This window comes from Sceloporus occidentalis, unplaced genomic scaffold, assembly GCF_023333645.1.
Source record: "Sceloporus occidentalis isolate IW3139 unplaced genomic scaffold, rSceOcc1.0.p SCAF_16, whole genome shotgun sequence".
In the NCBI taxonomy this organism is placed as follows: Eukaryota; Metazoa; Chordata; class Lepidosauria; order Squamata; family Phrynosomatidae; genus Sceloporus; species Sceloporus occidentalis.
The window spans coordinates 10,192,153-10,264,241 of record NW_028316996.1 but is presented as its reverse complement, the minus strand read 5'-3'; the positions used below and the strand labels follow the sequence as shown (position 1 = coordinate 10,264,241).

At 40.3% G+C, this 72,089-nt stretch overlaps 1 protein-coding gene and 2 pseudogenes across 1 annotated transcript; all 3 read left to right on the top strand.

The window, feature by feature from the left end:
- Positions 1-17,768: 17,768 nt before the first annotated feature.
- LOC149303018 (repulsive guidance molecule B-like) lies at positions 17,769-41,423 on the top strand. The gene is made up of 4 exons (XM_089481743.1): positions 17,769-17,980; positions 19,188-19,297; positions 31,048-31,553; positions 40,761-41,423. The coding sequence occupies exons 1-4, from the start codon at positions 17,769-17,771 to the stop codon at positions 41,421-41,423; spliced, it is 1,491 nt and encodes a 496-aa protein (XP_089337869.1).
- A 19,926-nt stretch (positions 41,424-61,349) lies between these two features.
- On the top strand, positions 61,350-62,045 carry LOC149303017 (DNA-dependent metalloprotease SPRTN pseudogene; annotated as a pseudogene).
- Positions 62,046-67,039: 4,994 nt separating this feature from the next.
- Positions 67,040-67,735, top strand: LOC149303016 (DNA-dependent metalloprotease SPRTN pseudogene; annotated as a pseudogene).
- The last annotated feature ends 4,354 nt before the right edge of the window (positions 67,736-72,089 follow it).

Sequence of the window (72,089 nt, the reverse complement as noted above, 5' to 3'; positions counted from 1 at the left end):
TCCAAATTGAAATTTCTAAATGATTTTAGAAACAAGAATGGTTATTTTAATTAACGTAAGAAATCTAATTTAGATAAATACTGGTTTTGTATTCTGTGATATTGCTATGAGAGTCAAAAACATGTACCAATGCTGGAATGGTTTAATATAAATATGGATAGATCCCAATTAACTTTGTTGATTGGAAACGAAAGGATGCTTTGTAGGAAAGGGATTTGTGTTGTGAGTGATTTCCATGCTATCACGGGGATTATGGTTACTTAGCATCATGAATATGTAAATCAAAGTCCTCATATGTTTCCCAATGAGCAGTTTTAAGTGCCCAAGAGAGAATAGAAATATCATACTGGAACAATTACTTGAACGTATGTAGAAGATTTATTTTATATATTTATTATATTAAAATAAAAAGTACAAAGGAAATATTGGTTAACATCTATGAAAAAAATATTGTTTTAAAATCTAATTTTATTTGATGTGCATTGTTTTATAAAATAACACCTAATATTACTACTGTTAAGATGTCACTGATATTTTATGTTTGACAAATTCAGTTTAATAATACAAAATAAAAAAGTGGAATGAAATAGCATAATAATAATCAATTAAAAGAGCAGTTTTTAAATCTATACCGATGACCTCTTCACAAAAAAAGAGAAAAAAAATCTTCTTCCTAAAAGGCAAAGGCAGCTCTAGAAAGAGGAGCTAGATATCACAAGAAATTCCATCAGCCTAGTCAAGCGCTGAAGATATCAATATATCAATCCAAGATTGTAAATGGAAAAGACACATGCGTGCTGAGGTCAATCATACTTTGAAGAACACAAAGCGAACATATATTGTATTACTGACCATTGTTCTGGAAGGGAAAGAAATACAGAAGGTCAATGTTGAAGAAGGTTGGATTCTGCGGATCAGAAAAAGATACTATTGTGGATACTGTAATGTATAGACGATACAAAATATCCATTCACATCATCCATGTACTCTTTGTTAAATGTGTGCACTTATTTTTTCTGGTTTTTTTTCCAACCAATTTATATACACCATCCTTTGCTTTCTAAGGCTTCTTCATTTTGGGCCAAGTTTAATAGTGCAAATTACATTTTATTTCTTTTTTTCTGCTTACTTTCTCTGGCCACCGCCTTATAACTTCTAGCTCAAATTACAAGCAGTATACTTGGCCCTACTTAACTTTTGTTTCCATAAGTCAGCATTGTTATGTGATGCACTACTTGTTACGTCCATACCTGGAAACTCTCGGAGTTTCTCCGAGAGACTTGCAGCACTTCTCAGGGTCTCTAGGTCTGTCACTAGAGGGGAACTCCGTGTTGCATCAAGCCCACTTCCCCTCCAACAATGGCGTGAGTCTCACTGATATCAGTGCGACCATCCGTCATGTCAGCCAGACCTCCTACCCACATCCTGCAAGGGGGGCTCAGGGTAGCTGGATCTAAAAATGTTGGTCCTGTTAACACATTGTACGGGACTGAAGAACATGAAGGCACTATATAACTCAATAAATATTAATAATAATAATAATACACAGACAAAAACTTTGCCTTTCAGACAATAATAGTAGAACTCAAAGACTGATGTTACGATATATCCCCTACGACAGTCAATACATCTATCCATTATTATGATTAGAGACCTAACAGGTATGTCATAGCAAGGGGAACAATATTCCAGATTTCAGAGGTCTCTGGGTGGGATCTGAATCTTCACAGAGGCTAGCTGTTTATTGTTATTTTTGCTAGTAGTAGTAGTATCTTTTATCTGTACACAGAAGCTAGCCACATCTCACTAATCTTGTGGGTACCTTCCTTTTAGTGCCAACAGATTAAGCAGTGCTGGAATGTAATGTTCCATCTAGAACCCAGCAGAGCTTAATGTGTCACAAAATCATAAGGCTTCAAGGCGGCCTCAACACTTGAGTTAGTGGTAATGTATTATGTTTCAGTTGCTGATACTTAACAGCCTTGACCGTAGAGAGTCATAGTGGAGATCACTGTATATACAAACTTAAGCAACTTCATACAGTATATCATTATTGTGGCTTCATTGTGGATTGGCACAGTTCAGTGTTTTGGGGTGGTCTTCAGTTACTGTAAATGTTGTTTTAGCATTTATTTCATCTTATTAAGGTTACCCTCTACCTTATTCCCTTCTTGTCTGGTTTATTATCTGATCTAGCTACATGTATGGAAAGCATTGCCTTCACTGTGTCCTTTTTTTGCTACACTGTCCGAGCGCCACACTGCTGGATCACATAACATCACGTTACATGACCATTGCAAGGCCAGTCCAAGTCAGACCAGCCTTGTTTAAAGGGCCAGATCACTCAGATCTGCCTTACAGTAAATTGTCCCAACTTAAACGTTTTGTAACATTTTGAATATTATAGATAAAATTTACCATAAACTGAAAAAATGGACCTTCGTTTATTTTGAAAATGGAAGATAAAGGTAGAATGTACATAAAACAATAAATGAAAGGAATATTGCATAAACCCATTAGTATGGAGCATAAGAAAGGGTAGCTTGGGAACAGTGATAGATGTGGAAATACTACCGCATGCTGATGAAATTATCTGGATGTTTGAATTAATATATATTGATATGTGTGCTTGACATGACACGCATAGCATTAGTGAAATAAAATATTTATACTGCTATACTAGAAAACCATTCATCATGCTGCATGTGAAGCATGACAAGTACATCTTTATGTCAATATTTTGGTTGGTAATGTATTTTGAGATCCCTTTGCCAAAGGTTTATAATATTGTGATTTGATATATTGATACTGGACCTATTTTGCAAAGGTCATAAAGTTTAAATTTGAGTTGTAATATTGAATTAGGATATTCAGCTCCCTGGTTTCATGATTGATTAAACACATTGGTAAGTGAAAGCATTGTGCGTTACACTCTTTACATATAATGGCTTCATTTTATAATTCTCTCTCTCTTCTCCCTATGGATGGTTAAAGAAACAATGTTAAGAAGATAATTTGTTTTATTATAATTTACACAGACACACTGGTAGCTGTTCCATGGAGATTTATATTTTACAATGCGACTTTCACTGAATATCATTGCCAGTATTTATTTATTCATATGATCAATACTGATAAAAAGCGGTATGGTTTATATAGGAGAGAAGAATAAAATGCAAACTATAGGAAATTCCAAAAAATTACACCTTTCTCAGGTTGATGTGCTCTCATAGACATCAAGAACACTGAAACCTTGAGAGGTGCATTAGATGAGGAGTGAGTTAAATGAGAATTGTATGGTGTTGAGTTCCTATGATATTGTTGAACTGGACATGACAAAATATAATGAATATGTAAGAGAGAAGTAAATCTTACTCAAAGTTTTTGCATTTAAAAATTATGCATTTGTTATCCACAGTGATGGGGAAACTGTTCTACTCTTTCACCTGGGAAAGATGACAATTAGATCTAAACAACTCAAAGTCATTAAAAGTATGTCAACTTATCTAAGAAAGTGTTCTAAACAGAATTATTGCTGGTATTTGTGCCAACTATGTCTGGCAATTCTGTTCCAACTTTGCCCAATATCAGTGGGGAAAGGCTATAATGTGACCCAGAGCATGATATGATAAAGACCCAACTTGGTGGTGCAGTGTGTTGACATCACCACTAAAATCTGCTCACTACTGACATCATTGCCACTCTCTCTTTGAGCAACAGGGACATAATGTTGGCAAGCAGTTTCACTGTCAACCAAGGTGCAATAAAAAAATATCTACATAATAATATTGAGTTCAAGAAAGTTAGTATTGTTTGCCACTATTTTTAAATTGTTGAGAAACATGTGTATGGCTTAAGACTAGCACCTTCTATGTTACTTGGCTTTCCAGTGAAGGACATTCATACACCATTGCAAAACAATTTAGGTTACACAGGAGAAAATGATGTACAGATGTGTAACTATTTCTTGCTTTAATTTTCCATTCCCTTGTGGTGGATGAGTTCACCTCAGAGCCATGCTGATTTTGGAAAAGGGAGTCATTCCGCTTTTCCCTCTGATGTCTGCAAAGTCTAAACAAAATGCAAAAAGTTGATATGGACAAGAATAGCGTTTGTGTAACTTCTCTTGGGCCACATCCATGAAATTGCTTTGAACCTTCAATCATTATTATTTTATGCACAAAGTCCTTTGTTTCGTGAATATGATATGCAAGGTGTGGAATAAAACACATGAGATTGCTTTAGGATCTTCTTATCAAAGCTGCACGCAGAATTTTAAGTATGATAGCAGATAGTAAATTACAGAGCTGTGTTCATATTTTTGCAAGCGGCGCATTTTAAAATCCTCTTTAATGAGAAGAACACATTCAATTGTGTATCTGAAGCCCATCAATTCCAAGTCTGCATAAGGAAAGAACTCAGCCTATTATATGGAATACCACTTAATAATTTGACCATAAAACTATTATAATGATAAATTAAACAAAAGCTTTTACAAAAAAAATCTGCTCATTACCAGCAAGAGTATATCCAATCCCTTCTTTAACGTGCCGATTTAGTTCAAAAGCATAAATCAACTACATGTCAGACTATGCGACGGTGGGTGGATGAGTATTTCCCAACAGAAATACTCTGTATGTACTAAGAAAGTTCAGTATGAGTCAGACTTTTTAGAAAAGAAAAAAAAAATAATAGATATTCCAAGATAACAAGAAACAGGGATTTTTGTTCAGGTCACTAAAATGTTATTAGGAATATTTTAAACTAGTAAAAAAAATTAAAGATTTCTATATTAAATATTTTTTTCTTCATTTTTAGCTAAGGTGTCATAAAGTTATCTTCAAACTGGTAAATGCTGGTTGAGGGGTGCTTATGGCCAGTAGTACTTTGCTGGTTTCTGAGAATGTTAAGCAACCCAATAACTACAGATGGCCACATAAGCATGTGGATCAAGATATGCCAAGTTTTTGAGGATTCTCTGATGCTGTGCGATGGACATTTGATTGAATAACCAATAAATACATCACACCACTAAAAACCCATTTATACTATGCAGATATGTGCCCATCTAATACAGCCTCTACGGTATGCTGTACCCAATGCAGTGTGTCCTTTAGTACTTGAAACAAGAAACATCTCACCTCGTTCCATAACACATATGATTTGATAATTTAACGTTCTACAACCACTCTGGGATTTGGGTCTGCAACTCAGGTCAAAATAAAAAAGTTAATGCATTTCAATACATCAATTTTATTTAACTCATTTTGCCGACCTCATTATGGAATCGACACCCAGTAGGTGAACGCCTTACACATTTTGCACCCAACAATGGCGCTTAGTCATAGTCATAATGATTAGATCATTATTAAATAATGGTATTAAATAATGTTTACCAAAAGAGCTCCATAATTTAAAGTGCAACATACATGATATACAACATATGGAATAACCTTGTATACAAATTACATTAGAAAGTTCTTATTCATAAGTACATATCGCATGGATACAATTGATGGATTTATATTAATAGTTTACGTGTAGTTTTCCCGGCGTTGGGGACACAAATCCTGTTGTCCTTCAGTGTCAACTAAATGAATTTTGGTCTTATAGGTCAAGAACTAGTACTTCTCATACTATGAATAATATCATACTGTTGTCAAAATCATTGAACTGAGCCCCAAGCTATTGAAGGTTATTTCTCTTTTTCATGTAACATAATTTGTTAACATAAATATGATTGTATACAATGCTGAGGATTCTCATTGGGTTATCTGGCAAAGAGAAATTGCTAAACTATTGTTCTACACAATCCCTGCCGACGTGAGGCTTCAAATGATATCTCTGCTGGTTAATACTGACACAGTGCTGGCAGAAGGAATCTTTTATTTAACAGCTCCGGTGAACTCATCTCTGTGAGGCTGCATATACACAGTATGCAACACTGCTCATTATCTGTTTGTTTATAGGTCTCCTCATGGGTCCATATGGCCTTTGTTTGCTTAAAAAAAAAGATAATGATTCGTGTGTGGTAAGAATGATGCCTGCAGTTATTTGGCTATAGAAGACAGACATCCATCACCTTTTGTCTTTGCGTTATTCCTACTGGTGCCTCAGGAAAAAAACAACTGGCTGATTGAAATACATGAGAATTTAACGTAATACTAAAAAAAGTTGTATGAACAACAGGCAGTTTGTTTGCATACAAAGTCATGCTCCCAATAATTAAGGAGAACTATTGCACCCATGACTGAATTTAGCACATAAATGTTTCATTTTTATTATTATAATTTACATTAAGGGATCCTGTGCGGCTTCACGGTGTGTGAGCAGCTATAAAGAAAGTCTCCAGATGATTATGAGAGGTGTGAGAGAGTGAGTGTGTCTTAGGGTGAGTGTGTATTTGTGAGTATGTAAATGTTAGTGTATGCGTGTGTGTTAGTGTGTGTGTTAGAATGCGTGTGAGTGTGAGAGTAAATCTGTGGTGCTAGTGTGTTAGTTAAGGGGGCCGAGTGGCACTCTGCCTTTACTGTCCCACGTACTAGAAGGTGCTAGCCCTTCCCTGCTTAAATGGAAAAAGAAAACACATGATGATTGATTATGTTGTATGCAGATGTAAAACATGGCACAAAACAGCACACGATAAAGCACCACAAAATTCAACATCAAGATATTTTAAATTTCCACCTTCTAAAATTGATGTAATGTCCATTTTCATACTTTTCAGCGTTCAGTGATAAAAGAGTTAATAAGAACATTGGCAATCCAAGTAATGGCTGCGCCAACCAATGTATTCTCCAACCACTGCTGGTACATGGGAGTATTTATGCATGCGTTACAATTTTTCTGCCATCTGACACAGATGGAATTATTTTAATTTAGATTTTGCCAAAGTTTCTTTTTTTTCTGTGGCAGGCTTTTTAAAATTTTATATTTGGAAAATGTTATCTTTTCCTGGGTTGATGATGAGGACTCAAGGGTGTCACAGATCTTTTTGAGATGGCAAAACTTGTTTTTATCCTCACAGGTTTTGCCCTTTGTGTGCCAAGGGTGAGTGGACAAAGGTTGATTGCATGGACCTCGTCCCCCTACCTGGGGAACTTAGAGGGGAGCTGTAGGCAGAGCCGGCCTTAGGCGTTGTGGCGCCCTGTGCGGACTACTCCTCTGGCGCCCCCCTCACTACCCCACTATCTGCCCCTTCAAACTACCCCCCTATCTGCCCCTTCAAACTACCCCCCCTCTGCCCCTTCAAACTACACCCCCCCTCTGCCCCTTCAAACTACACCCCCCCTCTACCCCTTCAAACTACACCCCCCTCTGCCCCTTCAAACTAACCCCCCCTCTGCCCCTTCAAACTACACCCCCCCTCTGCCCCTTCAAACTACACCCCCCCCTCTACCCCTTCAAACTACACCCCCCCTTACCTTGTTGCCGGAGTCCTGCGGTGAGAGCGGGAGGCATCCGTCTTCTCGCTCTGCCGCGGTGCCGGCATTTCATGTTGAGCGCCGGAATAGTCCGGCGCTCAACATGAGATGCCGGCACTGCGACGGAGTCACGGAGAGTAAGGGGCGCCGAGCGGCTGCTGAGAACTTCACGAGCAACCGCTCGGCGCCCCTGACCGGCACTTAGATTAAAGCATCAGGTTTTTTTTTGTTTTTTTTTTAAACTTTATTTAACATGAATGATGTTAAATAAAGTTTAAAAAAAATGCAAAAAAACCAAACGATGTTTCAAGTTAAGTCCCAGGCTGGCGCCCCTGCTACCATGACCCCTAAGGCCGGCCCTGGCTGTAGGTAGGGCTTTTAAAATTTACCAGGTCTTGTAACAAGACAGCTAGACTTAAGATAAGTCTCCTCTCCACAATAAGTACCGTATTTGCTCGATTATAAGACGACCCTGATTATAAGACGACCCCCCAAATCTGAATATTAATTTAGGAAAAAAAGAAAAAGCCTGAATATAAGACGACCCTATAGGAAAAAAGTTTTACCAGTAAATGTTAAATCATCTAAACTATTTTTTTTTTATAAAAGCTATGATTGAGAAAAATATTTTGGTTTTATTTCCTTCTATTTTCCAACCTGCCCCCCAGTTATGCACATCTGCCAGAGAAATGCCTTATACCCCCTATATGCCACTGTGCCCCATGATATGCCTTTTAACCCTCTAAATGCCACTGTGCCCCATGATATGCCTTTTAACCCTATATGCCACTGTGCCCCATGATATGCCTTTTGACCCCCTATGTGCCACTCTGCCTCCAGACATGCCTTATACCCCTATATGCCACTCTGGCATTTAGAGGGTTAAAAGGCATATTATGGGGAAGAGTGGCATATAGGGAGGTTTAAGGCATTCAGAAGGCAGAGTGGCGTATAGAGGGTTAAAAAGGCATTTCTGGAGGCAGAGTGGCATTAAGGGGGTTAAAGGTAGACTAGGGCACCAGGGGGCTCTACGTGTTCGTCTTCGTGCTCGTCTTCGGGTGGAAAAAATCTTCGTATTCCGCGAATATTCGCCCGTTCCCGTCTTCTCTTCGGGCGAATATTCGCGGACATTCTTCGTGTTCGGTTTTTCTTCGTTTCCCCGGTTAAGGGGTTAACGCAGCTCTGGCGCCAGGAGTTTAAATGTACGTATGAGCAACTCTATTGGTTGTCAGCAGGGGGCTCGTCTGCCATCAACCAATGGCAGACGAGCCCCCTGCTGGCGACCAATATGGTCGCTCATACAGACTGTTAACTCCTGGTGCCGTAACTTACCCGGCACATCCCACTGGTCTCCCTCCCTGTTCAATTAGTTAAATGTCCGTACGAGCGACCAATAAAGTCGCTCGTACGGACATTTAACTAATTGAACAGGGAGGGAGACCAGTGGGATGAGCCTATTGGTCACCTGCAGGGTCTTCCTCTGGCATCAACCAATTGGTTGATGCCAGAGGAGGTCCCTGTATGCGACCAATAGGCTCATTCGCACTGCCCTGTAACCCGTGACGGCGAACCTGCGGATTTCCACTTCCGGGAACTGCCGCGATGCCGCGAAGACAAGGTAAGTTAGAAGGGGGGGGAAGAATTGTAGACGAAGACAAAGATGATCACGAAGATCTTCGTGGTGTGTGTCTTCGTCTACGTTTTACCGCCGCTGTCTTCTCTTCGGCGTGTCTTCGGAACGAACACGAAAACACACTCTTCGTGTTCGTTTTCATGTTCGCCCGAAGACGAATGCACAAGTCTAGTTAAAAGGCATTTCACAGAGCACTCTGCCTCCAGAAATGCCTTATGCCCCCCATTTAACTTTTTTATTACCTCCCAGGATGGGGGGGGGGTAAGAGGGATGATTGTCATCCACTTTGGTTAATATGGTTCCCGGGTACCATCTTTTTTTTTATTTTTATTTTTTAAAGAAAGTTATTTGATCATATTTGTTCAAGGTGGAGGGGGAGTGCAAGTTTATGCTCACTTTTGCAACTCACAAGCAATATGTGGGTTAATGAATCAGCAAGTTGCTGGAATGTTTCAACTTCCATCAACTTGCATCACTTTGACTCTCTTGCAGTTGACTATACATGAGTTCAAGGTGTTTTTTCTGATTGCAAATGCAAATTGGCTTTAGTGAATTAAATTGTGTGCACTCACAGCTTAATTAATAGACCCTGCTGACGATATGTTCAGGTTCAGGCCCCAAGTTGATATTGGACTGGAAAATTTCTGATGAATGTCTTGTACCAATATGGTTTGAAATACCAAGGAATGAAATCCTGCCTACAACTAGTTATAGCACACATGGTTCAGCATATTTTAATTTTAATTGTCATGTTTTAGTGATGGAGATTGAAGCATTTAACTTTTGAGTTTCATCAAATATTCATAGAGACAAGGGAAAAAGTAAAAATTACTTTTTTTTTTACCCAAAAAAGCACATAGGTAAGAAAAATTATTTTTTAGCATACCTTCCCTATGATTCATGTAAAATCAAAGTATATAATGCATATGTACTCATCTAGTTTACTACTGGGTGAGTACATATGCACTTTAAGCTACTGGAAAGATTGTGAGTCCTTCTCGGTTAAGAAGGAATGCTGAAGTTTGAGCAGGTGTTGAAAAGTAAAATATTGCCAAGAGGAAACAGAAGTGGATGCACAACCACAAAAATAAATTGAGAGTGAAGGAGAATAAAGTAAAACAGGTTCTTAAAAGCCAGTAAGGTGGTGGATATAATAGGAACATTAATATATCAACATGGCAAGAAATATATAAATTGGAAAAAAACATAAAGTATTAAATACAACAGATAGGTTTGCAATGTGTTCTTCTAATTTTCTAACTAAGGAAATGTATATACTATACATGAGTGCATGTGATGTGGTTTAATGATCAGTCAGTATGACTTGGATATGCCTGTAGGGAGAGCGACAATGATCAGTCAGTATGACTTGGATATGCCTGTAGGGAGAGCGACAATGCGTAATTGGGTGCAGTTCTGAAAGTTAAATTCTGGTAAGTGCAAAGAATTACAGACATTACGGCATAGATAAACACTTAAAAAGAATAACGGTGTTAAATTATATTTTAATTTAAGCTATTTTTATATTCAGTGTATATTTATAGATTCACGTTTAGTTAGTTTGATGAGCCCTAGGTCCTTAGGCTTGCAGGGACATAGAGAACTTCTAGGTAGGCTACTCAGAGCTCTCCTTCTTCTGGGGTAGTGGCTTCATGGAGGGGGTGGGCTACCCAGACAGCCTTTAGTGGGTGGGCAGTTGAGGGAGAATTGGATTGGGAGTGGGCACAAAGTGGTCATGGAGTGGGCTCATGGAGTGGGATCCCATGCCCAGTGAAAGAAGAAACTGACTCCAGGTCAAGCAGCAACACAATAAAACAAATATAACTATACCTAACATCTCCTACTTTTCCCCCAAAATATCTTCTCACCACTAAAACAAAAGGTCACTTCTGCTTGCTTATTCTTTAGGACCATTCTGTAGTCTTTGATACTGTTGACCACCCTATTCTCCTGCACACATTTTCTTCTCATTGCATTCATGATCTTGGCTCAGATCTCACCTTTCTGATCATGTCTTTAGCATCTCATTCTTCAAGAGGTGTTTCTCTTTCCTATTAGTGTCTGTTGGTGTGACTCGGGGCATAGTTCTGGGGCCTCTACTGCTCTCTATTTACACCACCTCTCTCATAAACCCAACCATTTCTTTTGGATTCCAGTAACACCTTCATGCAGAATAACATTGAAACTCCTGTGCCTGACCCCAACAATACTGTCCTCCATATCCTTTAATTATCTCCAAATACCATCCTAACAGTCCTCTTCGTTCATCCCATATCTTGCAACTTTCATGCAAACTCCTACTTTAGTTAAAAACCCATTCATCTTCAAGTTGGTGTAACTGACTACAAAATGTCAGACTTAAATGTTAGTGAATCAACACCTTAGTGACTCTGATATAGTAAGGATAGAGGATATTGAAATTAGTAAAAAAATTTTGTTTTTTTTTTATAAACCGATATACTCCTAAAACGTACCTTACCAGAAAAATATCCTATTGTAAATTTGTATAAATGTGGATTTATTGGCGGATTTTCCCCCTTGATATATCACAGTTTGTAAAATTGTATGCTCACATTTTCAATTCAAATTCAAAAACACATTTGCATATAGAATAAATCATTGTTTTGGTTTACGGATTTTATATACATTTTATCTGATAACATTGAAGTAGATTCAATTTGCATTTCCTTCATCACTCTATGGACAACACGGTATCATCCTTTGTCTTTAATTACGTACGAAAAAAGACAAAGAGGAATGCAAAAGACTTGCACATCTGTCCTTGCGTCTGTACCACACATGCTAATATTCCCCCTCCAAGCCTACCCTTGCCTCATGCTGCTAGATGTGTCACTGTTTCAGTGACGGGTAATTCTGTCTACTGCTGAGAAATAAAACACACACACACACACAAAGAAAGCGAGAGCAAGGCAAGCAGATGCTAAGGAAGCAGACATTGTAGCCCACAACTTCCTGACCTTCTGCCTGGTATCCTTCTTCATCCATTCTATTGAACAGCTGGCCTTAAAAGTCGTGGTGCTGTGTTTTGTCTTTTATTCTTCTAGCTGGTGAGTGACTTAACTTGATATTTTTATTGACTGACAAACAGCTCGACAAAAATCATTACAAATAACTGGGGGTGGGTGGGTGGAGGGGGTTACCAGAACCTTTTAAATGGCAAGGTGTTCTTCACCCCTGTCACCTAAAGGGTTAAATTACTTTAATGATTCTAAAGTGCACCTGCCATGACAATGAAATTATAAAATTCACTTATGTTATTATTGCGAGAATCATTCCGTCATTTTTAAATTGTCGTTATTTCTTTTAACTATTTGAACTCCATAACAATAGATAGGACTAGCATATTACATAAAATATTGTTAATGCAATAGCATATGGTAATAATAACAATTTATAGATTGTGTAGATCTGATGCCACTCTGTTTTATTGTGTCTATAAACTGCAAATAGTGTGTCAATGCTGTATTACAATATTATTTTAAATAATTTTAAAATAATACCTATAATAGGTATTTTAAGTACAAGTAAATTAAACTGCACAGGTGAGATTTAATGCTTGCTATTTCTTTAAAATATACTGCTTTGGAAGTGACAAATGACACAATAGTAGAATTGGAATCCCTATTAAGCAAGTGCTGGTACCATATAAAAGAACATTGCACAACCTTTGGCCCTATAAGTGTTGTGTAACTAGAACTCACATTACTCCCAGCCAGAAGGTATTGCCTAAAGCAAGCTTGGGAAACCTGTTGTCCTTCGGCTTTTGTTGAACAAAGACCTCACCATCCTTCAACCTCAATAGTCTAAGTGTTATTTTTCAACAAAATGGTTTGAGTGATTGAGCAGGGTCACACCAGGTTGGCAAACTCTGTTGATTTTAAGGACAACCTGGTAACAGTTGGAGTTGAAGAACATCAGTGTCCTTCCCTGAACATTAGATAGATACTAACATGCTCATCAGATGATTTAGCGAGCATCCAAAACTTACAAAGTACTGAATGATTGCCCAGAATCAAATTACCCAGTGCCCTATGGACACGTGTAGAATTTGGCCGGACGTTGAGAGTTGTGGTCCAACAACAGATGAAAGCACCACAGGCTGATTGTAGATGGTATAATGCATGATGATCCCAGCTGTGTCATAAGTGTTTCTGATGTGAATGTGTAGAAATTCTGGGACGGTTGGAGATCACAGGGAAGTAAAATGCTTCTGCTCCTCTTTAGTAATTGACTTTGCATTACTTCTCCTTGAAAAGACATTATTGAGCGAGTATTTTAACTGTAAAGCTTTCCTTTGAGTGGCTGGCTAATGGGAGAGTAAAAGCATTTTAGGAGACCATTTGCTTTTTAGGAAGCTGTTGCTTTCCTTAGACAATAAATAGACCTTTGATGTGCTCCTTTCTGCTGTTCTTGCACCTGCTACTCACAGGTCATTGTACTCTTGCTAACATTTAAACAGAAAGTCCCAATCTATTACGCCAAGCTGTGCTCTTGGGAGCTCATAATATAGAGCTTTCATCTGCTCCCCTGCAACGAACCGCATTACCTCATATAGAGTCACAATCCTTCCCATTCATATTTTCCAGGTCAAAAGTCAGAGTGACTCACTGACTGCTAACATTTAAAGTCAATGGTGAAATGTAAGTATGGATTTTGTGTTCTAAGAAATACATATCTCTTGACATGAACTGTACACAATGTGAATCCATCCATCTATCCATCCATGTATTTGCAACCAAAATGTTCAGTCGCTCTGGTTGACCATAGTCTGTATACAAATGTTTTCATAATGATGAATGCATCTCTAACGATGTTCTACCTCTGGGGCATAAAAAAGTACTACCTCTGAAACATTAGTTGGGAAGGTGTTTTTTCATCTGAAGGCTGAACATATGGAAGCCTTGACCAGCCAGACACAGACTCACAAAAGATATGTTCCCCCTTTTTAGGCAAAAATGCAGTGGAATTTATTTTTCCATCATCAGCATCAGTGATGAGCCGTTAGCGATAACCTGATTTGGCTGGACTTGATGGACATTTTTTAAGCACTACTCAACTATATTCTTAATACGTTTTTGTATTACTATTACATGTATAAAATCCCAACAGATGCCATACATCCCAGTAACATTAAAATGGGCAATATACAAAATCCATAGAAACATGAACACACACAAGACACATTGGCACATAAGGAGAAGAGAACATTGTTCTTGCAAGCTTGCAATCTATTAGAAATAGTTTTATTAGTAACAATACAAGACTGGATAATAAACATTTAACTACCTAATTTTCCAGTTCTTCTACTCTAAGAAGCCCCAATATTTATTGTAAGATGCTTCTTTGGACACTATAGCCAGCGCTCTTCAAGACCTTTGTCTTGAAGGAATTATTTTTTGGGGTCGCTGCCCCCTTCCCTATTTGGCTAACTATAAATGCTTATATGTGGATTTATTGTTTTTTTTTTTTAATTCTTTTGTGCATATATTTAAAGGAAATAGTTAAAAGACAGAATAAATCTGTTGCCAGGTTGCTGGGCTGTGTTTAACTTTTCTAGAATGTGACCTTCCTAATAATAGAGGAACTGCTTAACACATGCTTTCCGGAACAGGAAAAGTCATTCCCTTTAAAATCCATTAATGCATCTTGCATGTGTTTAAACATTACCCAGCTGTATATTCACTTTATTCTGTTCCTGACGGTGCCTGGGCAAGGACAACAAAACACGATGTCCCAAAATAATACTGTTCTAATATTATTTGCCAAGCAATATTGTAAAATCTCTTAACGCCAGTAAAGGAAAGTAAAAGCTCATTTACAGTACAATGGATTAGTGTCCCATCCACAGGCACATTTTTAAAACTTAGGGTTTTAAATGAATTTATCTTATAAAAATTGAGATATGAGCAGTTATTTCATAAATTAATGGCCTTTAGAGTCAAACGGCACTTGAAAATTACATTTTAAAAAGGTAATCTTTTTAATGTGTGCCTATAAAATTAATATTTTGTAACATGGCTATAAAAGGATAATAATCATAAATATTCAAATTGAGGCACAATGAATTGTTGCCAGACCATCTCGTTTTCCAGCTGAGCTCAAACACATTACCGATGTGCTGCTCGGAAATTTCAAATCAAGTAACTCAAGAGTGCCCTCTACTGGTGCAACAAATATTTTTTTAATAATAAAAACAAAAATGATACAAAAATAAAACAAAAATAATAAAAAAATCTTGCTTTTGATTATTATTAAAAAAAATCTTAGATTAAAAATTTTAACAAATATTGTATTGTATCCCAATATATATTAACATCACAAATAACCTTTTCTTGTTGAAATGTTACAAATGAGTTGCTATTCTTGAATCTATTAAATATATATATATACCGTATATATGCGTATGTATGTATGTATGTATAGATATAGATATATATATATGTGTGTGTGTGTATGTATGTATGAGACTGTGTCATTCCAAAGGGAGTTAACAGTGTGGAGGAGACATGGGGGATGGGCAGTGTGTACATCCAAGTGGTAAAGGCAATTGATGTAAATCAGATTCCACTTCACACTTAGTGATAACAAACTCATCCTTCTGTCTGCACTGTCAGTCATTTGAATGGGGATATATTTTGGTTCATCATGGCAGACCAGTTAGCTACTTGTAAGGTTTGTCTCTATCCATGCAGGCTTCAACAAAACAATATACAGTATCAGGGCGCTTTGCAGAATTACCCTCCTACCTCCTACCTCTGTCTACCTCTTTACACACAGTGATTTATTTTGTGAGTTATAATAAAATGTGTGCATTTGTTTTCTATACAATAAAGGAGATGTATTAAAAAAAAACTGTTGAATTTTATATTTATTAATAATAATAATAAAAAATAGAATACATAGGGGTTCAATAAAGAATACAGATGCACTGCCAGCATCCCTACTTTCTTGGTGGACAGTCGTGATAGATAATAATTTTTTCTCAGTTGGGTTAATAGGGGGCCCTGACCTTAGTTTTAAGTTTTCCAAAAAAAGTAACATATTTAGAGATTAGTGTACTAATACTATTTAACATCGGGAACCATGATCAATTCTTGATTTTGAAACAAGATGCCATGTCCTGGTTGCCATGTCATTGAGAAAGGGGGTATTTCTGCCATAATATGATATTTCATACATATATCCTTTTGTTAGAATCTGTTTTATATACTGAATATAGTAACATTTTCACATCTTGCAAAAAAAAAAAAGAGAAAGTCATCTAAGATAGATAACTGGGATCGGTCCATGGTGTGGTCTAGACTCAAGCATTGCCCAGTAGAGGCTTACCATTTGCCTCTATATTACCACTATACATATACACACACAAAATATGAAAACTATAAAGACCTATTGCAAATAAAATTAGATACTTTTGTCAATAATATAATAAATGCTACATATAAAATCCTATATTTGGATAAATATGAAAACTTTTTTTCCCCCCAGAAAATTAAAAGAAATATAAAAATATGTTTTTCTTGTATATATATTTTGTTATGGCTCCTTTTTAGTTATTTTAATCGCGCATACCGCAGCTAGTAATTGAAAAATAGCGTAAACTTTTTTTCTTAAAAAAAAGCAGAAAATCATGTTTTTCCTGGTTCGTAAACACACACTTGGCAAAACACTATTAGTCTGTACTCGACTGTATTAAGAGGAAAAGGACGCTTTGTAGGTGGCAGTTGTCAACACATTCCTTAAGCAGTAGTGAATAGCCGGTATTATGAGATGTCTGGCCGAAAAAATATGACTGCATAGCTCAAGTCACATGGTTTACGAGTAGTTTCCTCGCTGCAAAATGACGCTCAATGGGTTAACATGGTTGGAGCGTGCCAGAAATTTGTCAGAGTAAAATTAGATGGTAGACCACCCATAATTGCTGGTTTTCATATTTTACAGATTGGATGCAATTTAGTAGGACAACCTCCCAAATTATTGCATTTCTCCCCCCTTTTCTCCAGTCTATAGCAATCTGTGCCGGGTATACCGATCTTTACATTACTTTCTTCAAATTAAGCAGCTTTGTGTACACACATGTCCAAAAATATATAATTTTTCAAAAAAAAGTTAAGATACTATGATGATTTTTGTTATTACATTAGAGAAGACCTCTTCTCCAAGACATCTAGGATTTTCATCTCCAATAGCTATATAATGTATATATAATATATACAATAAATATTACACATTCTTGTATATTGCATATTTTGACCATATAATGGATATATTACACATTTTTATTTTGTACATTGCATATTTTGACCATGTAATGAACCTATTACAAATTGTCATTTTGCATATTTTGCAATGATATAAACAGCTATTAAACAGTTATTGGATGGGTTGATATATCTGAACGATCGGGGTCCCTAAATATCACCATTTTAAAGTTTATCACAGTTGTAAGATTTTTTTTTATTATTATTTATGAACAATACAAGCATGGCTGCTCCAAAAAGATGTAACAAAACATGTTTGCATCTAAACAACATTTAATATATAAAACTGTATTAAAATGTATAATACTACTGAAATAATACTACCTTAAATTATAATAATAATATTATTAGGGAAATTCAAAAAAGAGATTTAATGATAAGATTAGGGTCACAGATTAGGGTAGACTGGCCACCCGGCATACCAGCTAAATGCCCAGTGGGCCAGTAGCCGACTATGCCCGGCCACTACCTAAACGAGCATTAAAGCGTAGCATGCGGCAGCACACATACAGACGTCGGCGGCTCTTATGTCATCAGGCAGCCACTGGCCTTAAAGCACCAGAGCCGCCTCATCATCACCAGTCCGACCCTGGTCACAATACAAAAAACATTACTGGTAGTGGGGAAGGATTAACTAAGTGGTAATTATTAGCATCTCTATAGTGACATATCCTATATATGTTAAATAAACTACCGTGTTAGCCACGGAAAGCAAGAAAGAGTATAATATGCCTGAAGAAGAGACCCCATTATACGTCAGCCAGTAAAGGTGATTTGATTCTGATCATAGCTTTAATGGTTAGATTGTATTCATGTAACACTTTGTTTGCCATGAGCTCGTTACTCTCCTTCCCGGTTTCTGCAGCATCCTACACAGAAAGGGGCCCTGGAATGTTGGTTGGGGTCGACAAGTGCTGAAAGCCTTTGTGACCACGCCCATTTCCCCCCCTCTCGGCCAATCACAATCCCCGACTCACTAGGGTTACATTCCGATATGGAAGGATGGACAGTCAGCTATAGGGGGGCCTGGTGCATTAGAAACGCAAAGGCTCTATTGATTGACCTGATTGGGCGTTATGAAATCCCACCATAACGCCATTCATAGAGTTTCAGTTCTTAAGAAGCTGACGGGTCTCCGCTAAGCCATCGCTGCGCTACAGGATCCCATAAACATACAGACTTATCAAGACCGTGCATCTTGATTTGAGGAGTACGGACACTCTCGGGCTATGAAAGGGTTAAAACTTATTGACATTGTAATGCTAACATTAAGCCTCAAGATTTACAGCCACAATAGCAGGGAGGGCTTAATATTAATGACACATATCTGAGGTGAGGTATTTCTAAGATACCCCAATAACGCTAACGCCCCCCTTCCAATATAGCACCAGCCTACACATCTGCGAAGAGCGCCCGGGCACAACTCCCTACTCGGTACAACTAACAGTCAGCGACAAGCCGGGAGTAAGGAAGCGAATCTTGATGGACAGATCTGTCCAGCCAATGGCGTTGGAGCCGGGAGGCGGGAGCAGCCCGGTCTAGCAGTGCGGTGGGAGGAGCTGTGAGGAGGTGTTGTCCGGGGAGCTGTGCAGGGACTGGGAGACGCCCAATAAGCTTAGCCTTCCCCCCGCTCCCCGCACACTGACTGAGCCCGGATAACCGCGGCTGCACCGGGACGTTGCCTGTAACCAGCCCCTCTTCACGCGTTCCGCTCTGTCGGTTTTTTGTACGTTGTGTTATTATTTTATCAAATATACTGTTTTTGTTACTTTTTTTAATTTTTATATTTAATTACATTGCATTCATGATTTTTTTTCTGAACTGAAAAACTTCACCGTAATCGTTAAGGAAGAAGAGGAAGCGACTTACCCTTCGTGGCTGCCGCATCGTACCCTGCCTGGGCCGCTCGTGTACCGGCGCTGTGCCTCAAAGCCCAGCTTTGCGACCTGAATGGATGGGTATGGGGAAAAAGGCCGCACTCTCCTACCCCGGGGCTGATCGCCGCGGCACCCTCAGTCCCGTGCACCTCATTTTACTGCTGGTCCTTTGGGGGGACACAGGTAAGAACAATTTCTATTCAGCGTCTTGTTCTAGAGGGAATTACACGGGGTGTTTATTGAATGGCTTTCATGGAACTGCAAACCCTATCATGCCATAGGTTGCATGCCATAGCACTTGAATTGCCTGCACACAGAATGTGAGGGAGAAATTGGATGACCGTGATGGGAGTTGCAGACCATAGCTGCTGCAGCCCTGGAGCATGAAAAAATTGTTTTTATTATTGTTGTCGTTGTTGGTTTTGTTGCAGTAGTAATTTAGTAACATATTCCCCCAAAGTACTTTCTGTCTGGTTTCCACATGGCTGTGACCTGAAGATATGTACGACCCCCATATAGGTTTGTCTGAGAGTAGCGGGAGTTGGGCTGCCCAATATGCTTGCAGACTCCCAATGGGGTATACATGTTGGCTTAACGTGGTAGGAGTTGGAGTAGCTTCCAAAGCCAGTTGTGTAATATGTGTTTGTATGCTTTGCCACCTGAATGTGATTTAACTTTCTCTGCATAGGGTCGGAGTATTAGCTGTGGGGTAAAGCAGGAGATAGGACCGGTGATGCTGGTAACATGGCGGTTGCCTGGCGACTGGGGCATCATTGGATCTGCTTGGCGGTCCTCGCGTTCCCTCCGGTCTGACATGACATCCGTTCCATCCAGTCCTGCATCCCAGAACTGCCATTGAGCCTTGACTGCAGTCACCGGCCTGCCGGCTGTATTCATTAAACGAGGTTATACAGGCAGCGCTGCCCAGCGGGCAGATCACTTATTTGTGCCTAGTTAACCTGCTCTGGGAAATAAATCTCTACTAGGCCCTTTAACCCCTCCAATACATACAGCACTTGGTACATGTGCCCTGGGCTCAGCATATCTAGTGTTCCTGCGCCTGGTGTCTTGGAGATTGTCACCCATAAAGACGACACCGATCGGTGACTTATGATGGAACGTCCTCGTACTTCCTCAATCCTTACAGATAATATATAGTGAGCGTGGATTTGCATTAGCGATTTATTTATTTCATTTTGTGAAGCATTTCCATCCCCCAAAATCACCTTCAACCTTTTGACAGCCCCCAGTCTTCCCCTTCATTTGGTCCTGAAGCAATTAAATGGCACACAATATTGGGGGGTTTCATAAGTGCCGGAGATCACAACCCCGCTATATGCATATCATTTAGTGTTGTACTCCTTACAGGGCTATTGGCATAGTTGAAAGGAAGCTTTACTTTACCAAGAGAGTAGCAGACAGGTGGAACAGCCTCCCAGAAGACGCGGTAGAAACTTATACAGTGGGGGATTTTAAACATGCATGGGACGGGCATAACGCTATCCTGAGACAAAAGGACACCCGGAATAATGGGCAGACAAGACGGGCAGGATGGTTCTTGTGTTTGCAGTCTGGGGCGCCCGCTGGGGTAGTTGAGGCATATGATTATCCCGGTAGGGCTTTGTGTGCGAGGAGGTGTAGAAATCTGTTGCAATCCAAGAGATGAGCTCAGCTGGAGCAGAGTCAGTTAATAGACATGTATGCTCAGGGGCATCGCTGTATTTCCCAAAGGCAGGATTGCATTAAGACGTCAATATGTTACTTATGCAAATAAGTTCTATTTACATATTCTGTTCAGCGCTTTTGCTTGGAACCGTCCAGAAACCCTTTCTATTTCATATCTTAAAAAGAAGATTGGATTGCAAGCTTTTCTGGTTAGTGATTCATTCTGTGGCAGTTAGTTTTTTTTCCCATTCCCACGTGTTTGTTTTGTTTTTACAGTTGTGGTATACGAGTTAAAACACATCTGTAAACATGTCATTCAGATTTCTAGAATACAGGACTTGACGTATTTGTTGCCACTTATTGCGATCTGTCAGCAGGAATGAGCTGTGGGTACCTTACGGCATTTTGGCAGCATCTATATTTCATTTTTTTATTTGCTGTGAAGTAATTCTGGCCGGAGCATTACCCGCAGGAATGGAAGAGTTAACTATGCACTGTTAGGTATAGTATGTAATGATCCAGATGTCCCCCTCCTCCTCCTCCTTCTTCCTCCTATTCCTTTCCTGGTGTTTGCTGAAAGTCAGGCTGAGATCAGGTTTCCAGCTCCTGCAAGGAGAAAGGAGAGCCTTGTGCTGGTTCTGCTGTTGATGGTAGAAGGAAAGAATTTAACTCCTTAAAGGCATTTTGGGGTGGTGGGGGGGTTATTATGATTTGAATATCCCTTTTGTGAACCATATGTTTGTACTGTTGGCCTTCAAAGAGTTAAGAGATGGTGCGGTTGTTTAACCCCATAACTGACTCGGCTCAACCTATGTGGCTTGCAAAATATTAACCAGCTGAAATCACGCTGGTGTACACCTTTTTCATATTTTCAGTGCTAGGGAATTGTGCAAAAAATGTGTGGTTTTAATGTTGTGTGACCTGCTGCACGCCAGTCTCCGAGCCTTGCAAATCCTATCATGCGCAGCCATGGGGAGTTGATGGTGATGTAGGGGGCCACTGCTAAGAAGTTGGAACGCCATATCTTCCTTTTCAGTTTCTGAAAAAGCAGAAAAGCAATAGTGGGATTGGAATTTATAGACAGAAACATAGAATTTGGTTCAGCTCATCTTGTCTGCCCATAAGCAATTTTATATACTTTCCAGTTTGATTAATGGCCTACCATCTGGCATTAATGGGTTAAGGGTGGGAGGCTCACTAGAGGATAGAACTGCATTCTAGCATTTTTTTTTTTTATTTTTTTTTAATCATGCGGGGTCCACATATGTGATTTGACCTTTGCATAACGTCCTAATATTTGTGGCTTGTGACTAATTTGAACAGTTTGTAGGGGGCTGGATGGCTGAGAGGTGCTTTTGTTCAAGATCATTACCTTGAATAATTCCTGCAGCGATTAGCTGGGGAAAGGTTGGAGCAGGGTAATTTAAATCTGATCGACAAAGCCCGATTATCTGTTAAATGTTTACATCTGGATCTCAATCACCGATTTATTAAATACAACCACAAAAACTCTGAAGGCTCTTGGAATGTTTATTAGAAATGAATCGGGTCTTATTTTTAACTATTTTTCTTGCAGATTTTTTTTCTTTCTCCGGTCTCTTTGCAAAGATGGAGGAGAATAAAGCGAGCTATTAGACACTGGCTAAAAATAATCAAGGAAAAAAGCTGTTTACCTATGGTAGAAATATCCACCTAAAAAGGACCTTCAGTAGTAGAATATGTCAAGAAAACAAGAGAAGAATGAAATGTTTAAATTATCTAATATATATAATTTTTTTTAGTGAATACACCCTATGGTGTTGGTATTTGTAGATCTAAACAATATCCAAATATATCAATTAAAAAAAGTAAAGTATTTAGATTGTGGTTTTACGTTATGGATTTTTTTGGTATAAAAATAGTACAAAAAAAACCAAGTAATTTTTAGAATCTTGAGTTTACGCTGTATGGTGTCAGAAGTTCTTTTGTTTGCGTGGCTGGTATTCTTTTAATGTTTGAGCGTTTCATTCCTGGGTGTTGTGCTTTTTTTTCTTGGTTACTGTACACACAGTTACATTGCAGTAACCAGGTAACCTAAACAACGTTACCAAGTTGGATTGTGTGATGGTTGTTCGTGATTTGTAGATATGCAAGGTGAAGTTCCTTCCAAATGGCTTTGATATGTAACTATATATTGTTACATAAAAACAAATCTAATAATCTCCTTATTGACCAAACACAAGTATATTGTTTCCACTATTGTCTTCTGTTGTTGAAATATTGTCCAAGAGAGTAGAGGCAAAAGAAAACTGCTCACCCCAATATCCACAGCATATTCGTGGGCATATAGCTAAGGTCATCTCTTGGAGAGGCTTGATTTAAAAGGGGCTATTTTACACCGGCATTGATGGGTATGTTGGCATTTGTTGGCAATCGCTACGTAACAAGCTGTCTTGTCCTAAAGTCGCCATCGTTCTCCTCGCTCTTGTCCTGCAAGAACTAATCGGGTTCAACTCAAGGAGAAGTGTAACTGAATGAGAAGGAACTCATTCTAACTCATTCTAAACTATATAGGAGGTGATTAGCTGCAGTTTAATATATATTTATGTAATAAGTGATTCCAAATAGGGCAGACTAGTTGGACCAGTAGGTTCTTTTCTGCCATAGCTATCTGTCTTTGGAGAAATATTCACCAGAATAGAAGACTAATTGTTTAAAAGCACAGTTTAGTGTCCCTAACTAAAGAAGAATGCATATTGAAGTCTAATGTGCCACACATCCTTACTATAGAGTAAGTGCTATATTAGCACTTTCATATATTCTCTCAAAACAAAAATTATAATAAAGCACTTTTCTCGCAGAGACTTTGCAGCCATGCTGTTATTCCTCTATGATTGGCTGCGTAAAACTATGAGTCAGTGGCAGGGAGATAAGTCCATTGAAATCAATGGTAGCTTAGGTAGCCAATCAGTGGCAGGAAAACTTCCATTGAAATCGATGGGAAGACTTTACACATATTAACAGACCCCTGCACAAAGCGCTGGAGCTGACCGAGAGTGAGTAGATCACATGCATGAAGAAGCGCCCGGCCAAATGCATCTCCTGCTGGGCATGTAGTGGGATGTTAGGGAAATAGGTAAATGCATTTGGGGTCATTCTGCTTTTGAAAACGGACCACATGACAATTTAAAAAAGACCACCCACCTAGAGTGTCTGGTTAAAGTAATCTGTGCGTACTTTCATATCCGTAACAAAAGGACTTGCCTGAGCTAGAAGCTGCAGCCATGCAACAGCCCACCTCTTCAGCGATCCATGCAAAAGGAACACATGAACATTTGCGGGCACTCATTGTAGTGCATATGATAAATGTCCCTTTAATTAAGTCCCCATGATTGGGGTTGAAGGTGCACCTCTATTCATCCATAGAATCCCCTGAACTCGAATATCTAACTCCTGTTCTATTTTGAAGGCGAGATTCAGTAACATCAATCCCTTCTGTGATATCAGGTAACAGGAAGGAAGAAGAAAATATCACTTGTGTCGTATGGATATGCCTAGAATCTTTTACAAATCAATAATGTTTAATAAATATAAATTTAAGAACCGAAAAAGGTTATTCTTTCAAGGTTTAGAAATTTACACACACACACTTTCAAACTAGATCTAATTTTTTTAGAATTTGGTCAGATTATCAAAAATAATTCTGCAATAATAATATCCTATTTGTTAAGCTTGCGTCAACACAGCTTTATATAATGTAATGAGGTACAGCCCCATTCCTCAGAAAGCCGGTGTCACAATAAAGGACGAAACAGCTCCCCGTGAGTGGTGACCTGGCGATTATACCTCTTTGCCGGGTATAAATAAAGGGATCTATGTATAGAGTGGGGAAAAATGGTGATTGTTAGCCTTGTTTGCATAAGCCTACCCAGAATCTCTTGCAGCGGTGATGGTAGCACTACAAGAATTCTGTGGGAAAAGCAAGTCTTCTGATTTGCATGGTGGATGTAGATGTAAGTGTTTATTAATGCTTACTATTTAATTCTTACTGGAGGGATTTTCCATTACTCCCCCCCCCCCATCGTAACCATTAATATACCGTATTTTTCGCTCTATAAGACGCACCTGCTGATAAGACGCACCTAGATTTTAGAGGAGAAAAAAAAGGAAAAAATATTTTGAGCTAAAAAATGGGCTAAAATATTTATTACAATAACTGAATAAGCTATGAACACAGTAAGACACACACAGTAAGACACACACAGACACAGTGAGACAGTGAGACACACACACACAGTAAGACACACACAGTAAGACCTCCCTCCCTAACCCCCCTTCTCAGTATCTCCCCTCTAACTCCCTAACCCCCCCTTCTCAGGATCTCCCCTCTAACTCCCTAACCCCCCCTTCTCAGGATCTCCCCTCTAACTCCCTAACCCCCCCTTCTCAGGATCTCCCCCCCCCCGCCCCGGTCACTTACCTTAAACTCCTGTGTTGGAAGCGTGAGGCGTTTGTCTCGGGTGCCGGCGCTTCACTGCTGAGCGCCGGCGTCTGACGTCATATGCCGGCGCCCAGCGTAAAGCGCCGGCACCCGAGACAAACGCTTCCAACACAGGAGTTGAAGCGCTGAGGCAGGCGGCGGTGGCGGCCGCCGCCAGCAAAGGATTCCTGTATATCTGTCAGGCAGGGGGGCCCGAGAGTTGCCGAGCGGTTGTCTTCAGCAACCGCTCGGCACCCCTTGGGCCCCCCTGACTGGCAGAAATCCAGGACTCCTCTGCTGGCGGCCGCCGCCGCCTGCCTCAGTTGCGACCCCGGATTTATCGGCGTATAACACGCAGGTAGGGTTTAAGCTCCGGATTTTAGTTAAAAAAGTGCGTGTTATACGCCGATAAATACGGTATATCGTTGCCCCCCCCTCCCTGCCTGCCTGCCTGCATCTTCGCTCCATAAGACGCGGCTGATTTTTCATCCTACTTTGGGAGGAAAAAAACTGCGTCTTATGGAGCGAAAAATACGGTATATAAATACTATATTACTTTAGATATGTGACCTAGGTTTCTCGTAATGTATCCTAGTGTTGCTTTAAAAGCTTGGAACTGCTGCTTAGACAGAGAAGATGATAAAATCCCAATAATGATTACAAAAAGTAAAAATAATACAATTATTGGTCATCTTGCATCCATCTAAAAGCTCTTTGTGTTAGGTAATGTGCGGTGTTTATTTCACATTCATTCGCCTTGTAACTCAGAAAAGATTAAAACACCGGATTAATCTCTTCTCAGGTGGCTGGGGTAGCTGCAGGAATGTGAATTTAAAACCTTGTAGTGTTTTTGTTGCCCAGTTTGCTTTTTTTTTTCTCTTCTTCAGCCCAATGGCATTAACATTCTACTCGAAGTAATGAACGAGTCATTCTTTTCTAACCAAGTCTGTTTGCACGGCAAAGAAGGGTTAAAATAAATGCTCTGCAGATATAGCCTGTATCCGTGTGCAGAAGATATTGGCCGTGGGTATCCTTAGTTGAAACCACCCTTCCACGGACTAGCCAAGGATTTGTATCTCTGCTAGAGTTAGAGGTATGGAACTGTAATACGAATGTATAGATACTCGTACATACCATGGAAAGCAAGATTAGTCTATTTTTTAAGTAATTGAAGGGAATGTTTCCCCATACATTGTAGCCAGTGTTTATTAAATAGCTGTAATCTCCACTTGTTGGGAAACAGATCAGTGTGTTGGTCTGTGCGTTCTGGAGTTGTAATCGTATCCAACTGCCAGGCGAAGGATTTTTATTTCAACTAAACAGATCCTGCATTTCCTGAATGAAGATCAACTGGGTCTGCTTACTCGCACATCGCATGGCCTTTCTTGGCTTCCTCCCCGAAATTGTTTTCGTTCTGCATTGCTTTGGCATTCAGACAGACATATTTTTCCTTCAGGTATCCTTACCAGCCAAAGTATGCAATGCCATTATACATTTATAAGTATTGGATATTTGTGGATGTATGATGTACAGGATGTTCAGATAGCAATGAGTCATCTGGATCATATATCTCTATGGAGGAAAGCTCTTTGGTGTAGATTGTTGAGCGAAGTAAGTTTATATGGTACGCAGGGGTAGGCTACTGGTGATATGTGCAGTGGTAAAGTAAAAACAACCTCTTTAAAACCTCTTGGATTACAATACCCGCAGTGCCTCAGGTTCCCATTGTAGCTTATCATGTGCCATGTATCATATGCAATCCTCTAGTCGGAAAATTCTTGTATGAATCGTCACTTAGATGGAGACCTTGTATGAGTCGAATGTTCCGATGTGCGCTATCACATAAATCATTCGTTCATAAGCTAGCAAACAGAAGGGTTTAGAACTTTAAAGGAACTGTGCTTCTAGAAACCTTTATGTTGGATGGATGCTGACGGGTATCCCCTCTGGGCTGTTCATTTAGAGAGTAACGTTGGGAACATGCACCCTTGATGACTGTGCAGGCACATGAGCAGTAGAGCCGGCATTGCCTCCTTCCGCGAGGTGGACAGCAGGCTCCGGTAAGCCAAGCAAATGCCGTTCCCAATAGAAGCTAAAACAGGCGACTCAGTGAGGCAGAGCTTGCCTCTCTGATGCCTGGAGAAAACATTTTTGGTCCTTTTTAAACACAAGCAAGTGTACAGTCGAAATTAAGTGTCTTGCAAACCTATACAAAGAATGTTTATGGAACCGAGAGCAGGGCTTGTAAATGAAGGCATTGTATGACTTCCATAATGTTAGGGAACTCCAGGCAGCCAGAACTTAGACGTAAACAATTTCTAGTGAATTTTGCTCATTAAGATGATTTATATCGGCCCATCCGTTCCTGAACTTTAAAGATCTGCATACTGCAGAACAAATATGACGTTACACGGTGATTATTCTTATCCACTGTGTCTATTGTTTAGGAATGCATTGAAATGAGAGGGCGCCAAAGATCCCATGTCTGTGAAATATAAATCATGCACTTCTACCAATCTGTCGGTTTTTACCATTTCCCTGCTGCTAGTAACGTTTATATTAGTAGTGCGGCGCGGCCACTCTGTCCATACCTTACCCTGACCATTTAAGTTAAGTCTTTTATGAAGGTTTTGAAATACTAAGATGAAAGAAGCACCTAGGGCCATATGTATTGAGGTGAGAGAAAACTCAGCTCTCCGGTTTTGCTTTCAGTCATTTGCACCAAGTTCTCCTCAACTTAAGAGGCACTAGAGAATTCTGTTAGCTGTGGATCTGTAATTGAGTTACGCTGAGATGCGATATTTTATCACACTATACTTCCATGTGCAGAAAGACCCTGGGAGATTCTTCTGCCGTGTCTAGGGCAACTGTTTAAACATGAAGGTAAAAAAAATTATTAAAGAATGACTTGCCTTTCAGTAGAAGCTGCAGCTCTCTCCTCTGATTGACTGCTTCAAAACAACCAATCAATGGCAGGAAAGCTCTCGCATTGAAATCAATGGATACACTTAAATGCCTGTGGTGGGGGGGGGGGGGTGTCATTAGATCTCCGCAGCAAAAGTATACCAAAAAAATGTTTTAGGAGATGCGTTCGGCTGAACACATCCCCTGCGTGGAAAATAGTCTCTATGCCAAGGGGGGCACTATGTAATTCTGCCATCATATGTATTAAAGATGGGTAGAGTCCCTTTACCTATTATTGTCCTTCAGTCAATAGGTAGTCACTGGGGTCGGCCCTTCATAAAACATAGCGTAAATATTTCACGCTAATGTATTTTCAGTTATCTTCTTTCAACAAACCATAGAAATATTTTTTGCACACGTCTTACAGGGACCAATTAATTTTTTTCCTTTTTGACTTAAAGGGCTAACATGGTGTAACATGGAACTTGACGGCAGGTAAGAACTATCTAGTCTGCCTGGTTTTTTTTTTTGTTTTTTTTTCCTGCTGTAAAAGGTTTCTTGCGTTGTAATTGAGTAGACATATTCTGTGAACAGAAAACATTATTTAATCGGTTATTTGGCTACTTTGTTTGCTTTTTCTGACCTTTGCGTCTTTTTCTGACCTTTGCGCAACTGACGGTCTGACAGCCCATATAATTGTAGAAAGCTTTGCTTGATCTTTCAGGACGTCTCGTCTTACTCTCGGTGAAGGAAGCTTGGGTTTGAGGATGCGATTTGCTTTTTGTAAGATACATTGCCTGTGTGTGATGCAGCTAGAACTTTATTTTTGCACAGCCTGAAATCTGAGCTGTGTTTTTTTTTTTTCTCCTTGGAATATTAACTTACCACCTGTGTTTTCTTGGCAGTATTTCCAAAGCTGTAAAATAGCATCGGGGTGGTCAAATGTAAGGGCTGCAAAACCTATATGTACCAGCAGTTTTTCTGGTGATTAGTCGGAGCCTTGTGTTGTTGTGTCTGTTGTGTCTGCTCTTGTGCACAGTCGTGTCCTAAGAAAATCATGAGGATGCTTGCGTTGTCTGCTTCTAATCAGAATTAAGTTTCAAAGTATTGACTTATTGGCAGGTTGCGTCTGGACCTTCTACGTGAATAACGCACGTGCACGCACGTTTGGAAATCTAGTTTTCGTAATTGTTATCTTGGACTATTTATTTATTTATTTATTTATTCATTTATTTTAATATAAGGCTCTCTCCTTCTTTTTTTTCTTCCCGATATCAGATACTCCAAGAAATCAGTTTGGCTATCCACATCTGTTTTATATAGGGCTGAAACAACGAATCGATAAAATCGATAATAATCGATAACGGAAATCGTTGTCGACGATTTCCGTTATCGATTAATCGAGTGATCGATTCGTTGTTGGAGCACTCGGCTCCTTTTACTTACCTCCGCGAGCGTTCCCCGCTTCCGCTACACGCGCCTTCTTTTAGTTGCGGTTCGCTCTGTGCGAGTGGCTCCGTTCGCACAGAGCGGTTCGCGGGGGTGGGGGTGGGGTTTCAGGGGATGCAGGGCAGAGTGGGGGTGGGGGGGGCAGGCCAGGGTAGGAATGCAGGGCAGAGTGGGGGTGGGGGGGGCAGGCCAGGGTAGGAATGCAGGGCAGGGTGTGAGTGTGGGGGCAGGGCAGGAGACTGGGTGCAGGGCAGAGTGGGGGTGGGGGTGCAGGGCAGAGTTGGAGACTGGGTGCAGGGCAGAGTGTGAGTGTGGGTGCAGAGCAGAGTGGGGGCAGGGCTGGGTGCAGGGCAGAGTTGGAGACTGGGTGCAGGGGCACAGTGCAAAGTGCCAGGGCTGGGTGCAAAGTGCCAGGGCTGGGTGCAAAGTGCCAGTGCTGGGTGCAAAGTGCTGGGTGCAAAGTGCCAGGGCTGGGTGCAAAGTGCCAGGGCTGGGTGCAAAGTTCTGGGTGCAAAGTGCCAGGGCTGGGTGCAAAGTTCTGGGTGCAAAGTGCCGGGTGCAAAGTGCCAGGGCTGGGTGCAAAGTGCCAGGGCTGGGTGCAAAGTTCTGGGTGCAAAGTGCCAGGGCTGGGTGCAAAGTTCTGGGTGCAAAGTGCCGGGTGCAAAGTGCCAGGGGTGGGGCAAAGTGCTGGGTGCAAAGTGCTGGGTGCAAAGTTTCTTGAACAGTAATAGTCCACCTCTTTTCAGAATGTTTGGGGTTATTTTGTTTCATAAATATTGTGTTTGGGTTTTTGTACTTTGAAAATATTGTTTTTTTTATTACATCATAACAAAATAAGAATGTTAATGTAAATTTTAAGTTGTTTTTTAACATCCAGTTCATTAAATTATTTTAAATAAACAAAAAATTTGCATATTGTTGTTTTTATCCGATTAATCGATTAATCGAAAAAATAATCGGCCAACTAATCGATTATTAAAATAATCGTTAGTTGCAGCCCTAGTTTTATACCTGTATGGCCAACCGTTCGGCATGTTCTAGATTGTAATCCAGTTCTGAGCAGGGCCCCTTCTCCAATTCTGAATTATATGATGCATTACTACTTATTTTCCTGTTTACCCATTGTGCTAAACTGCAGGATGGGATGTCAATAATATGTTTATGGTGGGACCAAAGTGGCAAAAAACATCCACCGCAACAAAATAAAGTTCAGTTCTGCCAATATGTCTCGAAGTCAAGCACACAATCACAAGGTGGAGGGCTTTCGTAACTTTCAACCCACCGGAGGGAGTGTAATAAGTGGTTTTGCCAGGTTCAAGTTGTTTATTACCTATCTTGTTTTTCCCTTTAACAGGATACAGCCAGCAGCAGACGCAGTGCCGCATCCAAAAGTGCACAACAGACTTTGTTTCGCTAACGTCGCACTTAAATTCGGGAAGCGATGGCTTTGACTCTGAGTTCTGCAAGGCCTTGCGGGCGTATGCCGCCTGCACACACAGGACTTCCAAAGCATGCCGTGGAAACCTGGTCTACCATTCTGCCGTGCTAGGCATCAGTGACCTTATGAGTCAGAGGAACTGCTCCAAGGATGGTCCCACATCTTCTACCAACCCAGAGTTGTCTAATGACTCTTGTAACTACCACAGCAGGGCCACTGCGAGAGAGCTGCGAGAAGAACACTTTCAGCCCAATTATCTTTTTTGTGGTTTGTTTGGAGACCCTCATCTAAGAACTTTTAAAGATCATTTTCAGACCTGCAAAGTAGAAGGTGCTTGGCCACTGATAGACAACAATTATTTGTCAGTACAAGTGACAAATGTACCAGTGGTTCCTGGATCCAGCGCTACTGCTACTAACAAGGTAACATGTCTTGACATGCATTCAATTAGTGAAAGGAAAAAATACACGCTAAGTCAACCATAAGCGAGAGTTCCAACCTTTTCATTTGAACACAAGACGTGTAGACGTGTATTTACTTTATGACATAATGACACGTTATGAAGTTAGATTGGAGCGTTTTCATATTTGTTGACATTTTATTGCAAGTGGCCTCCTTTTTAATGTCCTAGGGGAAAAATTGATGCTGATTAATATTTTTTTCTTCAGCAGAGAGAGTATAATAATGTGTTACTTAGTGTTTATTGACCTCACATCTTCATATTGAGAAATATGTGCATCTGTCATCTGCCATATTACAATGCACCTATTTCTTTTGCGGTAAGCAAGGCAACTAGACTTTATGCGTTAAAGTGTAGTTAGGGAATATGTTAGAATTTGGAGCTCAATTAAAAAACTGAGTATAAATCACATAGATGTCAAGAATAACAGCTCCTCCCTCTGTTGACTTTTGTTTCAATGCAAAATGATGGCGTGTTAGTGAATATGTAGAATATTTCGAATGTTAGAGCTTTATCTAAATGCAATCTTATGGAATGATACTAGTTGCAAAGACTGCTAGAATTGAAATATGTGGAAATTCTCCTAAAGGAGCAAATTCTTATGGGGTGGGTCAAAAATGTTGCTGGTGACCACAGGCCACACTCTGACCTGCAGTCTTAAAAATGTGTGTGTAGGTCGAGGCAGTATTTTGTATTGTGGGTGGTCACAGTGGAAGCTTGTGTATCTGTGCCATGGTCCTAGGAACTGACAAACTACCAGCAAATAGCTGACCCAGGGATTTCTTGATGTACAATACGGGGGTGCATTTGTTGGTTTGCAGGTTGGTTAACCGATTAGTTTTCTTGAAAGAAGGCAGATTGCCGACAAATTGCCATTTGTTGGTGCCATGCTTTATATGTCAGATTATTTGTTCGCACACAGCGTAAATTTAAATCGATGGATTGCTTTACCTTATCCTATATCATTGTTGTTCAGTTGCATCGGAATTAAAGATAGGACTCTTATTTACAAAAGGATGAGTGTGCAACTGTGTAGAAAATGTCAACTCCCTGATATCGCTATTAACTATTGAAGGGCCAACCTAGCCTTCCACAATGCATAGGTTAAGTGGGATATTTAAAACTCTCCTTATTGATTTGGCTTTTAGCTATGCATTACATGGGGCCAATTGAGCGCTTCTTGAAGGATAAGCTCTCTTATATGAATCAGATTGACATTCTGCTCCACTTGATAGGTGGTGCTCGGAGAGACATGGGCTGAGATTGAAGGTGTTGAAATTCTGCATCTTTGTGCATTATTCCATTTTAAGGGTTCTTATAGAGCTTGGCAGCCGCAACGACCAGCCGGTTCATGACTGCCCCCCTGTGAGAGCAAAGTGGAGGGGGGAGGGCAGGAGCACAGAACAGCGAATTCAATGAATGGCCCACTCTGTTAGTGTATGTGTGAATGCAGGTATATGTTTGTGTATGGTGACTGGGGCTGTGAAGCTGCGATTCAATGTATACATGGGGGAGGTGGATGTAACAAGACATCAGTGTCTGCGTGAGGTTATAGGCTATGAGTGGGGCAATAAAAAATACTAGGTGCCTGTAAAAATATGCTCAGACTCAGGGCCGTTTTTGTCTCTTTTCAGACAACGTATATGTACATCATTGATATGCAATGAAGAAAAAAGTTTCGCCCCCATTGTCTTAAAAAAAGAAATAAAAAAAATATAAATTAGATCTCATTTTTTCACCTATTTAACTTAATTAGAAAAAGATTTAACATTGCGTAAGCTTTTGGGACCTTCTATGTCCAACAAAAGACTTCATTCAATCTTGGGCTAATACAACGCTGTCCATTTTTCCTTCCATATTCGCGGTATAAAAGCACCTTTGAGTCTGCTACATTGTCACTTGGAGTGTACGCAAGGTGAGCTGGCTATAGAGCTGGTCCTTGGCCATCCACATACTCGTGTAGTCACTAGTCCTTCACTTACAGTACTTACTTCACAGTAGTCATTCACTTACACATAAAGTCTACTGTATCCAGGACATGCCTTTAAGATCAGCTGCTGATAAATCCCAGGCATGTGGCTGCACAGTTTTTTGGGTTTTTTTCTGTGTTTTTGTTATTCTGTACAAAACCCTCCATGGGTATTCCAACCTTATGTTCAGTTGTTTTGTCGTATTGTCTTTATGTGCACCCCATTCAGGCTTCTCAACCTCAGAAGGGTAGAAGTCAGACTTCAACTTACCTCGCCGTTTTAAAATTTAAAAGAAAGAAAAAAGCCAGAATGGTTGAAATGTTTTATCACCTCTAGAATATGATGCCCTTGTGTTGGTATTTTTTTTTCGCACATTGTTGATCATTAGTATAAAAGCTGGGGGTTTTTTTTGGGGGGGGGGTTTATAATTCTTTTTATGACTTTGCTACAAAATGTGCTTTTTTTACAACCATGTTTAAATGGGCAACCAAATCTATCTTTGGATACATCATTGTTTTAAGATGGCAACTGTATCAGTTTCAGCCCCTAGGCATCTATACCAATACAAGCGTCAGAGGTTCATCAGTATATTGCTCCTGCCTCATAGTATCCAGAGTGTCTGGTGGTGAAATCATTGCACGTATTATGGTAGTGGGACCCCCTATCCTAATCATCTGTCATGTAACATGTGTGGTACATTGCAGATGTCTTCAGCATTGAATGAGCTATTCTCCATGCCAGCTAATAACATGTTTTATTAAGGGCTCTCTTTGTGCGGGATGAATGCACCATTCATACATAGTGGGCACCCGGCCCTAGCAAGGTGTACGTCGTGTGTAAACTGTGGGGCATCTGTCTGCCTTGGCTCGCTTGTGCATTGTGTTTAGCAAACACAGACATTGTTACAATATGGTCTTTATTTCAGGCTTCGGTTTATGGGCATCCCTGATGTAGCTAAAGCATGCTTTACGCATATGCTAAATGATGCCTTATTTTCTTATTATTTAATATATAAATAAAATACAGGCGTATTATAATCCTTACCATATGGATGTTTAAAGTATACCATGCCCATATTAAGTCATCTTATTACTTAAACTATATTATTATTTATATTTTGTTGGTTCATGGATAGCTTAGATTTACATTTTTCCTTTCTTTCCTTACATTTTTCGCTAGTAATTGGCCGGGGTGACACAAAATATTGTTTTTTGAAGTACCCCATATATGTCGGTTCTTGGTTGCTGGATCTACAGGGTTCTAGATTTCTGGATTAAGCTTGTAGCTCGGCAATGGGAGTTGTAGTTCAACATAAGCTTGGTAGCTCTGGGTTATCTAACTGTGTTTTAAAATCAATATGCTGTAAGGAATAAACTAAGGGCACTCCCATTGCTGGAAGACAAGCCATTCAAACATTAATGAAGCTGAAGCAGCAGTTGTTTTGTGCCGCCGCTCTCGGTGTATTCATTTGTGTCTCGTGTGTGATATTGTTGCTTATGGAAAGAATGGGCTACGAACGCGCTGGTCCATTATTAAATTAACATTTCCATTGAGAGCGCAAATTCTGCGTGTGTTTGTTTTTATTGATCACAATAAATCTACTCATATTTTATTTATTTTTTTGCAAGATCTGTATTCCAGGTCACTGTGGAGGTGAAATTATGTACGAAAAGGGAGTATGGTGCACAGCTTAAAAGCATCCAGTAGAAAGATACAGCCACCAAGAATATGCCATTCAAGTGTTCACTTTATATATAACCCCTATGAATGGGTTAATTATATATATATATTATGACTTGCGTTCTCTGAATTACTGACTGCCTAATAAATGTAGAGAACAGCAGAGTCAGAATCATTTTGATTTACCAAATGGTAGACACAGGGCTGGTGCAAGGATTTTTGCCACCCTAGGCAAAACATAATGTTGCCGCCCCCTGACTCCACCCCACCCACAAGCCCCTCTCATTTTGCCACACCCACTTATGCCCCACCTCTTTTACCCACCTGCGCGGCTGCCTGCCTTCCATCAAGTGACCGCGGCGGTTCGCGGCTGCCGGCGCCCCCTCCACTTTGCCTATAGGTGGCGCCGGCCCTGGGTAGACATATGAACTTAATTCCACAGTGTAGTTCATTAAAACCTAAACCTGAATGTGCAAGCGACGCGTATACAATGTAATGCAAGGGAGATATAGATCATCTTAACTGCAAATAAAACCTATAAATAGGAAATACAAATTTTCAGATATGACAATAGATCTGTGTTTTTGCACCTGAGGACTGCGTTTTCCATCATCATTGTTCTGACTGAGGGCGGTGGGATTTATAGTCAAACAAAAGCTAAGGATATGACAAATGCCGCATATTAGTAGGGATCCGGCTATTTCCTATATTTTTCGCTTATAGAAGCGTGTTCTCTCTCTCCCCAGCCCAGAGCCTCAAATAGACTTTAATGGAAGTGTCCCATGTACACTTTAAACACGCAAAACTTCTGCTCTACATTGTTGGTACTCTTTGCCTTTATCGAAGTCTTGCTGCATCACCCGGGAAGACTCATGTCTTTATGTATCTCCTGAGTAGCTTTTGGCAACAAATCAAAAATTATTATTTAGGTAGCATTTTAAATTAGAATTTAAAAAAATCGATGTTTACCACCATATCTATTGAATACAAATTCAGTATGTTTTGAACCCGAATTTCAGCTATGAACCAATTTCTCTGTTCTTGAGAAAAGATTTTTGTGTTTTTTTTTAGTTTTTTTTATGTTCTATTAAAAAAAAAAAAATGCGTTACGTAAACAAGGAATGTTGAAATAGGAACAGATGTGTTCCTTAATATGTCTAATTATAGAAAATAGTCTTTTCCAACCCCCTTGGGATGCTGCAGATCTTAGGCTCTACAGCTGTTTTTTTTACCCCCAAATTTAATGGGGGGGAATCATGAGTGTTCCCTAGAAAGAAGACATCCTTTGAAACTTGTACTTCTCTTATCCGATACAGTAATAACAACCAGATGGCAAAGACATTTCCTAATTTGTTAAAGGACTATGCAATCGATGATTTATATTCTATTTAGATTTAAGCACAGCCTTATTGTAGGGTCTGGGATAGTTGTCAAGTTGAGTTCCATTCCTTCTGCTTCAGTTATACGGTGCTGCCCGAGGACACCTCGACATCCATGCATTTGGGAACTACTCTGCTATGTGCATTGATCAAGTATTTACATCCTCTATTCGAGAGAAAATGGGGTCCACAAAAAGGAATTTATATTAACCCCTTAAGGACCAGGCTGTGTTTTACCTTTTGTACCATTGGGACCGAGGCTGTTTTAATACTTTTGCGGTGTTCGTGTTTAGATGTAATTTTCTCTTCACTCATTTAGTGAACCCACACAAATTATATGTTTTTTTTCAGAACAAGAAGGGCTTTCTTCAGATACCATTGTTTTAATCATATTATCTAATTTCCCATAAAAAAAATAATAAAATATGATGAAAAATGTAAAAAAAAAACACATTTTCTGACTTTTACCCCAAAAATCTTTTACTCATCAAAAAAAGCTAATGAAAAACCCTACTAAATATATTCTACTATTTGTCCTGAGTTTAGAAATACCCAATGTTTTTATGTTTTTTTGCTTTTTTCTGCACGTTATGGAGCATTAAGTATAGGTAGCGTTTTGCTATTTCAAAACCATTTTTTCCAAATCTGGTAATTCTTCCCCCCATGTGCCATTTCGGGTATCTTTGAAGCCGGCCAATGCAATTTACCCCATCAAATCATATATTTTTGAAAACTAGACACCCCAAGGTATTTCAAATGCTAGTATTTTAACCCTTTCCATGCATGAGATTCTACCACCAGCCTTTGCCACACTTTGTGTTAGTATTTTTTTGGTATTTTTTTTTACACAAATTGTACTTTGGGTATACATTTATAGCTCCAGGTATACGTCACTATCAAACAACACCCTAATATGTGTTCAATAACATCTCTCGAGTACAGTGATACCACCCATGCATGGGTTTGACTGCTGTTTGGGGTTAAAAGGCCACATTTGGGAAGTGCGCTTTTTTTTCCCCTATTTTGGTCAGTCTGTGCCTATGCCCTATCTTTGAGCCTGGCCACTACAATTTACCTCATAAAACCATATATTTTTGAAAACTAGACACCCCAAGGTACTTAAAATGGTAGTATTTAACCCTTTCCATGCATCAGATTCTACCACCAGCCTTTGCCACACTTTGTGGTAGTATTTTTTTTTTTTTTTCACACAAATTGTACTTTGGGTATAAATTTATAGCTCCAGGTATACGTCACTATCAAACAACACCCTAATATGTGTTCAGGAACATCTCCCGAGTTCAGTCATGCCCCACATGTATGGGTTTGTCTGGTGTTTGAGGTTAAAATGCCACATTTTGGAAGTGCGCTTTTTTTTTTCCCCATTTCGGTCAGTCTGTGCCTATGCCCTATCTTTGAGCCCGGCCACTCCAATTTACCCCATCAAACCATTCATTTTTTTAAATTAGACACCCCTTGGGTATTTGAAATGCTTTTATTTAAATTTTTCCACGTCAGGATTTTTGGGAAGATACAGCGCTAATTTTAGCACTTGCTCATAATAATAAACTTTATTTTTTTATTTTATTTATTTTACTCTTTTTGGACTTTTTTTTTACATTTTGCTGGAACTGGATAGTTCCTCTAAAGCATAATAATTTTTAAATGTTACCATGTTTTTTTTAAGCTTTTGCTTTTTTTCTTTTAAATATTTTACTAATCACATAGTGATTAGAAAGCTGGCCTCCATTGACTTGTATGGTTGAATGCAGTACCTGTATTCAACCAGCAAGTGGAGCCAGAGTTCTCTAGAAGGTCAGGAGACCGTCTAGCGAACTTTTTCAACTTTATTTTTTTTCCCGGGCCACCGCCATCTTGCGGATGGTGAAGACTGCGTGCAGCTGCGGCTGTGACCGCTCTCCGGAGCGGTCACAGTCCATCAAGAGGTAAGTGTTTGGTGTCGCTGGATGGCTCCTGATCGAGGCATTCCAGCGATACCATTGAAGTTTAGGAGGTGATCGTTGATCGCCTCCTAAACGCTTTTAAAACGGGCGTCCGCCGCCATACAATGTATGGCGGCTGTTGACGCCCCGGGGAGGGGCCAGACATGGCCCATCATGCCGATCTCGGTGTTGCTGAATGCCTCGACATCGAGGCATTACAGCAACACCGTTTAAGCTTAGAAAGTGATCATTGATCACTTTCTAAGCTTGTTTAAGTCTGATGACGTGTCAGGCACGTCATAGGTCGTTAAGTGACCGTTTTGCATGACGTGCCTGACCCGGCAATGGACGTTAAGGGGTTAAGCACATAGTATTGTTTTCTATATGTGTCCATTAATAACCCCCCCCAAGGCATTTATTTTCAATGTGCAAAGCTTTGTATGGCCGCAGATTGAATGCTTCCAAACCAATAGTCTGCTGCTAAATTACTGATTAGCTAAGAATGTGCTGTTCGCTTCTAGGTGTCGGAAGATAATTCACAAACCTAAACGATCAAGCGTTTCTATCATTGTGTGAGCGAGACTTTCATGAAAGATCAGTAGAAGTAGGAGGCTTTCCTTTTGAAGAAGAGTCTACATATAGAACACATGCCAGCAGGGCACACTATATCTTTATATACATATATTATATTTATAATATATATATATATATATATATATCATTTTATTTATTTATTTTTTTCCTTGTGAAATATATCTGTTTCTCCACTGCAATGGCTGAGCACGTATATATGTGTAAAAGTCTAAATAATACTTGCTATTGAGCTGCGCGACGTGTTTCTCGCATTCCGTGTGTTGTGAATTGCAGTAGGGTTAAGGACTTCTTCTCAATGCATTAATGTTCGTTATGATGTTTTAAACCTGGGAGCTTCTGCTGAAGGCAAAGTGGGCCGTCTGGAATGCAGAATTTAAGTCTGTGACATGAAATACTGTAACGTTCTCAAGAGTCGCTTTTTAGTGAATACAGCAGTAAGAGAAACCCCCCAAAATATGATTTTTAGAGCATAGTTGTTGGGATTCTGAGCTGCATAAATGGAATTTAGTATTAAAGACATTTAACTAATGAATAGTTGTATTTAAGCTGTAAGCGCTTAAATATCTTTTCACAGAAACAATTGTGCAAAGTACACGAAACACATTTTACTTGGTTAAATAAAAATCAAATTAAAAGCCATATAAGGCTGTACATTTGTTTATTTACGATGGATAGTGTTTGCTGAAAACGTTATATATTCAGCCCAAAAAAACACAGTGAAGATTTATGTTTATTAGTAATGGCTGTCAAAGCAGACAAATTGCTCATTTTTGCAAGAAAGGCTAATTCCCCAGTTTAGCGTTAATGTTTACGATTGTGGGTTGTCTGAGGTGCCTGTTAAGCCGTGAGACCTGTCATTTGTACTTTGTCTGAGCTGCCCCTTCCAGGTATCCTCGGTTTCACAGGTGTTGCTAAAAACCTGTTTGAAATGTTGCCATTCCAGTTCTGTTTTGTTGGTATGCAAACAGTTTTGTAAATGTACGTCACGGCTTCTGGCTGCTTTCACGCTTTTTTTTTCTTCTTCTTCAATAAACTTTTTGTTTAGAACACCTGCAGCCAACAAAGTGTGACAAGACGAAACAATGCTCCTGTTTTAGAAATGAGATCGGTGCTTTAGCATTGCTTCATCTCTTAAAGTTTAGAATGTGAATTATGTTATTACTGTCGATCTTGTTGGGACCATGATGTGTCTTTGGCATTGAGTGATGGTTGAATTGGCGTAGTGTTAAGGAAGGACATATCACTGCAATGAAACTAACACTATTCTGCACTAACATGTTTTTAAGCATTATTCTTTAGACTTGTTCTGCCTCCCTTATCTTTTTCACTTTTAAATATGTCCTATATGCAAGGATGACAACCCTTCCCTTTCTTCTATGTTCTTGGTCTACTCTTTTCTCATTTGTCTTCTCCCTTCTGCTATCTCACTGCCCACCTCTTCCTCCACAACCTTGATCACACTGCTTGAGCATGTAGACTATTTTTGAGATACATATGTAGATGGGTTTGTATGGTAAGGCTGATGCTCTAGGGAACACTCATGATTCATGGCTTTTGTGTACCTAGAAGCTCCAACTAACTACTTGTCTTTCTTATTTTCTAGATAACTATAATATTTAAGTCTTACCAAGACTGCACAGATCAGAAAGTGTATCAGGCTGTGACTGATGACCTACCTGCAGCGTTTGTTGATGGCACTATAAGTGGTGGAGACAGTGACAAGAAGACCTTGAGGATTATTGAGAAAGTCAGCGGGAAACATGTTGAAATGCATGCCAAGTACATTGGGACTACAGTAATCGTACGCCAGCTTGGAAACTATTTAACGCTGGCAATACGTATGCCGGAAGAATTGGCAATGGCCTACGAGGAAAGCCAAGACTTACAGTTGTGTATGAATGGTTGTCCTTCCAGTGAACGCATCGACGAGGGTGGCCACCTGCGTTTCCCTGTAACAGTTAACAGTCCACCTGACACGTCTATACAAGCTCGCTCTTTATACACACTGGAAAGTGCCATCGCCAAGTGTCTTGAAAAGATACAAGTCAAACACATCTACTTTCACTCTTGCGTTTTCGATCTGCTCACCACTGGTGATGCAAACTTCACAGCGGCAGCTCACAGTGCATGGGAAGATGTGGAAACCCTGCACCCACGAAAGGAACGCTGGCAAATATTCCCAAACAATGGAAGCGGAGGAAAGACACAAGCCTTCCCTGCTATTGTTGTTGGGCTTGTATGCTTGTTCTGTGTTGCATTTTTGTAGGAGTGTATAAATAAAATGTAAAATATATATTGTTATAATATATTGAACAAATTGAGATGAAGAGCATATATGTATATACCGTGTATATGGAGCGATGCTTGTTTTGGGATAACCATGAGATTGTATATATTGTTTATTTTGTGCTTTTTTTTTTTTTTTTTTTTTTTAAACTTGTGTTGGATGTAGTATTACTTTTTTATGTTTTATATGTTCCTTCATTGGAATATCTTAGAAAGCACTTTATTTTTTATAACATATTTATGTGTCAAAGGAAATGTTAGGCATAGCAGAAGAAAAATGTGTCTGTGTGTGTGTGCATTTGTGTGTGTCTGTGTGTATTTGTATATGTGTATATATACATTTACACACATTACTACACGCAAACCTAGTTTAAAAAAATGTTTGTGTTGTGTGTGTGCTCTGTTTCCTATTTGGTGGCATTGAGTTTATGACAGATTGAAATCCCATGATTTTAAATGTTTTGATATTTGTCTTTCTTTGCTATTCAGAACTGTGAATAAAAGCAAGACACTTTTCAACTATAGTGCCCTCAAGCACAATCTACATGTGGCGATACTATAAATCCAAGTGATTCCGCGTTCAGAAAAAAGGGGTTCAGTATAAATACAAGTTCTTGTGCAAACTGGTAAAAGTGGAGCAGTCACCATGGCACCCAGTGCAGTGATGTAGCTGAACGATCAAATATTGGCTCCGGAATTGCTATGTATATAATTCCCACTGTTTATTTCTGTATGAAATAGTACTACATTCTCTTAGATAAAATCTGCTACTTTGCCTGTATCCTGCAATTAAGGATACACAATTAACTATACAACACTTAAAAAGGAGAAGCCAATCAACCTAGGAAACCAGGGCGGCTCGGGTACTTTTGTGCCTGAATTAATTTTGCTTAAAAAAATCAGAAATATCTCCAAGAGTAAGGTTATACATGTGCCCAGGAAACCTAATCTCTTGAGCACTGGTAGTGTGTGTGGGGGGTTATTTCATTGCTATGCCTTTGAAAGGGTTAAAATAGGTCTTGTGCATTTTATATTTTAGAGATTAGCACTTCTGAGTTTTTTCCCCCCTTGGCCCAGCACAGGGAATTGAGAAAATCTTATTTGCACGTTTTCTTGAAGACTGGGGTGGCTGAGAGAGCTTTAGATAATGCCAAACATATGGATATTCCGAATCTGGTGAATGGTCTCTTGGGAGAATTTAAACATTAAGGGGTCATGCTCAATATGGATGACTTTTTTTTTTTTTTTCCATACTTGGAGAAAACCACAATATTTCTTTCTTTTTTTCGGAAACTGTTAGATGTGGTTCTCGGATAGGCCAATAAGTATCTGTTTGTGTTAGAGTGACTGTGCATTGTGTAAATAGTTTAAGTTATTATACTACAAGAATAAAGTTGAATACCCTGAAGTGAAACGTCTGAAATTCGGTGTTATAGTGACGTCCGTGCTGTCTGAAATAATAATTTGGGAATTTTAACGAAGCAAAAAGCATCAAAGGCTGTTCTGTTTATCGGTTTATATAGCACCATCATATTCTGTACCTCTGTATAATGAGTAAACAGAAGTTTTGCACCACATAACAGAAGTTACAGAAACCAAACGGTATAGGGTGCCCTGGTCAAATGAGCTTACAATCTTTTAGTAAATTAAAGATGATATTTTAGTAGTATGGATCCGTGATTTTCAAGGCTTTTCCAGCAAAGGGCAAATCCCATTTTTGCCATATGTCTCATTTAGTATAGCACTATATGTCTGTCTTTAATTGGTTATCCCTTTATACTATCCATGGCAGCATAGCCACTGCGTTCTGCTCCTGCCTCTCAACTGACTGGACAGGGGAAGACCGATGATAAAGTTAACCTGAACTCCCCAACCTTTTCTTTTTATATAGTCTTCCAGAAAGGAGTTCTGAGGACCCAGTATGCTGTCCCTTTAATATCACTGGTATGCATTGTTTAAACACACAGTGCGTAGTTTTAATAGAACATGGAAAATTAAGATTTGCATGTATCTTCCTGCTGAAAGAAGTTTGGTTGCCACCCTTATCAACTGCTCAAGGAACTGGAAAATGGGACTTATAAACTTTTAAAATTGCTTTTTAAAAGGCTCTGGAGGGGAAGCAGGTTTTCATCCCCAACAGAAGAGGGTTTAGAGGTATTTTCAGGGAGCAGCCTTTCTTCAGTGACAAAAGAGCAAAAGAGGTGCATCATAGTGCAGTGGCCAATCTAGAGGTTCAATGGCTTTCTGACAACATCTTATTCCTTTTGGGGCTTTAGCAAACCATAATGAAGGTGGCCCATTAAGTCTCTAAAGGTAGGATGACACCTTGAAATTTTGGAGGCGTTCGGCATTCAAACACTCGGAGAAGGAAGTATGTCAGCAACCTGTTATTGTTCCTGTTTCTGCACGATAACAGAGCTCAGGCTGGGTTCATGATAACAAAACCCTTTGGTAACTGGTGCAAAAGGATTCATCCATTCAAGATAGAGCCCTTCTCTACCACCAGACTTCTATAGATTAAGGGACACTTACTTTTTACATCCCCACCTCTCACCTTGACACACCATGGAGTCTCACTGTAATCACTCCCAACGATTATTGCTTCATTTATATCAGCATTTCATTTAATTTGAGGAAATTTGATTTTGTAATTCTAACTTATTGTGAGAAGGGACTATTGCCACAGTCACACTTCACCTCCTCTGGTGTCAGATTGTAGCCCATGTTATATGTATATTGTCAAGGACAATAATTCACTTAAATTTTGCATTAATGTTGCCAATCTGAATAAGTCTATCTTATAAATTTGTAAAAAAACAAAAACAAAAAAACTTAGATTTATGAAAAAGAAACTGAATCCATTTGAAGAGTTAAGTGCTGTCTTAACAGGAGATAGTTTGCATATATACGTTGCTTCTTGTGGTCTATGTATATTACTGTAGTGTGCTACAAGAAACAGTATTAGTTGTTTTTGAAAATCTAAATTAAATTGGGTACAGATGGACCCATTTGCTTATCTTCTCTTTCAGCCATCCTCCCAAAAAAAAAATTTTGATCGTGGATGCTGGAGTGGCAAGTCGCCTTGCAGTTTGTGTCTCATACAAATAAGATGGGGTACAGCTAGAAACAGTCAAAAATTAGCATGACTGTTCCATTAAAGATGTGTTAATTTACTTTGGAGTGAACAGTTGGAAAAGAGCTCTATTAGTTTTTCCATGAGGATTTTATCAGCATGAAAATGAGACCCCATGGACATTTTAACTTCTCAATAAAGATATCCGTGCAGACTGATTAGCAGAATCATAATTAGTTTTAAATATTATCATTATCATTTTTTTTTACAAAGCATTTATTGACTAATCACCCCTGTGAGGCTCAAAGTGATTAAAAATGCTTTCAAAGGGTCTGGCTTGAATGTGCTTATTTCTACCAAGTAAAAAGTTAAATATGAAACCATATATTTGAGTTTTTCACCCCCACCCCATGCACCCATTTCTTCTTACAGCTGTTAGTGTCATTCATCTCCACATTCCCAGCTTCAACAGCCTTCTCTTCTTGCATGCACAGGAAGGAGTTTGTGGTTTGTTCCCATACCCTATACCCCTATTTTTCTGTATGATTTTTATTTCCCTCCGTTCATAACAAATCCTTCAGCTCCCTAACCCCCGCGAGTTCATCAGGAGCCATCAGTCTTTAAAGGTTTACATGTATTTGCTAGTCTTTTTCTTTCAATGTCTTAAATTATACATACACATATCTTTACTTAAACCAATTTATTGTAAAACCAGTATTATAAAATACATTGATCAAAACTTTGAACGGGTACAATAAATGTAGATATGAACATAAAAATGTATTCAAATCTGAGTTTTTTTAAATAAATGGTAAATGGGGACAATTCGAGGCATTTAGAAATACAGTGTGCTATATGTGCCCTGCATTTAACGCTTCAAAAAAAAATCTGATGCTAAAGAGGTTTTAGGTTTTTTTGTGTTTGTTTTTTTTTTTGTTTTTTTTTAGAAGACAGCAGACAGGTTTTCCGAAGGGCACACTGAATGGATTGCAGATGTTTTTTCAAAGGTGGGGGAAGGAAACATACTGGAATTGGGCTCAGCTGCAGGATTAGTAAAGGTTGCAACCTTCAGCTTCCCACGACTCTTATTGAAACTTTTTTTTATTATTTAACTTTTTAAGAAGATAGATGATAATGGTAGGTGAGGCAATGATAGAGTTAATGCTGAGTATACTATCGCTATCCAACCTTATGAGAATTATTTTGCTGGCTGCTTTAAATGGCATAAACAGCGAAATGTGTGTCTGGTTTGAGTAACAAACTAAAATGAATTCAATTTTTTATTGATATGTATGGTGCCATCCTACTCCAGAGTGCTGTACAATACTGAACAGGACATAACAAATAATGCATCACATAACAATTTCAACTTAGAGAAACAAAAGGCGAGGAGGGGCATCCTCGAAGGAGCTTTACAATCTGGAAGTAGATTCCACTGATGGATATTTTAGGTTCTTGCAACATTCACTGAAGGGTCAGGGGTAAATGATGAAATATTTGCATTTCATTCCTTGGCAGATGCAATGCTAGAAAATGATAATATAATTAACTTAAAATGGACCCTTTTAGCACTGGATTCATTCTTGAGTTGTGAGGGTTAGGACAAGAGGTTTTTTTACAATTTGAAAGGGCATTCCAGCCATCATATACATGTCAAAGCACAGACTAGCTGTGCCCCCCCTTTGTAAATACATGGAGGGATTGTACAGAATACACTATATGATCAAAAGTATGCGGACAAACCCTCCTAATTATTGTGTTTAGTTGTTTCAGCCCCACACGTTGCTAACAGGTCTATAAAATCAAACACATAGACAGCCGTCTCCATAGACAAACATTGGCAGTAGAATCGGTCGTACTGAAGACTTTAAACGTGGCAGATTGTGAAATTCATACCATGTAAGCTCTGCCCTGGCCCACTGTAAGTGCTATCATTGTGAAGTAGTCAGCTGTAGAGCTATAAAGCCACTGGATTTATTGGAAACATGTTCTCTGGAGTGATGAGTCACGTGTCACACGTCTGGAAGTCTCATAAAGTTGGATTTGGCAGATGCCAGGAGAAAGCTACCTGCTGAATACATGGTGCCTACTATAAAGCTTGGCGGACGAGGGATAATTTACTGTTTGTAGATTTGGGTAAGGCCACTTAGTTCCGCTAAAGGGTAATGTTAATGCTACAGCATACAGACATTTTAGACAATTGTATGCTTCCAACTTTGTGGCACCAGTTTGGGGAGGGCATGGCTGTGCTCCTGTGCACAAAGAAAGTTCCATAAAGACACAATTTGACAACTTTAATGCAGAGACAATTGAGTGGTGTGCACAGAGCCGACTTTAACCCCACTGAACACCTTTGGGATGAATTGCTATGCCATCACAAATTCTGCTCTTTTGGCTGAATGGGCAGGTATTCCCACAGACACGCTCCAAAATCATGTGGAAAGTCTTCACAGAAGAGTGGAGGCTGTCATAGCTGCAAGGAGCAACTCCATATTAATGGCCATGGTTTTGAACACGCTCATATAGTTCTAAGGGCAATGTGTCCACTTTTGATCATATAATGTACATTTTGGCCAAATGAATTACCTGTTGCTTGTGTTCATGTGATATACTGCATCAGCTCTAGTACTAGCTTAGCAAGTGCTCTGGGGTTGGATCTAACTAAATGGATTCTTCATTGATGAGGCTGCATGGAAGCCGCTTTAACATGTCTTGGTTTCACCATCATTTCCATTCTTTGTGTTTTCCGCAGACATTTTTTGTCTCATATTTATACATACAATATTTATTTACTAGAATCAATAACTGGGAGTTTTGCTTAGAATTTCTTCTACAGGTAAAGTTCGGCTGCTGATAAAAAAATATGTTTTGCAACATCTGCTTTAGATACTACACTATGTATTTAAAAAAGAAAATAAGAATGGGTATTTTTTTAACTTTGTATTTCTAGTGAGAGAGGTATACCGATATTTTCCATTTTTGAAATTGTTCCCTCTGTAATGTATGTGAAAATGGCTAAAAATAAGCCCCAATTGTCAATTGTCTATTTTCCATGCAGGTGACATGCTTGTCCAAACACAACTGCTTGGAAATGATATGCTTAAACCACTAGGCTGTTCCATCATTGCCTCTACTGAGACCCCTGTGCGCTTGCATGGAAGGTGCTCCCATCAATTTTAATGAGAGTTCCTTCTTCGGACTAGGAAGAAATCTACATTCTGGAGAGAGTTCAGAGGAGGCAACTGGAATGGAGAACGGTCTGCAGAATAAAAAGGAAAGACGGAGAGATCATAATATGTTCATGATGGGAGGGAGAACAAAGGGGGGGAGAGGGAGAGGGGAGAAAAGAGGGAGGGGATTTGAGAGAGGGGTTGGAAGAGAAGGGGAAATAAGAAAAGAGACTGGGAGAGAAGTGAATGAGGGGATGGGAGAGACAGGTAGAAGAGAGAGAGGTGTTGGGAGAGGGGATGGGATAGAGAGAAAGAGAGAACATGGGAGAGAGAGAGAGGTCACTGATTGGCTGCTTCAAGCACCAAATCAGCGACAAGAATTGTTGGACCATGGAGAGGGGGAGCTACAGCTCTATAGCTGCAACCTCTACTTGAGGAAGATACTTTAATATGCATTCTTTAAAAAATGGAAAACAGATGGGATGCCATCCTTCATGACCTTATTCATTATAGCTATCTCTCCTCCCCTTTAACATAACATAAGTTATGGTGAGTAAAGGTGATGGAAAACCCTTCCACTTAAAATTAAGGGGGTAGTAGAAGTATTATTAAACACTCATCTACAGACACCAGACAAGCCAGAAGGCTTGTTTTTCCCTCAGAAATCTCATGGTGCTGCCACAACCACAAAGGTGTGGATATAGAGGCAAAGGTGATAATTATTAACCTTATTTGCATCCGCCTACCCAGAGTGGTTGTGGCAGCACCATGAGATTTCTGAGGGAAAAACAAGCCTGGCTTGTCTGGTGTCTGTAGATGAGTGTTTATTAATGCTTCTACTCCCCTTTAACTGAAGACATATATAGAAAGTAAATATAAAATGTTTAAACACTGCTATTCTAGCTGGACCTTATGTTATCGAAGTAGCTATAGCTGTTGTGTTTACAACATGTACAGTATATGCTATGTGTTTGAAGAACACGCATTGTGAATCTAGAAAATGCCACCACTCAGTCCAATAGCTTATAAACGTAAACCTCTGCTGCTAAAAGTCAGGATTAACCCCTTAACGACAATTGCCGGTCCTGGCACGACACGGAAAAGCATGTGCTTTACGACAATTGACGTGCCAGGACCGGCACGTCTTTAAACGGGTGCAGAAAGCGATCTACTTTCGCTTTCTGCACCCAAAAAGCGTTGCTGAATGCCTCGACCTCGAGGCATTCAGCAACGCCGCGATCAGCACGAAGGGGCCATCTCTGGCCACTCCACGGGGCGTCAACAGCCGCCATACTTTGTATGGCGGCGGACGCCCGTTTTAAAAGCGTTTAGGAGGCGATCAACGATCGCCTCCTAAACTTAAATGGTGTCGCTGGAATGCCTCGATCAGGAGGCATCCAGCGACACCAAACACTTACCTTTCGGTGGGCTGTGACCGCTCCGGAGAGCGGTCACAGCCGCAGCTGCCGGTGATCTTCGCCATCAAGGAAGATGGCCGCCGCCCTGCAAGAGAAACAAGCAAGTTTTAAAAGCTCGCTAGACGGTCTCCAGACCATCTAGAAAACTCTGGCTCCACTTGCAGGTTGAATACAGGTACTGCATTCACCATGCAAGTCAATGGAGCCCAGCTTTCTAATCACATTGTGATTAGTAAAAAAAAAATTAAAAAATAAAATAAAATTAATAATTAGAAAAAAATAGTAAAAAAACAGTAAAATTTAAAAATCATTTCCCACTGATGTCACTATCAGGGGAACCTCCAAGTTGAAAAAAAAATGTTTAAAAATTTTTTTTTAAAAAGGCAACAAAATATAAAATATATATATAAAAAATATATTTTTGTGAGCAAGTCCTAAAATTAGCATATTAGCTTAAAACAATTCTCGCATGGAAAGAGTTAAAATACTGGCATATTAAATGCCCGTGGGGTGTCTACTTTTAAAAAAGGTATGATTTGATGGGGTAAATTGAATTGGCCAGGTTCAACAAGGTCCCAATTAACACCGGGGGAAGGATGGCCACACATCTAATTTCCAATTAGAAAAATGCACACGTACCAAATGTGGCCTTTTAGTTCCCCCAAAAAATGACAAATTCATGCATGTGGGGTATCACTGTACTCAGGAGATGTTGCTGAACACATATTGGGGTGTCGTGTGACAGCGGCATATACCAGGAGCTGTAAATTCATACATAAAGTAGGTGTGTGTGGGAAAAATACACACACAAAAATACTACTGCAAACTTTGAAACAATGCTGGTGGTAAAATGTGTGCATGCAAAGAGTTAAAATACCAGCATTTAAAATACCCTGGGGTGTCTAGTTTTCAAAAATATATGGTTTTGTTGGGCACACTGAAATGGCCCGGCTCAAAGATGTACCAAATAGGGCATGGGCAGTGGATCCCCAAATGCCAAAGTTCAACATTGAAAAATGCGCATGCCCCAAATGTGGCCCTTTTGCCCCCAAACAGCCAGGCAAAATCATTCATGTGGGGTATCACTGCGCTCAGGAGATGTTGCTGAACACATATTGGGGTGTTTTGTGATAGTGACATAAACGAGAACATTTTAATTCATACCTGAAGTAAAATGTGTGTGGCAAAACAAATGCAAAAAAATGACTACCACAAAGTTTGACAAAGACTGGTGGTAGATATGGTGCATGGAAAGAGTTAAAATACTAGCATTTGAAATACCCTGGGGTGTCTAGTTTTCAAAAATATATGGGTTTATTGGGCACACTGAAATGGCCCGGCTCAAAGATGTACCAAATAGGGCATGGGCAGTGGATCCCCAAATGCCAAAGTTCAACATTGAAAAATGCGCATGCCCCAAATGTGGCGCTTTTGCCCCCAAACAGCCAGGCAAAATCATTCATGTGGGGTATCACTGCGCTCAGGAGATGTTGCTGAACACATATTGGGGTGTTTTGTGATAGTGACATAAACGAGAACATTTTAATTCATACCTGAAGTAAAATGTGTGTGGCAAAACAAATGCAAAAAAATGACTACCACAAAGTTTGACAAAGACTGGTGGCAGATATGGTGCATGGAAAGAGTTAAAATACTAGCATTTGAAATACCCTGGGGTGTCTAGTTTTCAAAAATATATGACTTGATGGGGTAAATTGCATTGGCCGGGTTCAAAGATACCCGAAATGGCACATGGGGGGAAGAATTACCAGATTTGGAAAAAATGGCTTTGAAATAGCAAAACGCTACCTGTACTTATTGCCCCATAATGGGTAGAAAAAAGCAAAAAAACATAAAAACATTGGGTATTTCTAAACTCAGGACAAATAGTAGAATCTATTTAGCAGGTTTTTTCATTACCTTTTATAGATGAGTAAAAGATTTTTCAACTAAAAGTTAGAAACAGTCATTTTTTTCTAAGTTTTTCACCATATTTTATACTTTTTTTAGTAGTAAATAATAAGATACAATCAAAACAATGTCATCTAAAGAAAGCCCTTCTTGTCCTGAAAAAAACAATATCTAATGTGTGTGGGTTCAGTAAACGGGAAAGAAGAAAATTACAGCTAAACACGAGCAGCGCAGAAATGTTAAAAAGGCCATTGTCACGAAGGGTACAAAAAGTAAAATCAGCCTTTGTCACGAAGGGGTTAACATTATGGACCAAAACATGTTAACCATGTAATCCAAGGATTTAGTATTTTCTTTAGTTTATATTAACAGATTTCTTTAGTTCACACACATTATGTGAAATTTAAACTGTGGTTAAAGAACTAGCATATACCACCCTCTAGTGGCTTCCTTAAGTTAAAACATTACATTATATTAGTATTATTATTATACTTATATTTAGATTATTATTTCTATTAATATCAAATATTACAATTACACTATGCTTCTGCCTTATGGTATAAAAATATGAGCTGTATTGCTAGAACTTTCGATAATACCTTAGGTTACATTAAAACAAATGAGGGACCTGTGGGTATTTTTTTTTCAAATGTGGCCTTTATGATGTTTTTAGGGCCCACTAAATCCAAGTCTCTGTTATGCGTGTTTTGTTATGCATTACAACAATCCCAAACCTTATTTCACTGTAAAATGCTACTCGGTCACAGATACACTACATATGGGAGGCCTTTCACATATTTTGGATAATATAAAATTGCTGTCATAAAATAAAAATATTGGTTCCATCATTGCAGTTCTATTGTACTTGTAAAAAGTGCAGAACTAAATATTTCCTAATCAAGAGATTTATTTCCTTCACGCTTAAATGGAATGGCATCACACACACAAAATTAAAATGAATCTTTGTGAAAATGGTTGAAAACTGTCAGAGAGTACTGCAGGGCATGTGTCTTTAACAATTTTTAACAAAATCCTTGTTTAGTGCATACATTGCTTGTTGAAACATAAGATTCTATGCACTTATAGAACTGAGAAGCATCCCCCAGGATAAAAAAAAAAATAACAGGACCTTTTCTATATTTATTGCCATTTATTTGCCTAAACGTAAAAAAAACTCAGGCTTAGCCCTGCTAGGGTTTTTTTATATTGTGCTTATTAGAAACAGTCACAGATCCTTAAGTGAGGTTTTGCTAAATATATTAGAATACGTTTATGTGAATTGTTTATAGGGGATTGTAGGTGAACATATATATTTTCTCCTGGCACTTGGGTGCAAGTCTCAAACTTTACAGAAAAGCTTCAACACTGCATTTGCAAGCAATTTTGCTAAAAGGAAACTATTGACCCAATTGACTGATTTAAGTGCACCTCATAATTTCTTCTGAAGTTAGCTAGTTTGGTAATTAAATCTAGTAGGCTTCATCAGAAAGGAAAGATTAACGTTCTATTTATTACTATAATTTGTGCATTAAATACATTAACCGCTGCGATGGCTGCCTAGTGATGATGAGAGCAGGGTGAGGGGTGAAAGCTCAGCCCCCTCGCACTCAAACTGCTGGAGCACCGGACGTCGTGTCACTGACATCCTGTTAGCATAGAAAACGGCAGCCTGGAGCTACCAGAGGACAGAGATGAAAAAAGTGGAAGAAGTAGAAGGTCAGTAAACAAATTTATGTTTTGTACAAACTGTATAATATTTTTTGTATTTGTTAAAAATCGGTATGTGTGTGTATGTAAGTGTGTCCGTGGGGGACAAACAACATAATGCTTTTTAAATTCTTAATTATTTTTAAATGATTAATCAAAAAAAAAAAAGAAATCTCTGTATGTGTCACTTCTGTCCCCAATCAGCCCCTCCCAGTGTCACCTCTGTCCCCTTTCAGCCCCCCATGTCATTGCTGTCCTCATTCAGCTCCCCAGTGTCAGCTCTTCCAATGAATTAATATTTGAGAGTGTATGGGCCCACTTTAAGGGATGATCCTGGTAGGATACTCATATTAGCCTTTACAATTTCCCTGCTGCTGTGTACTATACTTCCCATAATCCTCAGCCAGTATCATGGGGGACATTTAACTGACTGAGCATCAAGGGGACATTAGGTTTTGCTTTTTTTCCCCCATCCTTTGTTGCTACTATGTTTAATTATGTTAAACCACGTTTTTAAATTATGTTATGTGAGGGGTATAAGGCTTTTCTGGAGGCAGAGTGCCCCATGATATGTCTTTTAACCCCCTATATGCCACTCTGCCTCTATAAATGCCTTTTAACCTCCTATATGCCACTCTGCCTCCATAAATGCCTTATACCCCCTATATGCCACTCTGTTCCATGATATGCCTTTTAACCCTCTTAATGCCAGAGTGGCATATAGGGGTATAACACTTTTGCTTTCTGGCATTTTAATACAAATAATGTGATCAAAAGAATGTTTTATAGTTATTTGTATGGCAAATAGTGTGACTCGGGTATGTATAAGAGGTGCGTGTAGGTATAAGAGCTCGACCAAATGGTCTCCAAATGTTTCCAGGACTGCTTTTCAGTCCCAGTCCGGCCCTGGTCTCTATGTAATTAAAACACTTTTAAATCCAGCTCAGACGGTAGTGCACTTTTAAGAGGCAAATCTTTGCAAGTATATGATCCCACACTTATCAAAAACAAAACTACAAATACATTTAAAAGGATAAAAACAAGTTAGCGATGTATCTTTTAATCAACAGATTTACACATACATTCCCACATACACACACTCGCCTTAAATTTCCACTACTGTTGCTTTCCTTATCAGTGTCCGTTCATTGTTAAATATTCAGATTAAAAGCAATTCTGTACAATAATTGCCTCGTGCGCAGCTGCGAGGGGGCCCACAGCCGCCTGATCAGCAGATGCAGCCTCCAGGGCTGTTTGGGAAGATCACGGATCTCCCTAACGAGCCCAACATTAAGGAACCATCTAAATGCATGGGCAGTTGCCCAGGGGCCCAGCTTTCTAGGGGCCTTGTGGTGAATTACATTGCTGCCAGCAATGTGATTCACCATGAAGCCCCTAAAAAAAATAGTAGCGTCTATATAGGGGAGGGGCGATCAGAGAGGCCACCTCCCCTGGGGCGCACTTCACACCGCACTACAAACCGGCAAATGATGGGATATAATGTCACCCCGGCGCTCTGCATCAATAGCCGGGGCATAGTGATGAGGGAGCACTAAAGGACAGGCCTGGAGTGACAGACCTCACGCTCCCATGACAGCTTGGAAGAAAGAAGATGATGTATGATGCAGGATAATTGAAGATGATGGAAAGTGAGAAAGGTAAGAGATGGGAAGAAAGGGTTGTAAGGACTGTGTATATGTGTATATGCGTAGATAGTATGTAGATAGTGAGAAGAGGAGAGGGGGTAGATAGTAAGAAAAAGGAGGGCGTATATAGTGAAAAAAAGGAGGAGAGGTAACTAGAGATAAAGGGGTAATAAGAATACTGAAATAAATAAAGAGTGAGAATGAGTGAGAGAAGGAATCAATGAGTGAATGAGTGAAAGAATAAACCTCTTGTGTGAATTAATTATGTGAATGAAAGTGTGACTTAGTGAGTGACTGTAAAGGTGTTTGTGTGTATCATAGATGTATAACAGATTTGTAGAAAGGCAAATGTGACGGTTCCTAGAGTCAACCTACCCCTCTGCTATTGTTGCACCGACTGCCTGGATCTATTTCTGGACTTGACATCGCTAGCTGTCGGCGGACATGTCACTCACGTCGCTTTCCTTTTCTCCTACTGGGATCAGGTTGCTATTTTCACTGTTTCATCTTTACATCCCTGGGCATGTGTGGTGTGTGGCATAAAGGGGGATAAAAGGCATATCATGGGGCAGAGTGGCATATAGGAGGTTATAAAGCATATCAGGAAGGCAGAGTGGCATATAGGGGGGCAGATGTGCATAACTGTTGGGGGCAGGTTGACAAATAAAAGGGAAAAAAAACACCCCAAATTTTTTTTGAGTACATCGACCACCGAGTAAGTTAACTCCGAAGGCCAGCGGTACCTAGGACTGTTTCCTATGGAACTGTTTGCATCTACCACCTCGTGTGCGGTCCGCTGGTTCTTCCACTCAGTGGTCCCGGGACTTTGATGGACTCTATGACTTCACTATTTACACGGATTGTGCCCCTCAGTTAATGTTATCCAGTGACATGAAGGCTCTTTATTGTGCTATTAATAAAAATTTATTTTATTCCCTTATTTTGTTTAGATTGTAAGCTTGCGAGCAGAGCTCTCTCCACCTAATGTATTGGTTTGTCAATTCTTGTCTTGTGATACCCCTTGAATATATGTATTGTATGAAGCGCTGCGTAAAGTGTTGGTGCTATATAAATAAAAGATAATAAAAATAGTTATATTAGGCACACTAAAGTATGGGAGATAATCTAATAACGATAATGTGTAGTCCTTATTTTAGTGGCGTCTGTGTCCTTTTGTATTGTCCCCCTGTGGTGTCCCTTCCTATAAAAGGCCATAATAAACAGATTCTTTTTGTTGTACCTAAAGACTAGTCTCGCCTGGTTATTTGGCTACTGGATAGTGATATCCCTTTACTTTGCTTGGGATTCCGGTGGATTATCGTCCTGAAGGGAGAATTCACTCTTGGCGGAGAGGAACAACCTGAGGTCCCTGGTCGGTCCGTCACAGCAAAGATCACACAAGCAGGGTCTTGAGGACCAAGATGGCACAGGGTGGGCTGTTTGGGGACAAAGTTAAGTCATGATGTGGGATGTTTGGGGACAATGATGGCAAGCCCTGTGTGTGTAATCTTGGTGCTGGTCAGGGTCTGTGTGGGCAGTGTGGACTCCAGGGCTGGCTTTGGGGTGTGCAATCAATGGCAGAAATACAATGTGGTCACCCTAGTGTGTGTGTATGGGCAGTGTATGTGTATGGGCAGTGCGTGTGTATGGGCACTGTTTCTAAGCTAGTGTGTGTGTATATGTGTGCGTGTAAAGGCTACCCTCACTAGCTACACTCTCCCTATCGCCCCCTTCTCACTAGCTACCCTCTCCCTACCGCCCCCTTCACACTAGCTACACTCTCCCTACCCCCCCTTCTCACCAGCTACCCTCTCCCTACCCCCCCTTCTCACTAGCTACCCTCTCCCTACCCCCCCTTCTCACTGTCTACCCCAGGGGTGTCCAAGTTTTTTTCTGCAGTGGGCCACTTCATCAGAATTGTATACGTGCGCGGGCCGCACTCATTTTTCACTGTGAGAAAATATGGCCTTTAATAAAATATGCAGATTAAAATAAAGTAAATGACACAAAACCTTTACTTTTCCTCTCACTGATTTCTGGGCCTAGAAAGTTTTGTGACTACAAATTCAGGACTCAGGATAATTAAAAATGAAATCGTTCTATTTATTCTAGGGATGCACCAAAATGAAAATTCTGGACCAAAACATTCACGGTTCACTTAGCCAAAACCGAAAATGACCCCCCCCACCTTTAAAAATAATAATAAAAACTCACATTTTTAATAAAAGTAGGTAAAACACCACAACTGGACAAAAAAAAAATAGCAATATCACTTGGCATGATAGGAGTGTGATTGCTAACAGGAATCACACTCTTATCATACCCAGGCAGCCAGTACATGCTGGTACAGGGTGGCTGTAAGTGATGTGCAGACCCCATATTGCTGGCAGCATCAATACACAAGGGGGGCAGCTAGCTAGGTTTCAGCATGTACTGGCTGACTTGGCATGATAGGAGTGTGATTGCTAACAGAAATCACAGTCCCATCATGCCTAGGTTCCAGCACTTACACATCCAACCAGTAAATGCTGGAACCTAGGCATGATCGGACTGTGACTGCTGTTATCAATCACACTCCTATCATGCCAAGTCAGCCAGTACATGCTGGTACACGGTGGCTGTAAGTGATGTGCAGACCCCATACTGCTGGCAGCATCAATACACAAGGGGGGCAGCTAGCTAGGTTTCAGCATGTACTGGCTGACTTGGCATGATAGGAGTGTGATTGCTAACAGAAATCACAGTCCCATCATGCCTAGGTTCCAGCACTTACACATCCAACCAGTAAATGCTGGAACCTAGGCATGATCGGACTGTGATTGCTGTTATCAATCACACTCCTATCATGCCAAGTCAGCCAGTACATGCTGGTACACGGTGGCTGTAAGTGATGTGCAGACCCCATACTGCTGGCAGCATCAATACACAAGGGGGGCAGCTAGCTATGTTTCAGCATGTACTGGCTGACTTGGCATGATAGGAGTGTGATTGCTAACAGCAATCACAGTCCCATCATGCCTAGGTTCCAGCACTTACACATCCATGCTATCACACACTCATTCATTCACAGATTCATTCCCTCAATCACGCATACTGAGTCAAACACCCTCCCCACCCCCTTACCTGCACTGCAGCTCCTCGATGCCGCTCACAGTATTCAGCAGGGGGCGCGGCCTCCCTCTGCGTTCTCTGGTACTGCACAGAGGAAGCAGGATGTGATGTCACGTGAACGCTGCTGGGTTCCGCTTCCTCTGTGCAGTACAGAAGACCCTCCCACAGGTAAGTAGCAGGGCTCGAGGTGCGGACCGCGTAAGATCGGTTGCCCTGGCTGCCGATCTTACGTGGGCCGCACCTTGAGGTCTCGCGGGCCGCATTTGCGGCGTTTCTATTGGGGGGGGGTTCATACGGCCCTGGGGAGATTTGTTCATTATCGCCCCCCCCCGCATGAGTTACTGGGGGGGATCTGTCCGCCCCTGTTCCTACGCCCATGTGTATGCACAGTTTGTGTGTAAGAGAAGTGTAGTTATTTCTATATTCATAAGCTGGAGTCTGTGTAAAGGCAGGATTGTGTAAGGGCAGTAAATGTGTATATGTGTGTAAATGGGCAGATGTGTGTAAGGGCAGTCGAGTGTAAGGGCAGTGTATACGTATATGCGTGTTAATGGGCAGATGTGTGTGGAAAGGCAGTGTGCATGTAGAAATGTGTGTGTAAGGACAGTGTAAATAAAATAACCTCTGTGAAAAAAAATAACTGCGGGGCACAATTTTCCATTCTTGCCTCGGGCACACAAAGGAGCTTGCTACGGCTCTGATGCCTTATGACCACCAATATGCCTTATAACCCCCAATATGCCACTTTGACCCCCCTGAAATTACACTCTTCCCCCTAGAAATGCCTTATACCCCCCCATATGCCACTCTGCCCCCAGAATTACCAATGCATCCCCAGACTTGTCCCCCATGCTCCAGACTCCCTGGTGTCTAATACGGCAGAATGCGCACAGACAACCTTCGCTTCTACCTGACAATTCCACTGGAGCGTCTATGATGGAGTCCACCGGCTGCCAGAGAGAAGGATCCAAATCCCCCCCAGCGCAGCAGGGTAAATGAAACAAAAAAACCACCTGCCCGGAACTGCATGTCCCTGGCGTCGGGAGATACGAATTGCACATCCCTGTTAAGGGGTTAGTAATTTGCTTCCATTTAGCTTTTTTTTTATCGTGTGTGTATGGGCAGGCATGTGTAAGAGCGGTGTATGTGTGTGTGTGTATGGGCAGTGTATATGTATACACTGATCAGCCATAAAATTATGATCACCTGCCTAATACTGTGTAGGTCCCCTTTTCCTTCAAAACAGTCCTGACCTGTCAAGGCATTGGTCTGCACTAGACTTCTGAAGGACCACTTTTTATAGGTACTACTGACCACTGCAGACAGACTCTTGTGGGAACACCACACAAGATCTGCAGTTTGGGAGATTCTCTAACCCAGTTGTCTAACATCACAATTTAGCCCTTGTTAAAGTTACCCTTGCTATTTCCTGCTTCTAATATATCAACTTTGAGGACGAAATGTTCACTTCCTGCCTAATATATCCCACCCACCGACAGATGCCATGATAACAAGATTATCAGTGTTATTCACTTCACCTGTCAGTGGTCAGAATGTATTGGTTGATCAGTGTGTGTACTGTATGTATGGGCAGGCCTGTGTAAGAGCAGTGTATGTTTGCGTGTATGGGAAGGCATGTATGTAGGCAGTGTATATGGGCATTGCATATGTGTGTGTGTAAGGGTAGTGTGTGTATGGACAGAAATGTAAGGGCAGTGTATGTGTATATGTGTGCAGGCTTGTGTAAGGGCATATGGACAGTACATATGTGTATGTGTGGGTAGGGGTCAGGCCCGGACTGGCCATCGGGCAAACCGGGCGTTTGCCCGGTGGGCCGGGCCAGGCCGGATTGATTTAGGGGCTGATGGAGCTGCAGCTCCAGGCCCCTACCTTAAAATAGGCCCAGTCAGGACCAAACTGACTGGGCCTATGCGGCCTCTACGGCCACATTAACGCAAGGCATAAGGGGCACCTGCCCCTTCAGCCCGCCGCAACTGCAACCGGGTCCGTCACTCTAAGGGGTCGGGAAGCCCCCACCAGGGCCGGCCTTACGGGTGTGCGGCCGCACAGGGTTTAAATAGAAACATCGGGGTTTTTTTTTTTTAACTTTATTTAACATCCTCCATGTTAAATAAAGTTTTTGTTAACTTTATTTAACAAGGAGGATGTTAAATAAAGTTAACACCCCCCCCCCCGATGTTTTAATGTAAGCCCTGTGCGGTCGCAGACCCCTAAGGCCGGCCCTGGTGGGGGCTTCCCGGCCCCTTAGAATGGCGGACCCTGTCGCAGTTGCGGCGGGCTGAAGGGGCAGGTGCCCCTTATGCCCTGCGTTAATGCGGCCGTAGAGGCCGCATAGGCCCAGTCAGTCCGGTCCGGCCGCAGTTGCTGCTTGCTCCGGCAACAAGGTAAGTAGGGTGAGGGAGGGGGGTGCAGTGAGAAGGGGCATAGGGGGGTTAGTGAGAAATGGGGAGAGGGGATAGATAGTGAGAGGGGGTACATAGTGGAGAGGGGGTACATAGTGGAGAGGGGGTACATAGTGAGAAGGGGCAGATAAGATGGGGAGAGGGGGTAGTGTGAATGCGTATGAGAATGAATAAATGTGTGGATGAATTGTGTGAATGCGTATGACAATTAATGAATTCATGTGTGGATGAATTGCTTGAATGATTTGTGAGACTGCATTAATGAATGTGTTAATGATTTGTGCGAATGAGTAAATGCAAACATGGTACATGAAGGGTGGGCTTTAACAATAAATAAATAAATAAATAAATATGGGCTGCTTGGGCTTAAATGCCCGGGCCTATTTTTTGTCCCAGTCCGGGCCTGGTAGGGGTGCATAAGGGCATTATATGTTTATGTGCAGGCAGGCGTGTGTATGGGATGGGCAGTGTATATGTATGTATGCGCAGGAATGTAAGGGTAGTGTATGTGTAGGTAGGGGTGTGTAAGGGCATTGCATGTGTATATGTGTGTCTGTATAAGCAGGCTTGTGTCAGGCAGTGTATATGTATGTGTATTGGCAGTGCATATGTGTTTGTATGGACAGGCAAATGTAAGGGCAGTTTATATATATATATATATATATATGGGCAGGCGAGTGTAAGGGCAGTGTGTGTGTATGTGTGCAAGCAAGCGTGTGTAAGGGAAGTATATGTGTGTATGTATGGGCAGGCATGCGTAACGGCAGTGTATAGTACATGTATATATGTACAGTATGTGTATATATATGTGTATATATATAGGTGTGAGGCTGTACCCTTACCACAAGATGAACAGGAACAGGGTAGGGTGCAAAATTTTATTCGGCCCTGTGTGACTGTAGTGATGCCACTGGATCCTAGAAAAGAAGAGGTTTGATATTTAGTATGTATTATTGAAAATTTATTTTTAACTCCAAGTTTTTTTATTCATAATTATTCTATCTTTTTAAATATTATTCATATTAAATGATGGCTTATACACACAAAAATTGCATGAAGCGAAAGCCCTATGTCTCCTTGAGAGCGGAAAAAAATATATATAAATTGTGTGGATACAATAAATAGCAAAAATGGAAATTGCGATTGGTAAAAAAAATGGCGAAAAAAGCTTTGGACAGTAGGGTGGGAAAAACCCTGGCAATGAAGGTCATAGAGTGCAGCAAAGTTGGTTAAGTTGAAGCATTCAACTTTTTTGCAAAGTTTTAGTGAGTTTGTGTACGCAGCTTAGTGCTGGGCGAGATCACCACTATGCATGGACATCAATAACTCACTATGACATCATAGTATCATAAGCTTCTACTGTCATCCCATTTGCTACTTGATTTTTGTGAGAGGGAGCTGTTGCGGTGACAGACTTGATTAGTTGTGGAAGCTTTTCCCCAGTGCGATGGATTATATAGATCCTGAGTGCTTATCAGTTATCGATCCTGCTTGGGAGGTGCTGGACCCAAACCCCAACCTCCAGGAATTGTTCATGTCACTTAATCACAAGTTTTTCAAGGGAAAGTTGATGTGGGTGGAAGTAAAATGGAGCCGCAGGATGACACAAAAAGCCGGGCTTTGTCGCTACAAGATAAATGAAGACCTGTGCGCTATTTATATCAGCAAGCCACTACTAAGCTTGAGATCAAGGAAAGATCTTGTTGAGGTCCTTCTCCACGAAATGATTCACGCTTACCTGTGTGTGACACACAAATACAAAGATGAAGGAGACCACGGTCCGGAGTTCTGCAAACACATGGAGCGCATAAACAACATCACTGGCGCCAACATTTCCATCTACCACAATTTCCATGCAGAGGTTGCTAAATGCAGAAAGCACTGGTGGCTCTGTGATGGACCCTGCAGGGCTTGGGGGCCAAGGTTTGGCTTCATAAGGCGGGCAATGAATCGGGCACCCTCTGCTCGGGAACGTTGGTGGTCACACCATCAGCTTACCTGTGGGGGGACATTTATTAAAGTGAATGAGCCCAAAAAATACGTTCAAAAAGGGAGGAAGAGGAGTTTCAGTTCACCAACCGCCACTCCAAATGACAACAGTGGCCATGAACTGCCCAGCAAGAGGGCCAGAATGGACAAATAATTCATTGCTATGTGATAACATCTATACATACTGATCAGCACATGGTTCTCGTGCTACTTAGTTACTTGGAGTTCTTGATTGTATTATATACCAATAAAATTGTTTAAAACCCAAGTGAACATTTCTATTGAATTCCTTACTATAGATATATAGATATATAGATAAGTGCATAAAGACAGGCATCTTTAATAATTTTGGGCTCACCAAACATTCTCAGCGCTAAGGAAAGATGAACAGGTGGTATTGGGTCAATTTAGGTCCAAAAGAGAGACACTTGGGAGGTATGATTTATGTGATACGTTATTTGGCATAAATCATCACATTTCCAAAATTGCACAACATTTTATTTTCAGTTCTGCAAGGGAAACATCTATCTGACAAAATTATATCTACAGGAATAAAACACACTTTCATACCTAAAACCACAACTCAAACGCAATTGAGCTCGCTGCAAGTCATCACAGCAATGCCGTCTGGGAAGTTCATGCATAGCTGTTTGGGTATCGTTAATTGACAAGCAGCTCTCGTAGCCCAGCAACAAAGTTAATTCGCGTTTCAAAGAAGTTTGTCCCAGCCGCCTTCCTTTAGCTCAAGCCCAGTTTACGGTGCTACATGACCAGAACGGCGCGGTGAGGCTATAAGCAAAGCTGCTGAAGCGAGTTTGCTGGTAAAGGTTGCTCGGTATAGAGCAAGAAGTGGCTGATGGGAATTAAATTAACTTGGCAGACCTCTTATGGCTTCTAGTACGTTGGACAAACTCGTCAATCAATAACCTGTTTTATAATAACGTCAGAATGTCATATCATACGATTAATTTAAGCTGTGTTTGGAGTTGTCATTGAGTCTCCACATACCTCTAAAGAAAAGAGCCATGAACTGTGAGGACCGTATTTACTCGATTATAAGATGACCCCCCAAATTTTAATATTAATTTAGGGGAGGGGGGAAGCCTGAATATAAGACTATCATATAAGAAAAACATTTTAATAGTAAATATTCACATGTAAACCATTTTTTCATATTTAATAAAAACTGATTGAGAAGAATGCATTTCTTGTTTTTCTTTCATTTTATTTGCCAACCTGCCCCCCAGTTATGCACATCTGACTTCAGGCTTGTCACTCTGCCCCCCCCCCCCGATATGCCTTATACCCCCTATATGTCACTCTGCCCCATATATGCATTATAACCACTCCAGATATGCCATAACCCCCCCACATGCCTTAAACCCCCTATATGCCACTCTGCCCTCAGATATGCCTTATACCCCCTATATGCATTATACCCCCCATTATGCCACTGTGACTCCAGATATGCTTTATGACCACCTTATATGCCACTCTGTCCCCAGATGTTCCTTATACCTCCTATATGTCACTCTGCCTCCATATATGTCTTATGCCCCCCCCAGATAACCTACTACCCCTAGATATGCCTTAAACCCCCTATATGCCACTCTGCCCTCAGATATGCCTGTTGACCCCTCAATATGACTTATATCCGCCAATATGTCACTGAGACCCCAGATATGGCTTGTCTGACCACCATGCTTTTAACCTTATGGTGTGAACAGTGTATACTGAAGGAATAGTTTATTTTACATTCATTTTTATTTTAAACTTGGAAATATATTAATTTGATCATTTAGTGAAGCATGGCACCTTTGAAAATGGTTACGTGAACACAAATCAGTAAACTGTATTGTAGTTACTAGTCTTTGATATGTTTTCAGGGTCCGGGCAAGCCGAATCCCAGTTAGCTTTTACCCCTGTGTTAATAATCCCAAACTGAAAAAGTGAGCTCCATTACAGAAACACTGCACATGGGAGGCTTGTGTGCGGGGCCCTTTGGTAAATTTTGGATAATATGAAATTATCAAATGTTAACAATTCCATGTGTAAAAAAAAAAATAAAAAAAAAATTGTAATTTTCAAATAAAGAAAACATTTCCCAATCTAAGATTCGCAGCCAAGTGTAATGAAATCAATAATGCAATCTCTATGCATTAACTGTATTAAAATATATCGGCAATAGTTTGTGGAAAATTCCTAAACTGGGTTAAGATAAAAGAAACAATTACCGGTAATACTATTTAGATTTACTCATTGACAACGTCGGTTTGTATACTCGCACAAATTTAAAACAAAACAGTTGAAAACACTCAGTCTAAAACAGCAGCTGAAAAATCCTGCCCGTTTACTCCATTTCTGTATCGCAAGGGTGTCCAACCTGCGGCCCTCCAGCTGCTGCAGGACTACATCTCCCATACTCCTCTGCCAGCCATTGAGCTGAAAGAGCATTATGGGAGATGTGGCCCTCCAGCTGCTGCAGGGCTACAGGTTAGTGATGGGAAGTTCGGATCATTAAAGTGAATCGGATCATTTCGATTCGTTCACTGAAATGATCCGATTCATGATCCGAATCTTCGGATCACTCAGTGTGACTCACAGGAGTTACCGTTTTCCAGTAACTCCGTGCAGGCACACTAATGATTGGCCCCGCCCCTTTCATTATGAATCCTCCCCCCTGCCTCCAGTGATGTCAATGAAGGCAGAGAGTCGTTCAAAGATTCGGATCTTACAGGGATCCGAATCTTACAGTGATCTTAAGATCCGGATCTTTGAACGACTCTCTGCCTTCATTGGGGTTCGAATCAGTCAGATAATATCACCATACTGTTATAAATAATACATTAATAATCACTGCCCCCAGGATTTACATTCCCCTTTACCTGCAACTGCACCTTAAGCTAACTTTATTAAATTAATTAAATTAACCCTCACCATTAAATTAACCCTAAACACCCATCAACCATGTCTGCCCCTAAAATTAACCCTTAACACCCCATCAACCATGACTGCCCCGCACCGGTGCGGGGAACTCTGATCTCTGACAGCCGGGGAAGGTATCCGCGACGGACGCAGACAAACCCCCGCTGCCAACTCCACCTCCTTCTGGCTGCAGTGGAAGGAGACGTCAACCCGCTGCCTCGGCAATACAGCAGGAAATTGGAAGCACCGGTAAGTGTGTGTGTGTGTGTGTGTGTTAAATGGGGGCATAGGGCATTTCTGGAATGCCTTTTACCCCTATTTACCACTCTGGCACTTAGGGGTTTAAAAGGCATATTATGGGGCAGAGTGGCATATAGGGAGGTATAAGGCATTTCAGGAGGCAGAGTGGCGTTAAGGGGGCATTTAATAGAGCACTCTGCCTCCTGAAATGCCTTATACCTCCCTATATGCCACTCTGCCCTATAATATGCCTTTTAACCCCCTAAATGCCAGAGTGGCATATAGGGGTATAAGGCATTTCTGGAGGCAGAGTGCTCTATACAATGCCTTTTAACTCCCTTAATGCCACTCTGCCTCCTGGAATGCCTTATACCTCCCTATATGCCACTCTGCCCCATAATATGCATTTTAACCCCCTAAATGCCAGAATGGGATATAGGGGTAAAAGGCATTTCTGGAGGCAGAGTGGCGCATAGGGGGTCAAAAGGCATGCCATGGGGCACAGTGGCATATAGAGGGTTAAAAGGCATATCATGGGCCACAGTGCCATATTGGTGTGGCAAGCCTGGGGGCAGATGTGCGTAACTGGGGGACAGGTTGGAAAATACAAGGAAATAAAAACAAAAAAAATATTTTTCTCAATCATAGCTTTTATTTAATAAAATAGTTTACATGAATTAACATTTACTGGTAAAACTTTTTTCCTTTAGGTTCGTCTTATATTCAGGCTTTTTCTTTTTTTCCAAAGTTAATATTCAGATTTTGGGGGGTCGTCTTATAATCAGGGTCGTCTTATAATCGAGCAAATACGGTACTGCTAGCTACCTTGTTTTACATATTGCTTAATTATCATTGCTGCTTAGAAGCCTATATAAAATATTGTCAAAGTGGTTTTTATTACATGTTTTATAGTAATAAACAGTGCCGACCAGAGTAAGCTTTTTGACTTACTGTACCCATGTATTAAAATATGAGGTTTAAAGTTCATCATAAAATTCGGAAGCCATGATGGTTCTTAAGTTTAATTTCTCATATACATTTATATAGAGAGAAGAAATCTATATACAATCAATGTGTATTTAACAATTTATAAAGCCAACTCATTAAAAATTATACTGGCTGCATAGCACATTTGACATTATTGCCATTTCATTAAAGAAAGGAAAACAAACGGATTTACAGAATTTGGCCACTCTGGACACCAACTTGTGTGCAGTTATCGGACTTTTCAAAACATATCAAATACTTTTAAGATGAATAAAATTTGAAGGTATACATTTTTAGCACTGTTTCAATACAACACTGATATTTTAAAAATTAAAACAATTCTAATAAAGAATATTAATAAAGTGGAACACTATAGAGCATATGACTGGAATTAGTGTTCCCTTTCCCCATTTTTGTCATCCTGAACAGTCATTCCATCAAAATGTTTTTGTTTTTTTGTGTTAATGAACATACATATTTCTATACTTGAGAAGGCCTGAGTTGTGGGGAAAGGAACAGTCAAAGAAAGCCTGAGAAAGGAAAAAAAATGTTCATTTAATTAATTTACAATAATTTACAGCAGTGTAGTTTGTAAAAAAATTGCATGAAGCGAAAGCCCTATCTCTCCTTGAGAGCGGAAAAAATAATATATAAATTGTGTGGATACAATAAATAGCAAAAATGGAAATTGCGATTGGTAAAAAAAATTGCGCAAAAAGCTTTGGACAGTAGGGTGGGAAAAACCCTGGCCGTGAAGGTCATAGAGTGCAGCAAAGTTGGTTAAGTTGAAGCATTCAACTTTTTTGCAGTTTTAGTGAGTTTGTGTACGCAGCTTAGTGCTGGGCGAGATCACCACTATGCATGGACATCAATAACTCACTATGACATCATAGTATCATAAGCTTCTACAGTCATCCCATTTGCTACTTGATTTTTGTGAGAGGGAGCTGTTGCGGTGGCAGACTTGATTAGTTGTGGAAGCTTTTCCCCAGTGCGATGGATTATATAGATCCTGAGTGCTTATCAGTTATTGATCCTGCTTGGGAGGTGCTGGACCCAAACCCCAACCTCCAGGAATTGTTCATGTCACTTAATCACAAGTTTTTCAAGGGAAAGTTGATGTGGGTGGAAGTAAAATGGAGCCACAGGATGACACAAAAAGCCGGGCTTTGTCGCTACAAGATAAATGAAGACCTGTGCACTATTTATATCAGCAAGCCACTACTAAGCTTGAGATCAAGGAAAGATCTTGTTGAGGTCCTTCTCCACGAAATGATTCACGCTTACCTGTGTGTGACACACAAATACAAAGATGAAGGAGACCACGGTCCGGAGTTCTGCAAACACATGGAGCGCATAAACAACATCACTGGCGCCAACATTTCCATCTACCACAATTTCCATGCAGAGGTTGCTAAATGCAGAAAGCACTGGTGGCTCTGTGATGGACCCTGCAGGGCTTGGGGGCCAAGGTTTGGCTTCATAAGGCGGGCAATGAATCGGGCACCCTCTGCTCGGGAACGTTGGTGGTCACACCATCAGCTTACCTGTGGGGGGACATTTATTAAAGTGAATGAGCCCAAAAAATACGTTCAAAAAGGGAGGAAGAGGAGTTTCAGTTCACCAACCGCCACTCCAAATGACAACAGTGGCCATGAACTGCCCAGCAAGAGGGCCAGAATGGACAAATAATTCATTGCTATGTGATAACATCTATACATACTGATCAGCACATGGTTCTCGTGCTACTTAGTTACTTGGAGTTCTTGATTGTATTATATACCAATAAAATTGTTTAAAACCCAAGTGAACATTTCTATTGAATTCCTTACTATAGATATATAGATATATAGATAAGTGCATAAAGACAGGCATCTTTAATAATTTTGGGCTCACCAAACATTCTCAGCGCTAAGGAAAGATGAACAGGTGGTATTGGGTCAATTTAGGTCCAAAAGAGAGACACTTGGGAGGTATGATTTATGTGATACGTTATTTGGCATAAATCATCACATTTCCAAAATTGCACAACATTTTATTTTCAGTTCTGCAAGGGAAACATCTATCTGACAAAATTATATCTACAGGAATAAAACACACTTTCATACCTAAAACCACAACTCAAACGCAATTGAGCTCGCTGCAAGTCATCACAGCAATGCCGTCTGGGAAGTTCATGCATAGCTGTTTGGGTATCGTTAATTGACAAGCAGCTCTCGTAGCCCAGCAACAAAGTTAATTCGCGTTTCAAAGAAGTTTGTCCCAGCCGCCTTCCTTTAGCTCAAGCCCAGTTTACGGTGCTACATGACCAGAACGGCGCGGTGAGGCTATAAGCAAAGCTGCTGAAGCGAGTTTGCTGGTAAAGGTTGCTCGGTATAGAGCAAGAAGTGGCTGATGGGAATTAAATTAACTTGGCAGACCTCTTATGGCTTCTAGTACGTTGGACAAACTCGTCAATCAATAACCTGTTTTATAATAACGTCAGAATGTCATATCATACGATTAATTTAAGCTGTGTTTGGAGTTGTCATTGAGTCTCCACATACCTCTAAAGAAAAGAGCCATGAACTGTGAGGACCGTATTTACTCGATTATAAGATGACCCCCCAAATTTTAATATTAATTTAGGGGAGGGGGGAAGCCTGAATATAAGACTATCATATAAGAAAAACATTTTAATAGTAAATATTCACATGTAAACCATTTTTTCATATTTAATAAAAACTGATTGAGAAGAATGCATTTCTTGTTTTTCTTTCATTTTATTTGCCAACCTGCCCCCCAGTTATGCACATCTGACTTCAGGCTTGTCACTCTGCCCCCCCCCCGATATGCCTTATACCCCCTATATGTCACTCTGCCCCATATATGCATTATAACCACTCCAGATATGCCATAACCCCCCCACATGCCTTAAACCCCCTATATGCCACTCTGCCCTCAGATATGCCTTATACCCCCTATATGCATTATACCCCCCATTATGCCACTGTGACTCCAGATATGCTTTATGACCACCTTATATGCCACTCTGTCCCCAGATGTTCCTTATACCTCCTATATGTCACTCTGCCTCCATATATGTCTTATGCCCCCCCCAGATAACCTACTACCCCTAGATATGCCTTAAACCCCCTATATGCCACTCTGCCCTCAGATATGCCTGTTGACCCCTCAATATGACTTATATCCGCCAATATGTCACTGAGACCCCAGATATGGCTTGTCTGACCACCATGCTTTTAACCTTATGGTGTGAACAGTGTATACTGAAGGAATAGTTTATTTTACATTCATTTTTATTTTAAACTTGGAAATATATTAATTTGATCATTTAGTGAAGCATGGCACCTTTGAAAATGGTTACGTGAACACAAATCAGTAAACTGTATTGTAGTTACTAGTCTTTGATATGTTTTCAGGGTCCGGGCAAGCCGAATCCCAGTTAGCTTTTATCCCTGTGTTAATAATCCCAAACTGAAAAAGTGAGCTCCATTACAGAAACACTGCACATGGGAGGCTTGTGTGCGGGGCCCTTTGGTAAATTTTGGATAATATGAAATTATCAAATGTTAACAATTCCATGTGTAAAAAAATAAATAAAAAAAAATTGTAATTTTCAAATAAAGAAAACATTTCCCAATCTAAGATTCGCAGCCAAGTGTAATGAAATCAATAATGCAATCTCTATGCATTAACTGTATTAAAATATATCGGCAATAGTTTGTGGAAAATTCCTAAACTGGGTTAAGATAAAAGAAACAATTACCGGTAATACTATTTAGATTTACTCATTGACAACGTCGGTTTGTATACTCGCACAAATTTAAAACAAAACAGTTGAAAACACTCAGTCTAAAACAGCAGCTGAAAAATCCTGCCCGTTTACTCCATTTCTGTATCGCAAGGGTGTCCAACCTGCGGCCCTCCAGCTGCTGCAGGACTACATCTCCCATACTCCTCTGCCAGCCATTGAGCTGAAAGAGCATTATGGGAGATGTGGCCCTCCAGCTGCTGCAGGGCTACAGGTTAGTGATGGGAAGTTCGGATCATTAAAGTGAATCGGATCATTTCGATTCGTTCACTGAAATGATCCGATTCATGATCCGAATCTTCGGATCACTCAGTGTGACTCACAGGAGTTACCGTTTTCCAGTAACTCCGTGCAGGCACACTAATGATTGGCCCCGCCCCTTTCATTATGAATCCTCCCCCCTGCCTCCAGTGATGTCAATGAAGGCAGAGAGTCGTTCAAAGATTCGGATCTTACAGGGATCCGAATCTTACAGTGATCTTAAGATCCGGATCTTTGAACGACTCTCTGCCTTCATTGGGGTTCGAATCAGTCAGATAATATCACCATACTGTTATAAATAATACATTAATAATCACTGCCCCCAGGATTTACATTCCCCTTTACCTGCAACTGCACCTTAAGCTAACTTTATTAAATTAATTAAATTAACCCTCACCATTAAATTAACCCTAAACACCCCATCAGCCATGTCTGCCCCTAAAATTAACCCTTAACACCCCATCAACCATGACTGCCCCGCACCGGTGCGGGGAACTCTGATCTCTGACAGCCGGGGAAGGTATCCGCGACGGACGCAGACAAACCCCCGCTGCCAACTCCACCTCCTTCTGGCTGCAGTGGAAGGAGACGTCAACCCGCTGCCTCGGCAATACAGCAGGAAATTGGAAGCACCGGTAAGTGTGTGTGTGTGTGTGTGTGTTAAATGGGGGCATAGGGCATTTCTGGAATGCCTTTTACCCCTATTTACCACTCTGGCACTTAGGGGTTTAAAAGGCATATTATGGGGCAGAGTGGCATATAGGGAGGTATAAGGCATTTCAGGAGGCAGAGTGGCGTTAAGGGGGCATTTAATAGAGCACTCTGCCTCCTGAAATGCCTTATACCTCCCTATATGCCACTCTGCCCTATAATATGCCTTTTAACCCCCTAAATGCCAGAGTGGCATATAGGGGTATAAGGCATTTCTGGAGGCAGAGTGCTCTATACAATGCCTTTTAACTCCCTTAATGCCACTCTGCCTCCTGGAATGCCTTATACCTCCCTATATGCCACTCTGCCCCATAATATGCATTTTAACCCCCTAAATGCCAGAATGGGATATAGGGGTAAAAGGCATTTCTGGAGGCAGAGTGGCGCATAGGGGGTCAAAAGGCATGCCATGGGGCACAGTGGCATATAGAGGGTTAAAAGGCATATCATGGGCCACAGTGCCATATTGGTGTGGCAAGCCTGGGGGCAGATGTGCGTAACTGGGGGACAGGTTGGAAAATACAAGGAAATAAAAACAAAAAAAATATTTTTCTCAATCATAGCTTTTATTTAATAAAATAGTTTACATGAATTAACATTTACTGGTAAAACTTTTTTCCTTTAGGTTCGTCTTATATTCAGGCTTTTTCTTTTTTTCCAAAGTTAATATTCAGATTTTGGGGGGTCGTCTTATAATCAGGGTCGTCTTATAATCGAGCAAATACGGTACTGCTAGCTACCTTGTTTTACATATTGCTTAATTATCATTGCTGCTTAGAAGCCTATATAAAATATTGTCAAAGTGGTTTTTATTACATGTTTTATAGTAATAAACAGTGCCGACCAGAGTAAGCTTTTTGACTTACTGTACCCATGTATTAAAATATGAGGTTTAAAGTTCATCATAAAATTCGGAAGCCATGATGGTTCTTAAGTTTAATTTCTCATATACATTTATATAGAGAGAAGAAATCTATATACAATCAATGTGTATTTAACAATTTATAAAGCCAACTCATTAAAAATTATACTGGCTGCATAGCACATTTGACATTATTGCCATTTCATTAAAGAAAGGAAAACAAACGGATTTACAGAATTTGGCCACTCTGGACACCAACTTGTGTGCAGTTATCGGACTTTTCAAAACATATCAAATACTTTTAAGATGAATAAAATTTGAAGGTATACATTTTTAGCACTGTTTCAATACAACACTGATATTTTAAAAATTAAAACAATTCTAATAAAGAATATTAA

Coding starts and splice junctions, on each gene's coding strand:
- LOC149303018 (XM_089481743.1), top strand. CDS start 17,769: ATGCCCAGTGGGCCAGTAGCCGACTATGCCCGGCCACTACCTAAACGA. Junction 17,981..19,187: donor GGGGAAGGATTAACTAAGTG/GTAATTATTAGC, acceptor GTAATCGTTAAG/GAAGAAGAGGAAGCGACTTA. Junction 19,298..31,047: donor TTTGCGACCTGAATGGATGG/GTATGGGGAAAA, acceptor TCCCTTTAACAG/GATACAGCCAGCAGCAGACG.